A 70749-nucleotide genomic window follows, 5' to 3' on the forward strand; every position below is an offset into this window, starting at 1 on the left:
ATTTTGAAGCCCCATTTGTGAAACCACTTTTCCATGGAGTCGAGACTAGATAAGGTGATTGATCGTACGGATTCTTCCGTTCGTCGCCCAGCGCCAACCCCACTAGCGTGCGTTCGTGAGATGCACCACGACAGTTAGCAAGTGCATGTTTCTTCAAAAAACGCCGGAAGAAACGTGAGGATATGGATGGAACATTCTAGATGGACACGTCGAGAAGCTACTGGAAGGTTCTGTGCCACGTGTGACGCCACACAGATACCTGCACAGGTTACACTCATTACTGCATAGAGAGTGGGGCTCTAAATCTTTTCAAAGTCCATGGATCAATAAGCCAGTTAGTCTGTGAATAACTAGCCAACTGTCTACAACGCACATTTATAATTCGTGTAACAATTGTTTAATAAATATCACATTATATTATTTCAAACACAAACATTGTGTTTTCCATAGATTATTAATCTTAATCCCAAGATTAAATTCTAACAAAATAGATAAATAAAAATTGTATAATTCTATTTTTCCAATTTTTATTGAGGCAAGTTTCTGTGATATTCATAATCGAATCGACTCCGGTTTGGAAAGTGTTGAGCGAAAGGAGAATATCGACTGTACCAAATTATCATTGCACGTTTCTTTTTTCAGAAAATCATTCTTTTCGTCTGAATCAGTAACTGAAACAGAGAACCATGGTATATTATTTGATAATAATATGCACTGTCGTTGCAGTACTTCTAGTTTATTATTACTATATATTAGTATTTAATTTCTGGAAGAAGCGCAAAATCTCGGGACCAAAACCAGTATTCTTCTTTGGAAACTTTATAGACATCATGTTTTCAGAAATAGCTTTGCCACAATATATTAAAAATCTTTACGAAACCTATACAGGTAGAATGATTGGGTTATACATGAGATCGACGCCCGTACTAGTTTTAAAAGATCCGGAGTTAATCAAAGATGTTCTCATCAGAGACTTTTCGAAATTCGCTGATCGCGGATTTAATGTCCATGAAAGAGTACGTATACAGACGTATAACTTATGCAACTTGTTTTTAGAACTTTTGGATACGTTTCGAGTCATTACGACGAGCAAAGTAATACACACAATTACCTTTTAATCTTTATACAATATCTATATTTATATTTATTTACAAATCACTATCCATTGTAATATATTATCATATATTATCATCATTATACTTTATATTGTTACATAAGATTATAGCTAGTCGAATAGTCAAAATTTTCAAATTGCCTTATAAACTGTTTTTAGGTCGAACCATTATCGCAGCATCTGTTCAACTTGGAAGCAAAACGATGGCGTCCATTGAGATCGAAGCTCACTGTGTACACATCTGGCAAATTGAAAAATATGTTCGATCTGATCATTGAATGCGCAAACTATTTCGAAGAATATCTGGATAAAATGGTTGCGCAGGGAGAACCTGTCGATTTTCGTGAGATAACAGCAAAATTTACAACGGACGTGATAGGATCATGTGCTTTTGGGATCAACATGGGTGCACTGTCAGACGAAGAGAGCGAATTTCGTAAAATCGGTAAACAAATTTTTGAACCATCTTTGGAGGCGATAATACGAATGAAATTCAAACTGATGATGCCGAAACTGTACGATTTGTTGGGTTACATTGTGCCGGACAGAAGACTTGCTCCGTTTCTAACCAAGCTCGTTACAGATACTATGAAATGCAGAAAACAGAACAACGTGTATAGACCTGACTTTATACATACGCTAATGCAACTTAAGGAAGACTCAAAAAAGTTACACGATCTTGGTACGTTTAATAGCGTAGTATACAAAAAATTTGCTAAAATACATCCATTAGATATTTGTTAGATGGGTAAAATTACGACACAATGTTAAATCGTTTTTTACAGAATTAACAGACTCTTTCATAACCGCACAAGCTTACGTTTTCTTTGCCGCTGGTTTTGAAACTGGTTCGACGACAATGAGCAATGCACTTTACGAACTCGCGCTGAATCCCAAAATTCAAGAGAAGTTACGCGAAGAAATCAACGAACACTATAAGAAACACAACGGAGAGTTAAATTACGAGTATATTAAAGATATGGAATACTTGGACAAAGTATTTAAAGGTATGCGTATAACTTTGCTTTGAGAAGAAAAATGAAAAATGAATAAAGTGGCATTTTTTTCAATTTATTCCTATAGAAACATTAAGGATGTATCCACCAGGAACTCTGTTACCAAGAAAATCAAATTCTGAATATATCTTCCGAGATCCACAAATCAGTATACCGAAGGGCGTGATGATTTGGATACCCGTATACGCGATTCATCGTGATCCCGAAATTTATCCGAATCCTGATGTTTTTAATCCCGAAAATTTCACTCGAAATGCCATTGATGCTCGACATCCGATGCATTATTTACCATTCGGCACTGGACCAAGAAATTGTATTGGTACGTTAGATCGATGATATTTACTCAATGACTACCAGAATTATTAAGAGAAAAGAATGTCGACTTTGTACAAATTTCAAACACGCACATAAAACTTTTCTTTCAGGTGCACGTTTTGCTGTTTATCAAACCAAAGTGGGTATAATCACAATTCTTCGCAAGTATAAAGTGGACGTTTGCGAGAAAACTATGATCCCTTATCAATTTGACCCAAATGCATTTCTGCTAGCTCCAAAAGGAGGGATCTGTTTGAAGATAACAAAAATATAAACGTAATTCAAAATTACGATGGCTTTTTAAAATATATCGATTGTAATCGTCTAATTAAAATCGGTACCCAGTGTGTTTTGTAACAAAGCAGTTTATAATACATTATATATTAATTTATACTTTATATTTATATTTTGTTACATTTTATTTATTTCACTTATTTATATTTTAACAATAAATAGGCGATACATATATCCGTAGTATAGTAATCCTTAAACCTATCACGTTTTGCATGCATCGCGATATGTCACAGGGACAAGAAAAATAATGCTCTTTATCGCTCATAGTTACACGATGATGTTTCCACCGATACATGTGCTTAACTCTACAATTGCGTCGAGTCTGTTAAAAACAACCAATCGAGCCCTTATTCCTTCCACAGGATCTTTTTCCATCTCTGCACACTTACGTGCCTTCCAACAGTATAAAGTATAACTGACTATAATTTACCATATCATCATAATTAGAATCAATGAAGAGGTTCGAATCTGACAGATTTCAAAAAAAGGAATTTTCGAAGCTATCTCATAAGTAACGAATTTCCCCCTCTCTCTCTCTCTCTCTCTCTCTCCGCCTTATACAGATAAAATTTCATATTATTCATAATATAAATATTCGAAATATTCTTCATAAACATTCTACACGAAAAAGTAGAATTTTTCTTAATTATATAACATAATTTATATTTCCAAGTGTCGTAAAATACACAGATCTGACTTTTACGTTTCTCAGATCTTAATACTCAGTGCTAACGTACCGTTAGCCGCGATCATTTCCAGAAACTACCGGGAGGGAAACAAATTACGGCGGACAGCTCCAAGTCATCATGAACGATAACTGCAAGGACGGTGTAGGTATAAAACTACGAGACTTTCTACTGTAGAAGCCAGTTACATGTAAAAACGTGTTCAAGAAGCACCTTCGTAACTTTCTCCTTTACTACCGAATAACACAAATAGCAAGTGTATTTATCGTAAGTTGACTTATATTTCTGCTTAGTTGTAAATTTATTATGCGATATGTCTGGCAAACAACGTAAGATTTCCCTCATTCTCAAGTAATTTGTTAAATTTCCAATTACATTTCTCTTTGGTTTACATTTATGGTTTACTTTTCGAATCATCAAGCTTAACATCTCTCATATTTAACATTTAGGCTTAAAACTTACTCACTCAAACTCTCTTGTATTCCTCCTAAACCTCAATAACATACAAATTCAAATAGAAATATAAAATAAGAAACTTTAAGAATATAAAATGTAAGAGTGCGGGAATATAATATAAAACTTAAATTAACGACATATAACGATTAACATATCAACGAGGAATTCATTTATCGACTTGCTTCTGTTTCGCTTTCGTTTGCCAAAAAATTTGCTAATAAATATATATTTGTCGGAGATGGAAGGACAGCGAGGATTCCCGTCCGGAATGTTGGGAAAACCCCCAATACACTAGTCCAGACTTTGCTATAATTGCACTTAAGTAATAACATTAAGGAATAGTTTTAATGTTCCAATCTGACTTTATGACGATGAGTTCGGGCTCGAAGTGACATAACGCGTCACGGAAGGGACGTGTACCTGACAGAGGTATGAAATGATTATATGGCTCTCCTTAAAAACAAACATTGACACGAGAAGTGAGGACAGGAGTATATAAGGACAGTTTCTTTTGGATTAAGAGAGAGTTAGTTTGTTAATTAATCGTTGAACGAATTGCTGATTGAGTTATCGAGAAGTTACCCGAATCGAGTATTACGTTGATACTTGTCCTCCCGTGGACCGTGGATTCGTTATCGAACCTGAATTCGTTATCACAATCATCTCGACCATCCTCTCGCCATTACTCATAGCCTCTTGTAGTGCCCACATTTGTACCGATAAATATTAGCTACATCCACGACGGTAAAGTAAGTAAAGGTTCATCGATACCATCATCATCATAAAATCGATATTCATCAAGTTTAATCATAGGTCTTTATCGCAATCTAAATTCTACACGCAGTACTTCAAACGATTACCATTATTATCACACAAACATTATCTCCTAAAAACTAAGTACTCTAACTATAAAAGTACTTATCACCCTAACTTGTCAAGTTTTCTTTCTAGACGGCTGTAACTGCACAAGATATTTTTAGAATAATGTAATATCTACCTGTCTATTTTTAGAATAATTTTACTGCATTTTAATTACTATGTACATTATTCGATCTCACACAGAAATATTTATTACATTATTTTCAAAATTCATGACTCGTAGTAATTTGTTGTTATTTGTAAATTGTTATCGTCAAATTTAGCATCATTTGCTTAAAACATTTTCTTTTATTCTCTATGAACCAGAGAGTTAAAATGATTTAATTTGCTCGATATGATATGGGTAATACCTCAATTATTCAAACATTTTTCGCGCCTGTCGATGTTTTACTTATTCTACTATCTGTCTGATCTCATTTTCTCAAACGTAAATACTCTTCACTTCGCGCTTATCTTAAAGAGCTATTTATCTACTTGACTACGAAAAAGAAAAAATAATTTTTCATACAAGTAAATGTTACTTATTATATTAAGTCTAATAACAGTTATCTACTTTACAAAAGTTAATACACCGTACCATACATATTCTATATAAAATAATATAATAATCGTTAGAAATCTTCAACGTAACATCGTTAAAATAGTTTGCAACTACTGATTTCAGATAATCGAGCAAAATGACGAACTATTTCGAGATTTTATGCGGCATGGCAGCACTGCTTCTTGCTCTCTACTACTATGCCACATTGACTTTCAATTTCTGGAAAAATCGCGGAGTAGTTGGACCACAACCTCTACCATTCCTTGGTAACACCAATGAACTTATGTTCGCGAGGAAATCAATGCCTCACTATCTCAAGGAAATTTACAATACCTATAAAAATGAACCAATGGTTGGTTTGTACATGAGAAGATCGCCTCTGCTTGTTGTGCAAGATGCAGAATTTATCAAGGACATTTTAATCAGAGACTTCCCCAAATTTGCGGATCGAGGATTCCATGTTTATGAAAGGGTAAGCGAAATTATAAGTTCGATTTTCAGAAATAAAACAATGTAATCCTTCGTGCAACAATTTTAGCTCGATATACTGTATAACTTAATTTTTCAAATTAATTAATCCATAGACGGAACCGCTATCTCAAAGTATCTTCAACTTGGAATCTGAGAGATGGCGACCATTGAGAACTATGTTCTCGCCGATATTCACATCCGGCAAGTTGCGAGAAATGTTTTACCTTATAATCGAGTGCTCGCAGCACTTGGAGAAGTATTTGGACAAGTGTGTGGAGAAAGGAGAGCCCATCGAATGTTGCGAAGTAATGGCAAAATTCACCACTGACGTAATTGGCACTTGCGCCTTTGGTATCGAGATGAGCGCAATGGCGAACGAAGACAGCGAATTCCGTAAAATGGGCAGGGAGGTATTCGCTGTGAATCTGGAAAACGTCATACGACAAAAGATGAAATTATTCATGCCAAAGTTGTACCATTTGCTCGGTTATGTAATACCCGATCGAAAGTTAGCACCATTCTTTACAAAAATTGTGACTGACACTATAAAGTACAGGAAGGAGAACAACATCGTTAGGCCAGACTTCATAAACATGCTGATGGAGGTAAAGAAACATCCGGAGAAGTTTGGAAACATCGGTACGTCTCACAGACATTTAATTCTATAACAATGATTCATTTGCCAAATAGATTTAAAACGGATGAAAATTTGTTAATCGATGTAAATTGATCGCGTGATCGCAATTCTTTCCAGAACTGACAGATTCGCTACTCACCGCGCAGGCATTCATATTCTTCGCAGCCGGTTTTGAAACTTCCTCTATGACTATGAGCAACGCTCTTTACGAATTAGCTTTGAATCAAGACATACAAGACAAGCTTCGCGAGGAAATCAGAGAGCATTGTTGCAAGAGTAATGAAGGGTTAAGATTCGAAGATATCAAAGGAATGCAATATTTAGAGAAAATATTCAAAGGTATCTTTAATTCTCACTTTATCTAATCGAATCTATTTCCAATTAATACGATATATCTAATGAACTTGATATGTCTAATGAACTTTTATATTTATACAAGCAACATTGATATTATTAGATGACCATAATTTGGGTACACAACACAAACGCATACAAATATGACGCGTTATCGTCTATTAATCAAATATTACTTTTGATTTTATTAATTATATCGTTGCTATTAATACCATACATTTCTAATCTAATCTGTAATTCTTTCGACTTAAACTATATTTTTAATTCGATCGACAGCTTTAACATACTTTCGTAGATTTACAGTTTTTAACAAACGTACGAATTCTAATTTATCCTTTTTTTACAGAAACGTTGAGAATGTATCCGCCAGGAGCATTCATACCGCGAAGAACGAAATCGAGCTACACTTTTAACAATACTAAAGTTACGATACCACAGGGAACACTGATATGGATACCAGTGTTTGCGATTCATCGTGACCTGGATATTTATCCGAACCCTGATTCATTTGATCCCGAAAAGTTCAACGAAGAAGCCGTGGCTGCCCGACACCCCATGCATTATTTACCATTTGGCGATGGTCCAAGGAATTGCATTGGTATGTAAATTACATGACCATTTTTATTTTTGCATGATTTAGAAAGTTTAGAAAGTTTAGGAAAAGAAAATGAAAAATATTTAATATTAAGAATCTATCGTTCCTTTCTACTTCCATCTGTAACTTGTTAAATTCACTCCTCAATGAATTACAAATGTTCACAACTATTAATCAATTTTTCGTACTGTATTATCTCTAGGTGCACGTTTCGCAAATTATGTAACCAAAGTTGGACTAATTACGATTCTTCGTAACTACAAGGTTGAAGTCTGCGATAAGACGATAATTCCCTACGAATTTGAGCCAGGTGCATTTGTGTCAGCACCAAAAGGAGGAATATACCTGAAGATAACGAAAATACGAAGCGAGTGCTGAAAAATTCTGTTAGATAATTTTTAAATCTGCTCAAACAACATATATTTATGTAAATTTCGCAAAAATCTAGTTTGTATTACGGACATGCAAATGGTCGTTTCTAGTCAAAAGAAATAAATATGGGTACTCTTGTTATTTAGATTACAATCATCGTTCTAATAATCTGTTTATTCGAGTAACGTATAAATTTTCATTTCTTTATTGTAAATTTAAACATCTATTTATATATCTATATTTTTTCCACTTAATTATCCATTGTTTCGCACTTAATTATAAAGTGGGATTAGGATTAAATAACTTATATCGTTATTAATATAAATGAAAATTGTAATGTGAAAGATTTGCAAGTGCCTTCAATAAACAAAATAAGTCTTTTTGCCTATTTTAGAGAATTCCTACAAATTTGAAACATGTAAATCAATAATTGATCTTGCAAATTATTTGATAAATATCGATATCTCATCCATCTCAGCTATTTCGATGATCTTTGAGCGTGTTGAAGAAATCAACATCTCAAACATGCCGATAATTGTGCATCCGTGGAAATTTATTAAAAAGTTGAGAATCAAAAATATAAAATAGGTGGAAAACTGACTCGTAGCTGCTATCGTTATTATCATTATTTCAGAGAATTATATTTACTTATTACATATTATTTAAGCGAAGATTAGGTTGACGTAAATAACGCCGATAACAAAATTGTTAATGATTGTAGTAAAAATGAACTTCTTGTTCTATGAAATTCAGTCCAATGTCCTACCACAACGAATCACCATTTCCCTTTATTGAATGACTCGCTTCTTCTTATCAACTCGCAAGATGTGTTAATTCGATACGCACACTTTCCCGTCAAAAATTTTCTATAGATAAGATCAGTGGCATGAACTCAATTGCAGAGCCTCGATATCGTTCCATTAATATTCAACTTTTTTCTCAAAGTTTGTTAATAAATATTCAAATCTATGCGTTTATATAACATTGTTTCCTGATTTATGTACATACTACAGATTTTAAAAGAAATGACATCCTGAATGCATTATAAATACTGCTTTTAATTACAAAACAAACCGATGCCAAATACAAAGAGAATTTCAATTTCAACGGTACCTATGTAATTATAAAAAACAGATTATTAAACGTGTGTATTTGTATTTTACACGTAAACGATACAATTCCACGAATATTTGTTATCATTACTTGTAATAGCCTTAATTTCTGTTTTCCAGGAGATGATGTGCAATGTATTAAAAGAAAATCGGTCTGACGAAGATTTCGCGAAATTTCTGATAAAAGAACGTGGCCTTGCATGAATCTAATTCAAAAGCAGAGAGATAGAAAGAGTGTAAAGTCTATAGTAAGAAATAATCACAAAAAAAGCATCCAAGATTTCGTAGTTTATAGTATTCTGTATTCTTCATTCATACAATCAATATTTTCGTGAAATAATATTTACATTTGTCTTGCATCCTTTGCGGGACTTCGTTTGTGGTATTGAGCTACCTACGTACGTTGAAATAACATCAGTACCGATTACATATCATTATATAGTTACCATGCGTAATTAATGAGCGAAGTCATACAGATACTATTTTATGACCACGATGCATTTCTGCAATGTAACTGATACTGTTCTATGTATCACAACATGTTTCAATGTATTTCGGCGGTTTTACTTCAATTATTACATATGAATATGTATAATGAATAGAAGATGACATGACGATAAATACAAGATTATATATGACGAAAAGCGAGATACAGAAGGAACACTTGAACAAATTCGTTACACAGCCTTGTTTTAAAGTGGAGAGGAAGAGCATCGAATATCATTTGTAAGCGTGAAAAATTTCCATATTTTTCATAGAAAGAATTAACTTTAAGGCTTACATTAATTACATTGACTTTTTTCTATAACACCCTGTATATTTAGAAAGAAAATCACACAACGGAGCATTGACATCGTAAACGCAAGTCATTACAATTGATTTAACGACCGTCTCTGGAGAATAGGAGAACCGATGAAAAACCTTGTCACTATAAACACACGAGAGGCAAACATTTGTTAAAACTCGTAGAAAGATAGCTTCTATATTAACTAACAAGATAACGAGCGGAGAGATACGTGATTATTTATAAAATTAACTTTCCATATTGAGTTCCATTCCCTTGAGTAATGAATAAATAAAACTATCGTCATGTTCGTAGAACTTTATGTAGATACAAGTCATATCAAAATATGTTGCGTGAAATGATTCAGCCTGATTAACTCTATTTACTTAACATACTCAACAGCAAGAAAATGCAAGTTCATGCTTTTTTAGTGGCAGATATGTGGACTGTAAGCATTAAGAGCTAAAAATCTAGTCTGTACACATTTGATACGAATGTTCGTGTGCCAGCATTATAAATTCCAACAGTGATGTGTTCTCGGAAGGGAATTATACAGCAGTTCGTTTAACGACGTCAGTCTACGACGAACCTTCGTCCGAACAGAAGTTGACGGCACATCGACATGGCTGACTATTTTCAAATACTAAGTGTGATCGTCGCAGTTTTTCTTGCTGTGTATTATTACTTAACATGTACGTTCGATTTTTGGAAAGATCGTGGCGTTGTTGGTCCTCGACCTATACCAGGTTTTGGAAATATCAAAGATGTTATGCTGAGAAAAATCAGTATAGGTGACTATATAGCACGCCTGTACGAGAAATACAAAAACGAACCAATGATTGGGATATTCGTGAGAGGATCGCCTTCGCTTATTCTGTGCGATTTAGATCTCATCAAGGACGTTTTAATCAAAGACTTCTCTACGTTCGACAATCGAGGACTGAATGTTCCTGAACGGGTATGTACAATGTATACTATCGTTCAAAGGTATATGGACATGAATATTTTTTTTAACATAGTATAATTTAATTGCAAAATTCCGATATTCTTTTATCAAGATTCTACGAGATTAATCGTTTCAACTTAATTTTAATCGCAGACTGATGCATTGGCTACGAATCTCTTTAACGTAGAAGCGAGAAGATGGAGACCTTTGCGAACGAAACTCTCGCCAGTATTTACTTCCGGTAAACTAAGGGAAATGTTTCCTCTGATATTAGAGTGTGCGGAAAATTTGGAACAATGCTTGGAGAAGGTTATAGAAAAAGGAGGCTTCATGGATTGCCGCGAAATAACAGCGAGATTCTCTACTGACGTTATTGGAAGCTGTGTTTTTGGTATCAACATGAACGCACTGTCAGACGAAGAGAGTGAATTTCGAAGAATAGGAAGAAAAATCTTTGATCAAAATTTGAAAACGATCCTCAGGATAACCTTTCGAGATACTTTTCCACGGTTGTATAACTTTCTTTGGTTCTTGATACCACAATCGGAAGTAACTACATTTATTACAAAACTGGTCGCGGATACGATGAAATATAGAGAAGAAAATAACATCGTTAGGCCGGATTTTATAAACATGCTGATGGAACTGAAGAAGCACCCGGAAAAATTAGCAGATATTGGTAAGCCAATTAATTGTATCTTTAAACAGGTTTTTAATTACTCAGCCATCGTTATGCATTGATTAATGATAAATTGAGATTAGACAATTGCTTAATTACGCAAACTACTATGTTTGATATAGATAACACTATAGCGCAGAATACTGATAAATTATTAATTAGAGTAGTACAATATAATTCATTCATTATAATATATATTTCACCTTCTATCGTAATTTTACGAAATTTTATAGAGTTAACGGACACAATTCTCGCTGCGCAAGCTTTTGTCTTCTTCGCGGCTGGATTCGAAACGTCTTCGACGACAATATCGCACGCACTTTACGAAATGGCCCTGAACCCTGATATACAAGATAAACTTCGGAGAGAAATAATAGAATTCCATGTCAAAACTAATGGAAACTTGAAATACGAACAAGTCAAAGAAATGAAGTACTTGGACAAAATATTCAAGGGTACGTTGTTGTTAAACGTATTACTAATAATTTAACTGCGAATGTTCATGCATTTAATCCCAAATTAGCGCGTGAAATCAATCACTAAATATTAAAATTACGCCATAAAAATTGTAGAAATAAAAATATCTATCCACGTATTAAAATTACGCGTATCTGCTTTTGTTAAACAGAAACGCTTAGAAAGTATTCAGCAGGAACGCTTCTAAGGCGACAAAGCAACGCTAATTATACCTTTAGTGGTACAAAGGTAACGATTCCTAAGGGTACCGGAGTATTTATTCCCGTGTATGCGATTCAAAGGGATTCCAATATCTATCCGGATCCTGAGAAATTCGATCCAGAAAGATTTAACGAAGACGCAGTAGCTGCCAGACATCCGATGTCCTATCTACCGTTTGGCGATGGACCAAGAAATTGCATTGGTAAAGCAAGGACAGATATTGAATTAAATAATTGTTCTTAATTTGTTTTGTATCCACGTAACGAATTTAATTATTGTTTCAGGAGCACGTTTTGCGATTTATCAAACTAAAATGGGACTGATAAAAATATTACACAAGTTCAAAGTTGATGTTTGCGAAAAGACAATAACTACTTATGTACATAACCCGAATTCCCTTACATTGTCTCCCAAGGGTGGAATTCACTTGAAAATAAGCAAAGTAGAAAGTTGAATTTATTACTTGAACGGTAGCCATTCATAGATTTCAACTTCAAACATAACGTAACATATTTTTTATTTGTTGCTCCAAGATTTTGTATTTTGCACTTTTTGACTATCCTATAATAAAAGAAAATTATAAAAGCGTATTAAGCTTTCGACCTCTTCTAATCATTCATCTGCGAAGAAATTGATAAAAACACTGTTTATTATTATTCTAATTATTGCTATCATATTTGTCAAATAATTACTATAATTTGTAGTAAATGTGCTTCTACAAACTTATTATCTATAACAGATCTATTTCCACAATGTAATGAAATATTAAAAAAATGTTTTCTCCAAAAATCTGGCGAATCTGACGAATCCATACATATCGTATTACCAGAATCACATTATAGTACCAGAGAAATTAATGGGAATAGAAAGACTGGGCATTTCCAACTATGGAAATGTTTTTTCCCCGAGAGAATGACATTTTCTTTTTGCACGATATGCACTAGATAAACGCTATGGAATCTGGGTTTAGTAGGAAAAATGTCGACATCCTGGAGTCTGATCTACTAACGGATTTTGTAACGCTACTGTAGACCGCATTTTAGCTATTATTCAAAATAAATATCTGAATTACCATTCTTTGCTTTGTAGTTGTTTGTTACTACGTATTCTAGTCATTTTTAATTGCCTTGCAATAGTGTTTTGTTTAATCAGTAAGTATCCAATACTGACGGCGACACCTACAGAGCTGCGCATCACTCTGCATCGATCAGATCCCTCAGTTAAATCCAGTACTCTGGGGATAATATTCTTCCTAGACAGTTAGTCGGTAGAACCGTGCAAGCGAGCATAGCCGCAGACAAAATAGATACATATTACGTTTCATTAATCGACTTATCTTTCCCGTACTAAATACTATTCAAATAAAATGCCGATCTGCTAGCTATATGTGACCTGTGTGACTGTTTTATTAGTCATTAACGTTGCGTTTATGCAACTCATTTTGATTGCGCATTCCGTTATTTCATCGAATCATACATACTCCATTCCACTGAGAAGATTCCGCTGCGGTAGTGCCTCCGAAATAGTGTCAAACAGTGAATTTCTACGTCGTGTCAAGCGTCGTAAGCATTTTGTTTATCGCACGTTACATACAACCATTTTGTTATACAATATATGCAAAGTAATAGTATAATATATACAATGAATCACTATTATTAACTCTTCCGTGCTTCTGCTGTGCTTCTTGTCGACCTTGAAGCACAGCTTCAAGTTGCTAATGATCGAGTAGTACGAGTTTGTCTACAAACGCATTCACACGCATGATATAATAATGATATATATATGTCTATCGTTGTTTTTTAATTTTGCACGAGTTTTTATTTGATAAATCGATAGAACTCGAATATCGTGTACTAAAGATATTTCAAAAAAAGATAATTTAATGGTTCGTTAAAATTGTGTACTTAATTTTTACATTATAATAAATACATCACATATAAATTTTGTTAACTAACGTACGAAAAACAAACGACAACTTTAAACAAGAAATATCAATTAAAAAATTCGTGATATTATTTTCCTCGTTTCAAATAAGTTTTGATTCTATCGATACATGTCACGACAGACATAGACTTGTTCTACATCCGAACAGATTAAAAACGATAATTATTTAATACTTAAACTCATTACGAAACTAAAAATAATTTAATCTTACTCTTTTCATTCAATTATATCTAAATTTAATTGAGAATTGATTTTCATCCCAAAATACTGGCAAATGCTAACATATAATTTTTACGATTTTGAATTAACTATGGAAATATAAGTAGTAACGATATCTTGCAGAAAATTTACTTTTATGAATCATCGTTTGTCCATCAGATTAGAAGCAACGAGTAGCGCAATGGCAACCTACTTCGAAATTATTTGCGGAATAATCGCGCTATTTTTCGCGTTCTATTTCTACTTTACTTCGACTTTCGATTTTTGGAAAGTCCGAGGAGTACCTGGACCAAAGCCTGTACCAGTGTTCGGTAACATCAAAGATGTAATGTTACTAAGGACATCGATGTGCGCGTATTTGAAGAAACTCTGGGAGGAGTACAAAGACGAGCCAATGGTTGGAATATTTACAAGAAAAACGCCTATACTAATTCTTCAAGATCCGGAGCTCATAAAAGATGTCCTAATAAGAGATTTCTCTATATTTGCTGATCGGGGGATTCCTGTTCACGAAAAGGTAAATGAGCTAACTGGTAAGCCATGAATCTTAAGCATGCCATGGCACACTGCTTCTTTAAACTATTTAATGGCATACCGCGATCTTTTTACTTTTGTCGAATATCGAACCAGTTTCAAAAATCATCATAGGCGGAACCACTATCTCCACATCTCTTCAATTTGGAGTCACAGAGATGGCGTCCATTAAGAACAAGGCTCTCGCCAGTATTTACATCTGGCAAGCTCAAAGAGATGTTTCCTCTGATATTAGAATGTTCGAAACACTTGGAACAGTACCTCGATAACCTAGTAGCGAAAGGCGAGCCCATAGAATGTCGCGAATTAACAGCCAAATATACGACGGATGTAATAGGTAGCTGTGCCTTTGGTATAGAAATGAACGCGTTATCCGACGAAGATAGTGAATTTCGTCGAATGGGCAAACAAGTGTTTGCCACTTCCTTTAGGCAAATTTTGAGATTTAGACTTAGACAAATATTTCCTCACCTTTACAATTTACTCGGTTCCATAATGGCACCACTGGAAATTACTACGTTCCTCACGAAGATAATCGTTGATACGATGAAATACAGGGATGACAACAACATCGTGAGGCCTGACTTTGTGAATATGCTTATGGAACTTAAGAAACATCCAGATAAATTGGAAAATATTAGTAAGTACCTTAAATTTTTCTTCTTAGCAATTTTTAAGCAATTCCCACGATAACTATCTCTGATAAGCAGTTCACGTTATCCTTTAATCGTCTTGTACAGAGCTTACGGACACTCTACTAACGGCTCAAGCGTTCGTTTTCTTCGTTGCTGGATTTGAGACTTCTTCGTCAGCTATAAGCAATGCCCTTTATGAATTAGCTTTAAACCCCGAGATACAAGACAAATTGCGGCAAGAAATTAAAGAACACTTTGAGAAAAACGACGGTGAATTGAAATATGACCAAATAAAAGATTTGACATACCTGGATCTAGTATTTCGAGGTGCGTAACTTGCGTTATCCGTTTTTTACCATAACTTTGACTCACATTCGTTTAATAACCATAAACTAATTTTTATTGCTTAAATTTATTGCAGAAACGTTAAGAAAGTATCCTGCTGGACCGCTTATACTAAGAAAGTCAGTGAGCAGTTATACTTTTAACAACACTAAAGTTTCCATACCGGAAAAGACATTCGTATGGATACCATTGTACGCGATTCATCATAACCCTGATATTTATCCAAATCCTGATGCTTTTATTCCTGAAAGATTTAACGATGACGCCGTTGCATCACGAGATTCCATGCACTATTTGCCTTTTGGTGACGGGCCAAGAAATTGTATTGGTACGTTTTTAACTATTTTATCTGATAGTTATCTTTTTTTAATGCTGCAAAGATACTATATTAATTTTAAGAAGTACTGCGATATATTCAACGACATACTTAATATATTTCAGGCGCCCGATTTGCAGTTTATCAATCCAAAGTTGGTTTGATAACAATACTTCGCAATCATAAAGTTGAAGTTTGCGAGAAAACTATGATTCCGTATGTAATTGATCCAGCTGCTTTCTTATTAGCGCCGAAAGGAGGAATATATCTAAAATTAATTAAAGTAGAAAGTTAGTACCAAATCTTATAATATTTTCGATACGTAATTTCACGATTTTGAACTAGGACTTGAACCTTTGATTAGTTTTACTTTCTTAAATTATTATATACATAAATTTATTTATAAATTATCAAGGATTACAAAAATAAAATATTACATGTATAATAATTTAAGGAAGTAAAACTAATGTAACAAACAAAAGTTCAAAATCGTGAAATACATACACATCTAAATAAATAAGTAAATATATATATCCCATTGTTAAATCGAAAGGACTCTGTATGAGGCGGTATCAAACTATTAATTACTAACACAAAAATTAATATCTTCCATGTATCATAGTTCCGTTATTTATTACAAATTATTAAACTGGACAGTACACCGAACTTAAAAGAGCCCAACTTAATTATTTGTAAATGATATTATATTTTTGTAATAATTATATGTAATTAATAAAAATATAAACAGACGTTAATTAAGTACCGAGTAAATTTTCTAGTTACACAAAAACGTAATAACGATTGCAGCCGATCAAGTCATATATTATTCGCTATAAAATTCATAATTGTATCTCGCAGTGATGTAATTAGTATTTGTATATCAAATAATACTAATTGGCTAGGTGAAAGTTGTTGTACGTGGAGATTCCTTCACCCTTCTTTTACGCATGTACATTCAAGATCTATCATCTGAAATATCAATTTACAAGTAAGTAGTCCTTTTATCGTGCGCTTGCAAAACGTAAAATACTATAATTTATTTTTAAAATAAAATTAGTGAGAATATAACGTGTAATAATACTTACATTTCTGGCTTTTGAAGCATCGGTATATCCTTTCCAGAAGATAGGGAAAAGTAGAAATTGTGATTGTCCTTTATCAAAATACGAAATATTGTATCAGTATTTCCATATCAATTACATATATCAAAATGAAACAATAACCGAATTAAAATTCTGTCTTAAAAGTTTATAATGTAAGATACCGGCACATCTAATTATCAAATGAGCGAAAGAATTCAAATAATTGTCAAATAATTGTGGGTAGCCACCACAAGATAATCAAACAGATAAAAAATTCTACCAAATGTCCAAATTGGACAAATTGTGAATGTGAAATTTTAAATAAATAAAAAAAAACAAAAAAAAAAAATTCGAGATACTCGAATTTTCAATAAATTCTTAAACAAACACGTATCAATTAACGAAACTAATAATAATGTAAAAACGGTAATAAAATAGCAATGGAATATTGTTTAATTAATAGATTAAGTTGTGCATATTACCTGTTACACCGTATAGAAAGCAAAAGTGATACATTTAACCGCTACAACTTTCAACATTTGACTAACGTTTCGTGGCATGGCGTCATCTAGCGGATATCCTATTGGTGGAAATTTCTATTGATTGAGATTTCCTATTGGTGGAGATATTTAACTTAGCAAGCGGGAAACATAGAAAATCGATCCGCCAAATTCGAATCGACAAATCCTTAGAAAAGCCAGTTGCACATATTATATTACATTGCATACAGTTAATATTGAGTTTGAAACATAGATGTCTTAGAAAATAAGGTATCCATTCTCTAATTTCATTTGTCGAATGAAATTTATCAATGAATATTGAATATAGTATGTATAACCTGACTGTCTTACCATTTTTATGTCATATGCGACTTTATCGACTCAATATATCACAAAATTACATTAATATTGTATACCATTGCCTAGTACCTTGTCCGTGATGTTATTATGCAATTGTAAATTACTCTTGTAGAGGATATATAGAATTCCATATTTCTATATTTTGTTCTGTATTTCATTCTGTATTTCAGAACACGTGACATGATACCATGCTCCTAGGCCAATAATTAATAATCGTTTGTAGTTCCATAAAATAAAATACTGTTCTCGTTAAATTTCAATGAAAAATAAAATTTCACATGCACTATTTAGACTTTTGAATTAATTCTCTAAATTTTATCTTCAAAATTATTTAATATAATCGTACTATTTGTGTCAAACACCTCTTTCTAAATGGTACATATTGAAAATATTACAATAATTCATAAAAAAGAACATTCAGATTTTTTTATATAAATAAATATCATGACAGCGTATCGTTAACAGTATCTTTTTTTCTAATGAACTCATTCCCGCAGTTAACTTCTCGGTTGTAGAAAAGAGGGACGCTAAATAACCGAATGACCATGAGGTTAGGTTCTATGAATCTGTACCGTCCAGTTGTGTGTCGGAAGAAGGTGCGAGGTGATTAATGCACCATCACCGTGGGAACGTTAATTTGAAAAAGCGATATAAAGCATGGAGAACATCTACTGACGAGTCATTTGACGAGTAGGTGCACGTCACCTACATCATTCCGTTCTTTCGTTATAACAATTCATCAGGAAATTTTCTACAACATCAATACTAAATATATAATAAAATGGAATATGAAATTAAAGGTGTCAGTAATTTTTCACACAGATCAAAACGAAAGAACTCCACCGTAAACGAGGAACTAGAATACTGGATGACTCGGCTACCAGAAGCTTTGAAAAGCCTTCCCATAATACGTTTGGCGATACCCGGTAAGTTTCAAAATATTTTCTCGTCTTATGAAAATCTATATTAGAAGCTAGAAAATTAATATTTATATTTCAAAGTTTTAAAGAGATCATTTAATTTTATTAGATCCAGAAGAATTAATTAATATTAAATTTAAAATTTCTTTCGACGTACACAAAATTTTACATAAAATGAAAATTTTTAAATCACATTGTCAGTTATATATTTCGATATATTTAAAAACTAATGATCCTGTTTCATACAATTATATTAACCTCAAAATTATAAAATTAGTACATGTAATATAAATTGATAACTTCTAATAGGTTCTCATGATACGATGACTTATACCATAAATCGGCACAGTGACGTGGGACCCGACGAACCAAGATACATCAGAGCTCTTGGTCGTTATTGTTCGTTCGTTTCAAAACCTGTTATTTTTAATTGGTCCATTACACAACATGAAAGCATCAAGGATCAGCTCGATGGTGGAATTCGATATTTAGACTTACGCGTGGCGACGAAGCCAACGGATGGGAATATCTATTTTGTTCATGGCTTGTACGGATCGAAAATATATCAACCACTCCATGAAATAGCAGAATGGCTGTCTTATCACAATAACGAGATCGTAATCCTAGATTTTCAACATTTTTATTCATTCTCAGAAATGGATCATCACCATCTCGTTGAAACGATTTTCCGAATATTTCAAACAAAATTATGCCCCATAGCATCTACGTTTAATCACATCACATTACATTGGCTTAATCTGGAAAAGTACCAAGTCATCGTTATTTACAGAAACGAATATGCACAAAATTATACAAATTTATGGCCAAGTGGACTGTGGCGCACTCCATGGCCTAACACCGTTAACGTTAACGAGCTTATAAACTTCTTAGATATCGAATTGAAGACGCGACCATTACAAATCGGTTTCGTATCACAATGCCTCTTAACACCTGATATTCCTTATGTATTGAAACATCTATGCGGTACATTGCAGAGAGATTTAGTACCATCGTGTCAAAAAGCAATTCTTCCGTGGATAAATAAAAAACGACCTGGCCGTGGTGGTTTAAATATCGTTATTGCTGATTTTATATCTGATCACAATTTTTTATTTTGTAAGACAGTCATCAATACTAATAAAAAATTGTATTTCAATGTACAATATTCCGTGTGAAATATTTTGTACTCGAATGCACATATGTATATACAAATTGAATATGAAATTTACGGTTTCAATGCAATCTGTTTGTGAAAAATTATTGTAAAGATATTCTTCTATCATACATTTTCAATGGAAAATTTATTTTACTTCTAAAGAAGTATCTGTATATATAATAAATAGTATAATAGATTCATGTTTATGTTACTTTATTAAAAATCTAAATATTTCATTTTTATTCTAAACCCTGGCATAACTTCTAAAGTTTAATAACATCATAATATCAATGGCTGCAGTACGTTCCTTACTTATAATTTTTAATCTATATAAATATAATACTATGAAATAACAATGATTTGCTTGAAAAGTGTTGATGAAAAAATGTTTTAAGAATAACATTTATGACATTTAGCTAATTGATTAAAAAATATTGAATAAAGTTTCACGTTTAAATGTTCAGTTCATGCACACTGAAATAGTATTTAACATCATATCATTATTATTAAATATTTACTTTCTATAAATCAATATAAATTTCATACTAATATTTTATTCTTAAATCCTATATTCTTAATATTTTTGTTCCATTTTTCACTTATATTTTACTCTATTTAATTTTAACTACTTTGATTAATATATATATATATATGTCATTATTTAAGTAATCAAAAGAATATGCTTTAAGTATTTCAATATGATTTACGAGCAGCATATATCAATATGATTGAAAGGATACATGCGTGAAGAATTTTTTATAGCTATGGTCTACTATTATGATATAAATATTTAGTAAGAATATTTATAACATAAAAGGGTGGATTTCAACAAAAATTGTGCAATAAGTAATATTAATATCAGTTCAAAACAACAATTATATATATTGTCCCCATAATATGTTGCTGCACTTTTATCAAGTCAAAGATCTTTATAACATATTATGTTGAGTTTATGGCTTATTTGATAAGTTATAATAATTATGCGCAAAATAAATATGTAACAGTAATGAGATATATTTTCAACAGGAAAACAAAATGGAGGTATATATCACAAATAAAAAATATAAAAGTATTTTTATCTCACAGAGGTCGATTTTAAGTATGTAATATGTACTTACTATACCTCTGTGACAATTTAAAGCTATTTAATGAAATTTTGATAGTTGTAAGAAATACGTAAATATGGTTGAAATGATACAGCTTTGCTATATGAGCTAAATTAAGTAGGCAGTTCAATTGAGCAACTTATAGCTCTTCAAAAGTTTTAACAAATTCTCTATAATTAGTTTTATTTGGTCATAATGCTTTCACCTTAAGCTGCTTCATTTTAGGTGCTCGTTTTTTAGCCAGTCTTCGTTGTTCTTTCTCTTCCCACTTTCTTTGTTTATCAGGATCTTCTTCTTGTAATATACGTTCCTTTTCAGCTCTACGACGTTCTTCTCTTCGCTGTGCAGCTGCTTCAGCTCTTGCTGCATGAGTTGTTTTTAAAAATGCTTCCTCTACTCTTAATCTATTTTTATCCGCTTTGCTTTTACCCTAAAAATAGGATGAAATTTCAATGAATAAAACAACAGTACAAATTAGAATAATAATATAATTTTAAAATAATACATATATATATATATATATATTCAAACCTCTTTGGATAATTTAAAACGACGTAATTTATCTAATAAATAGAAGGTTAATTGTAAAAGGAGTTTTAATTTTTCTTGACCTTCTGCATTAGTGGTACGTCCTTTAATACTTATATTTAATCCAACAAGTAAAACTCTTTTTACTTCAGGCATCGTTAGCTGAGTTGTATCTCTAAAGTGAAATTAAAGGTATGGCAACATGAAGCAAGAAAAACATTATTCTTAAAACAAAACGTATTTAATACTTACTCTTGTTGTTTTGGACCACTAAATTGATCGCTAATATGTATGTAATCTATATATGGTGCAAACTTTGAAAATGCTTGTAAAACTCTTGTATCTAAAATAGCTGATGCTGCTTCAGCAATTTCAGACATTACATAAAAACCTGATGGAAGACCAAATTTTTCCCCTGGTCTCTTTTCTGGACAATAAACACTAATATCAGCCATATCACGTACTAAATGCATTGCAGTCCTTTTTGTAGCTATTGCTAATACAAAACTATCTGTTTCATCTTTTGCTAATTCTACACGTATATGGGCCTGATCATTTTGAGGCCTCACAAGCTGTGCTAGTACCGCAACCAAATCTTGCCTCTTAATTAATTTCAATTCAATTAACATGGAATCGCACCCAACTCTCCCTGAACAATACAAGCTATAATGAGACTGACTTTCTTTTACCAAACCACTTTCAGATATATCTTTGCTCGATTTTCCTGTATCTCCAACAAGAGAGAAATTATCCAACAAAAGCTGCTTATGTTCCATGAGCCACACCTCTGCTATATGGGCATTTTTAAAACGTCCTGCTACATAATTGATAAAATATACTAATAGCCCAATAATCATTAGTATCTCTAAGTAAAAGCTATCCCATCTTGCACGCAGATGAAGTGGTATTTTTGTGATCGTTAAAGTAGAAGGTTCATCACTTTTTGGCCCTGCACTTCCTCCAGCTGCATCTAATCCCTCAAATTCTTCTTCATCTTGGAAATGATCAAATTCACTATCACCATCCACAATTAAAACATCTTCCTCGTCGAAATCTTGATTATTATTTGATTCTTTAAGGTGTTCTATATTATGATCATTGATTGTTTGAGCTGGCTTCTCTTCTTCGAAATCTTCAAACTCTGCAAATTCATTGTCTTCGGGAAGCTCTTCATGAAAATGTGCTGTGACCCATATGTTGGTTGCAACCAAGATGATGTGAACTACAACTAACCACAATTTCATTTTGTCTGAAACAGAGAAAGCAGCAAAGAGTTAGGACATTAAAACAATAAACTAAAAAAAAAATTATGCATATAATCCTATAATTATTCTGCTTGAAACGGGTAACTTCGAGTAATCTGCTATTAAAATAATTATATAAAAGTAATTCCCAAAAATGATATTTTCAGGCTAAAATACGAAGTGCTTGGAAAAGCTTTTAGTGGAATGATTTTATGTAACAAGAATGTTTACTCCTATCAATTTAATGTATTACACTAACTTCACTGTAAATTTATATAAAACTCTTCTAATTTTTCAACATTGATTCCAGTTACTAATTAAATGTAATGTTTGTAATAACACTGTCACAGCACCCTTTCGAGGTGACTTGCACGCCACGAAGCTAACTACAAACTAAAACGTCATTTCCTTGATTAAAAGATCGTAGTTATAGATAAGAATAATATTTTAATTGCCTTTTAATTTATGAAATATTTACGTTTGGGAAATTTACTTAATATTTCCCAAACGTGAAATATTTGTTATACATAACGTAATAATTCTCGAATACAACAGTTATATATATATATATATATATGTATACATGTGCATATATATACGACCACATTCACATATTTTAATTAAAAAAACACAAAATTATATAAAAATAGTTATTATTTTACTATCATAGTATTCTGCAGATAATATTATATCGATTAACTTTTCCAACGTGAATTAAATAACTTATACCAACATTATTGTTTCTTTAAGGTTTTAAAAAAATGAAAATGCGATTCGTCGATAAAGTAAATTTCTTTCTACAAACTTTCGTATACCAACATCGACACGACTATCTTGAGAAATATATCCAGTGATTAAACGAGAGATCGATTCAGTAAGTCCGTGGAAACGAGTGAGGGAAGTTGAGTGCGCACGCTTGATTGTAATACGTTTTTCCTGTCAAAATACGATGCGGTTGTTTCTGCGTTTTATCGCAATGCATCGTCAACCGTTCTAATGATTCGTTCGAGCATCGTGCTCTGATTAAAGGAGGAACTCAGACCAACCCACGAATTAGAAGTGTTCGAACAAGTGGAAATAAAAAGAGCGCGCGTTAGTGTAAATCCTAGAAAGCAAGTAATGGATCAATACTTTGCGGATAAGGGTAACATGCGGATACGACGAAAAATCGTCGTACCTTTATAGTAACGTGTCTTGTACGTGCGTGCGCTTGTTGCTTGAGAAACTTCAGAAGGTAAGTGTGTATTGTTGGAAAAATATACAGTGCCGACATTTATGTAGAACGTGTCACGCGATGTTTGGTTAAGGTGTACTACGTGTACGTACTTTCGTTTCTTTTTTTCCCGTTAAAAATAACAGAGCATCTAGTCAAAGAATGCTTCGAAAAATCAAGAAAGTTTCTCGCTAAACGTTAACAAAATCGCGGCCGCATTCCAACGCAATTTTTACGATTTCTCTGCTTAATTCTAATTCGTAATTAAAAAGAAATCGGAATATGCGTGAATTACGAGATGCTTACGAGTATTCTCGCTCCTTGTCGTTAACGAAGAAACGGATACTTAACTTTCGTCGGGGGAATAAAACAATTGTGTTTCGATTAATCAACGACCATGCAGCGGATCCTACACACTACTCCTACACACTAAAGATCACGCAAGTACAAACAGTTACGTCAACCGGCGCCTTGTTCGTCACTTTTCCATTAACGGCAACAATTGCTAAGAAGTACACGTACAATCGTAAAATTAAACAAACGAGACGTCACGTTGCTTCCATAAAACCTTTATTAATTCATAAAACACGATATTATCCGTTTTCTTTACAAGATCAACTATCACTTTTTACGATACGGTTATTTCACAATTTCACCGATTTTGCAATGGGTCGAATGGGATTAAGTATTGATTTTGCAAAGTAGTTGCATGCGTGCTCGAGTCCAGAGTCTCACCGTTGCGTTTTTCTCAGGTGAAGTCGTATCAGCCGTCAACATGGATAAGTCGGACAACCAGCTGAAAACCTGGAAAAAGAAGAGCATGAAGACGAGCGGCTCGGCGGACGTCGTGACCCAGCGCGTCCAGGTGGTCGTGCGTTGCAGACCGATGGACGAGAAAGAGTTAGCCCGTGGTTATACGCGTGTGGTCGACGTATTCCCTTCGAGGGGAGTGGTCGAGATTCGTCATCCGCGGGACGATCCTTCCACCGACAATGTGAAAGTTTTCACGTTCGATGCGGTCTATGACTGGAATTCCAGCCAACAAGACCTCTACGAGGAAACGGTCAGGCCACTGGTATCCTCGGTTCTTGACGGTTTCAACGGTACCATCTTCGCTTACGGCCAAACCGGAACAGGCAAAACGTACACCATGGAGGGCCTGAAGAGCGATCACGAGAGACGCGGTGTAATTCCACGATCGTTCGAGCATATTTTTAATCACATAGGCAGATCAGAGAACATGCAATATTTGGTGAGAGCTAGTTACCTTGAAATATATCAGGAAGAGATTCGCGACCTTTTGCAGCCCGATCAGAGTCTCCGATTCGAGTTGAAGGAGAAACCAGACACTGGTGTGTTCGTTAAAGACCTATCCACGTCGGTGTGCAAGAGCGCCGTTGAAATTCAGCAGTTGATGAACACCGGAAATCAGAATAGAACCATTGGCGCGACGAATATGAACGAACATAGTTCCAGGTCGCACGCGATATTTTTGATCACTATTGAAATGGGATCGATTGATGATAGCAGTGGGATTAGGGTCGGTCGTTTGAACCTGGTAGATCTCGCGGGCAGTGAAAGGCAAAGCAAGACTGGAGCCTCTGGCGAGAGACTCAAGGAAGCCAGTAAAATCAATTTGAGCTTATCAGCACTAGGAAATGTAATTTCAGCCCTGGTAGACGGGAAGACGACGCACGTGCCGTATAGAGATTCCAAGTTAACGCGGCTGCTGCAGGACTCTTTAGGTGGTAACTCGAAGACCATCATGGTTGCAAACATTGGGCCCGCTAGTTACAATTACGACGAGTCTTTGACAACGTTACGGTACGCGAATCGGGCAAAGAACATTAAGAACAAACCAAAAATAAACGAAGATCCGAAGGACGCGCTATTGAGACAGTATCAGGAAGAGATCGGCCGATTGAAGGAGAAGCTGGCGCAAAAGGGCACTGTGCAGAAACGAAAGAAGAAATCGAAGAGAAAGAAGGGAGACGAAGCCATGGACTCAGAGTCGGAAGCGGAAGACAGTCGGGGAGAGGATAATAAAATAGAGACGGATAAGAAATTAATTGCGGAACAATTGAAAGCCGAGAAGCAAGAGACGGAGGCACTCATAATGAGAATAAAGGATTTGGAAAGTAAGATGCTTTGCGGTGGTAAGAATATCATTGACCATACTAACGAACAACAGAGAACACTGGAACAGAAAGCCGCGGAAATTGCCGAGAGAAAGAAACGAGAGGTCGAAATGCAACAGAAACTGGAGGACGAAGAGCTAACTATGCTAGGCGTGAAAGAAACTTATTCGAACTTGCAACAAGAAGTGGATGTGAAGTCGAGGAAACTCAGGAAATGTTTCAATAAGTTACAAGTTCTCAAGCAGGAACTCGAAGACGTCACTAACGACTTCAACAGAGACAGAAGAGACTTAGAACAAACTCAACACGAGCTAATGAAGGAACTAAAACTAAAGTATCTTATAATCGAGAATTTCATTCCCGACGAAGAGAAGAATAAGATCCTATCGAGAATTCACCTCGACGAAGAAGAAGACGGTTGGGTAGTAAAGGAAACAGAACCATCCAGCGTAGACTTGATAAGGAGACCCACGTCGATTCCTGGTGCCCGTAGGCCAGTCTCCGAATATGCCCGAATTGCTCTAGCCATGGGAGGAGGTAGTCGTTATGCGGGTGAAAATATATTGAATCTAGACCTAGATATGCCAGCTAGAACAACGCTAGACTATCAAGGACCCGCTATCGCACCTACGATTCAAGCTGTTCTCGAAGAAGCGTTGCGAGACGAAGGAGACATTGACGTCGATGCGTCTAGTGCGAAACTTAGATCGAAACCACGTTTACAATCCGCGAAAATACGACCTAAAAGCGTTGGAAAGATCCCTCAAATCCCAGCGCCGGTTTATCCAAAGATGAGAGGTCTCGTACCGAAGTAGACAATTTTTTAATACGTTCCGATAAAGTCTGTAAAGAAACGTGTAAATATTGTACGAACCGCATTGTGAGCTTTGATTAATATATGTATATATATATATATGTATGTATATAATTATATGTATTAATATAATTATATATATACATATATATATATATATAATTATACGATTCGTTGTGATACGACACATGGTACTCTGTGTGCATCGATAGGCACGAAATAGCCGAAATCTTTGTAACTCTCTAGTCAGTGTGCACTGTGCAGCCACATGGTATTAATATATCGATTATTTCTGTGTCCAAGTCAGATTCCTATTCGTTTATGAAGACTGGAATGCGTAATTTTTGTTTGCCTTTTTTGTAGTATTTGTTAGAATAGAAATGCGAAACATAAGAAGAAATATAACTCGTTTATGTGTTTTTTTCCTTCTTTATACAATTAAACTTATGTGCTTTAATCTCACTAGTACCACTACCGAGTTTAAGGATTTTTTGTATCTTTGTAGTTTTGCGGATACATGGAGAACTTACACGCTTAAAAGTATTTACAAATGAAGATTATAGTTTACTCATTTAATCTAATGCTTTTTACAATTCTTCTTTTTTACTGTAAAATTACATATAGTTACCCTTGATATTATATATATATATATATTTTTTTTTTAAACATTAAAAGTGCTTGTAAAAATAACATCATTACTTTCGACTCCTTTGATATTTTATCACACGTATCTGAAACTGCTAAATTATAAAACGATGAACAATTGATCGAATTAAAATTAGCATAACAAAATTGTAGTATAAAGTAGTCGTTTTTTCGTTTCAAGTTCTTTTTTTCTTTACTTACTTTCGTCCCGTTGACATCGATCGTTTTTTAAAAACACTCCATCTTTAGAAACACTCACTCCACGCCTGTACGCGATACACTTTAAGAAAGATTTCATTGTATTTTTTTTTCTTTTGTATTTAATTTTCTCGTTACCGACGAGGGCGAGATGCGCGATTATAAACGTATAAAAAACGACGGGGAAATAAATTTTTCTGCACGAAGAGAAACGACAAATGTAAATGTGAAATATATCGGGAAGTCCTGTGACAATGAAATAAGCGTATTATTAACCTTTTTTCTTTCTTATAGAAATGATCAGGGTACTTCTGATTGGCATAGTAGTGAAAAAGTTACTCTACTAACGCAGTAGTGAAAAAGTTACTCTACTAACGCAGTAGTGAAAAAGAGCGCTACATTAAAACGTATTTACATCAATTCTGTTAAATTATAAACTCAACAGGATCCTGATCATCTCTAAATCTTGATTAGGGTTCTTGAACTAGTAACATTTAAACATTCACATTAGACACTGTAATAGTGTCTAAGGTAAAAATCCCTTAACAATTGTAAATAGCTTTACAATTATGTAAAATTTCTGTATATTCTCGATTAGCCTGTAAATCGAATGTCACGTTAATAGAAACGCTGTTGTTGCACGTAATTTCCGTATGGTTGTTGTTGTTGTTGCTGTGAATAACTGGAAGAATGAGCCGTGGCCGATCCAACGTAAGCTGATGTATCGTAATTTTGTTGAGTCGGATATTGATTCGACGTCATGGACGGTCCACTGTATTGACCCTGATTCCCTAGACCACCGTATCCTTGATAATTATAACTATTATCCATGTAACCCTGATTACCACTATAAACTTGTTGAGGATAATTTTGGAATTGTTGATTGGACATGTTTGGATAACTTAAAGAAGGTCCTTGTGGACGGGAGCAAGATTGTTGATTATTTTGAACATATTCTTGATTATAAAAACTCGGCATTGCAGCTGTTGATGTGTTAGACATTGAATCTACCGGTTTCGCCATATTTTTCTCAGAATTATCGTTTCCGAGTGGTAGATGCGATTTTGGCACGTATTTGTTTGGAAGATCACCCATTATGTTAGCTATCAGTCGCTTCGTCTCGTTTAAAATCGCATTTGGGTCGTTAGTTTTCGTTAATTCCTTTGATCTTACGGGAGAACGTGATCTCGAACGCGAGTGAGAGCGCGTCCATGATCGCGGCGAATTCGACAATGATTTCGAAAACGCTCGTGACTTTTTCTTTGCTTTTTCATTCTCACTAACATTTTTATCCGCTGCTTTATATATATCTTCAAACGTGTAATCATCATCATCATCTGATAAATCTAACTTCGTCTTTTGTTTATCGTCATTGTCATTTTTAATCTGTTGTTCTTCCTCGTCATCGTTCGCAAACATATCTATCTTAGGTTTCCATTTATCTTCCTCCTCTACGAGATTTTGATTTGCCTTACGTCCGGAGAATGGAGAAATACTCCTATTCGACTTAGACGTAATCTCTACTTTTTCTGGCGTTGGAGATTTTATTTTTGGTACTGCTGACGCTACCGACGTCATGCCCAAATTAACAAACGCTCTTAACTTTTCTACTCGAACTGGGTCGGTTACTTCTAACTTCTTTAAAAAATTAATAAGTCCGTGTTGTTCCTGAGTGGTTAGGTCTTTAAAATTCTGTAAAAGCGATTTCAAGTCCGAATCCGATAAACTTTCCATTCTGGAAGTTTGGCGTTCAACTGTATCCACCGTTGTTGAAACAGCAGGTGCAGCATGCGTTGTAGTCTCAGGTAGAGTATTATTTCCACTTGATAGTCCTTTAACGAAATCTGCGGTAGTTACTGGTTTATCAGAATTTTTAGATGCCTCAGCCATTCCTACAACTGCGTTAATGAGAGTTTCTAATTCTTCTTGCGATACGTTAGATCTACCTTGAGCTACCAAAGCAGCTGCTATCTGTTGAGCTATAGCTACCTTATCTACAGTTCCGACACCGGGTACGCTAACGGGTTCGGACTTAATGGCGGGTGTAATTATCTCAACCGGCCTTTGGTAGATAGCTGTTCTAGGCATATAGCTCGTCGATCTGGCAGCTTCTAGTTCGTGTTTCTTCTTTTTCTCCTCCTCCATTTTCTTTTTGCTTTCTGTTGCCTTATGCAGCAATTGAGCAATATTTTGTATCGCGGTTTTTGTTGGCGTTATGGCCATTTTTTCTATCATTCCCGCAAATAATTGGCCTTTTAATTTTTCTTTAACTGTTTCAAACAATACACACACTTCTTCGTCGTACAGTAATTCCTCGGCAGAATTAGGTTTCGCTTTTTCCGCTGCTAACGCTTTCGAAAGAAGGGATACTATCTTTGGTCCAAGAGAACCTAACTGACCCTCTAGTGCAGTAAGTAATCGCAATAAACCGACAACTTCTAAATCCTCGGTCAATACCTCGTCTGGTATAGGGCTCGGAGACTTATCTGTTACCGGATATGGTGTCGCGTAATGTATCGGTCTGGTACGTGGTGGAATTCCCCGAGGATAATAAGTGCTTCTATACATGCTTCCTCTTCCACGTATGTATGAAGAGTAAGCGTAATCACGTTCTCTAATGTCATGACGATCATAATAATCCGTCTTTATTGTTTTCGTACCGACATACTCCACTTCGTCATCGCTCTCCACACGATGGCGACTTCTTTTAGGCGATCTGTCGCGCCTGCTCGATGGAATCCATTTCTCCGGTGGCTTATCTTCCGGCAATTCTAATCGTTTCCTGATCTCTTCCTTCCGCTGTTGCAGCTGTTCATTATGAATTTCCCGCATTCGTTTATTCCAAAACTCGATCCACTCCGGTTTAAAGTCATGTTTGCTTGGATCTTTACCTTCGGCTTGTAATTCTTTATATCGCCTATTCCAAAACTTTTTCCATTCGTCGGGATAAGATGGATGCTTTTCTGGGTTTTTCTCGTGGAACTTCAACGCGCGATCAAGAGTTTCTTCGGCACGTCTGATTTGTTCTCGATATTTGTCCCACTTATCTCGCTCCCTAAGAGGTTCTGGGGAACGCGAACGTGAACGAGTGTGAGAACGCGTACGATCTCGCGAATATCGCGATTTACTACGATATTTCCCACTTTTATCTACTGAACTGGCTTTACGATTACGAATAGGTGTTCGTGATCTCGAACGCGATGGCGATGGGCTACTTGATATGCTCGAAAGCGACGAGAGAGATTTCGTCTCGTCGGAGGGACGTTTGGGGGACTTTTTCACGTTCTCTTCGTCTTTATCTAGGGGTTTACGAATACTTAATTTATCCCTTGTGAGAATACGGATCTTGAAACCCCTAAAAAAAGACAAAACATTAATTCAACACTTGATTTTGAGTGGCTTTATTAACGAAGGAAGGCATATGATCATATTCCATATATTTATATTGTTTCTGGATTATCATATTACTCGTCAAATTTATTTAAACGAAGAAAATGTCAAAAATTAAATATTGACAAAAACATTAAACGAATCCTGTTAAATCAAAATATTATATACACAATTCGTAATCAAAGGTAAGCATTAACTTACGATTTAGTAGTATCTGACTTCGAGTCTGTTTTCTTCGGCGATGATTTTTCATTTTTCTTATCTTCACTTTTATGTTTATTGTCTTGCTTCTCATTGGCAGGTTGAGAATCTTAATACAAGATTATTGAACGATTCAATACTTGTAAATACACAAACGATGTACATTGAAGATATAGATTGTCATATACTCACCTTTCTTTGAACTACTATTACCAGTCATTTCTGCCATCTTCTCTTCAAAGTTTGTTACCCATCGCACATCGTAAACATCCATAAATGTTAATTCTGGCGTTTCCCTGCACGTAGGAAACAGCCATTGATTTAAAGGAAAAGTAAATTAAATTACGAAGATCATTAACGCGCACCTTGTTGAATCACGTTCATAAACATTCGTAAAATCACGCGAACCGATGTTCGTATAATGTTCGACCGTATAGAAAGCCGAAAATGTGGAAAGGTAAATATCATGACTTACCTAAAATGATAGTCCTGGTAGACCCTCTTGATGTATTGCATTTTACTCTTTTCGAATTGATTCTTGTCGACCAACTGCGGTTGTAATCTTCCAAATCGTTCTTCGATCTTCTTTGCCACTAACACAGATATTTCATTAGCTCCACGCTTATAATTAGGAGTACGCGGTAATTCCGTAATTGCTCGCGATATTGTTGGGAAATGTCTATTTAGATAAGTTATTCTGTGATTATAGCTGGTAATGTGAGCCATAACAGTGCGAGGATCACCTCGTTTATCACACAAAACACATGTATAACTGGGTTCACAAGAGTCATTGTCAACCAGTTCAAGCAGATATTCAAGACCAACAAGCGGTGAACTTCTATGTCGATCCAGACTCATCTGAATCGTAGTTGTTCTAGTTATTTGATCTTCCATGCCAGGCGGTATTGGTTCACCAGGTGCCAAGCCATCACCAATAGCCGTCGATTGAACAGGTGGGGCTGTTTTCACAATATCTGACCGTTTGGACCATAACAATACTGGGTATGGCCATTCGTTTAATTTCATTTTGTGACGACTACACATATTATGATTTAGTAATTTATGAGCTCCAAATAGAGCAATATTACAGATATGACACCATATATCACCATCTTCTGTCTCAGAATATACAGGTCTGAGAGTGCCATCTTCGGCAGTGACACTGCTCCTCATTAAACGTTTTCGATCATATTCTTCCTGTGAAATATAAACACTTTATAGAATGGGCAAATAACATATCACAGAATATAAATATATAACATTAATTTGGACATGAAAGTAGTAGAAGATTTTTTATTATAGAAACACAGATTTCCTTTGCGAATTCTGCTTTGGATTAGATATGTTGTATGTATCTAAGGTTCTAATAAATAACAATATCTTTTACAAACAATTCCTATTACGCATTACCTTTTCTTTATCTGCTTCGGATAAATGAGAGGGATTGCGTCCCTCTATATCAAGATCATCAAAGTTTTGCATGGTTAACCACGTCTATGAAAAATTGTTGCTGAGTTTTCTGAAAATATAAAAGTGCTATCATGTTTGAGAATGATAACAATGCAGCATTAGGGCTGGCATAAAAGTATAAGAATTAGTTAATTGCACTACGATTACTATAAAGTACATAAAGTTAATGGTATAGAAAAATACATTCTTGATTAATTATAAATAATAAATTGGAAACAAATATATAGTTACTCTAAAGAAAACTTGAAATTATAAAAGTAATATACATATAGTCAATGCTCGCTAATATCTGTAGAAACGATATATTCACAGAATAATAATGTTATTTTATAAGCCAACCCTGCAGCAGCAATTTCATTTAATCATTTGTGATTTATTTTTTTCAAAGTTTTTTATAATAAAGCTACAGATGTAAAAAAACTATACTTACCCATTTAATGTTGTATATACTATAATACTTAAACAATTTATATACACATATATTATTTAAATGTGAAGTTTCCATCGAGTAAATTTTATGTTAAATAGGTTTATTATAACTTTATATTTGAAAGCAAATAGCTTAATGCTAACTGCTTATAAGTGCTGTAAAATATTGCTGAATAGATAATTTCAGCAACGGAAAATACAACACAAATACTTAAATACATTTTAAACAAGTTCTTATAACACACTTCATAATATAAATCAATTTTTATATATGTACTTACATATTTAGGCTAACAACTCTAAAAAGTAATTGGGCTCCTAAAGGAATTCATATTAAAAGAGATTTGTTTTTTTTAAATAAGAAGTAATTTATGTTATTATTATTACTATTACTACTACTTATAATTTTTTTGGAATATAGGAATCAATCCCTAGCTACTTACCGATACAAAGGAAACCTCATATTTCCAATAATGTTTCCAGGATACACAAGTACCACAAAACATTAAACAAAGTGCACCATGTAAAGACACTAACATCACACAAAGTTAATATTTAAAATTACTTTGCGACTGATAATAAAAAGAGAAAAACATAGCCATTCAGGTTGAAATAAAATCATGTTATATATAGAATGAACACAGCTAATACGAATAAAGCTGTGAGTTTTGTTGTTAATAGGAGAATAAACGAGACTTATATAAACAATGTGTGTCTTTTTATTAAGCGGTGCTTGCTTAAACAAATTATGCTGCTAATAACATAATAGGAATAACAAAATCATGATGAAAATTTCGGAACAACCTGTAATACAGGTAACCAAAAGGCTGTTCGATCGATTTAATCCATAAAAATATAATACAGTGGTATTTTCACTCGCGTCGTTAATTTTTGGCAATCAAGCGATCATAGCCAAATGGCGAACCCTTGATTTTTAATTAATTCTCCCTTTTACACTGCTATTTTTTTTTTTCATTTCTTTCGACGACTTTACCCTTAAATTATAACCTCCCATAACATCGAAATAAAAAGAATAAGCTTGACTTACCGAATTACCAATGCACGATGATCATATTCAGTAATTCTGTCCGTGTAGATTTTTGCTTCTTTAATTTTGTTTTCGACAAAACCTTTCGGTAGCCATATCGAAAAAGAAATATTCAACGAGCAAAGATCTGCGCATGACTGGCCCGCATATAGAGGTCGTGTTCGGTAATTAATTGCTGGTAGAAAACTTTATTACCAACGTGAATTTTTTTCCTGTTTTTACAACACCCGATAAATATATACATTTATGCGTATGTATACCGACAAAGTCAATGATGTGTGCTTCCATTTTTAAATCAATTTGAATGAAAACCGCTGTTGAATCATGCTACAAAGTACTGTTAAATATGTATATATTTAAATAAATTATGCATCTGAAACGAAAATAAAATAAATAATAAATTCTATTTCTAGATGTTAATACATATAGAAAAAAGTAACATCAAAGAGGTTTCTTCTGTTCCCTTTCATTTCTTCCTTACATTTGTTTTCAATTTGAATTTCTTATCGATAGAAGCGATGTAAATTTTTATAATGCTGTTAAAATATTGTATTTCGTAGCATCGATTACGTCGTAGCAACAAATTTGTATATACGTTCATTAGACAGATATAAATATGAATGTATGATAGTATAATACATTCGTTATTCAATTTTTCATAAAATTCTAGAAAAGATGCGAAAAATCGTATTCGAAAGCTCTACATTATTTACCGAGCTACTATGCTCGCGACAAAGTTTTCCAATATTTTAGTTGAGATATATCGGTAGATCAAAAATATCGAAAAGCTATTTGGTATGTTTGCCTTTGTAAACGGGTACTGAGAAACTATGTCACAACTTTGTGAAATTTGAATCTTTTATACTCTTTCAGTTTTCAATTTCAAAGTTGGAATTGTTTTTAATCCGAAACACGTTCGAATACTCTTTGTAACCTTTTTCCGTCGTGTTAAGGGTGTCAATAAATAAATCTCTGCACGATATTTATCGATACAGAATTATTAGAATTTATTTGCCATTAAATACGATATTTCGATTTGCGCGCATTAAAAGGATTTTCCAAGCATCGAAACCTAGTTTCTCCAACAAAATCCGAAGGAGATTGAAAAACTTTGAAGAAACATCCTAATTAGGATACCTTAGTTAATGGTGGGAATTAAAAATAAATTGAAAGGAAATGGTAAAACAAATTGGAAGAATATCTAGTTTCTGGAAAGACGTTAGTAATAAGTTTTATGATTTACCGGGCCGGCTGGAGAGTATCTTTCCTGATTAAAATTAGAAAAGTTTGGAAAAATGGCGCTTCGTTATTTGCTTTGCAAGTTGGAATTAATTAAAAAAATCCCGATTAAATTCATACTAAGTATGATAGAAAAATAGATTAAGTTAATATCAGGCTGATATTATATTCGAAGGTAGGTGAGTAATTACATCGATCTAATCGAGTTAAATCGATGAGATCTGGCGTGTTGTAGAGGATGTTCGCGATCAAAGGGATCGGTAGCGGTAAACGCGGCTATAGTAACCGTAGCAGAAGGGGTCCAACACGTGTTGCCGTACCTGAGTAGCTTGTTATAAGGCCAGTCAGTCGGTCATCGTCTTCCGCTGATGTACTTTTGAAGGTATCCTTGTTGCGAGGCGCGCGAATGCGCGCTCCCGATGTCCAACATGATCCTCAGATGCTTCGCGATCTATTCTCTTCGACTGATTTTACTCGCAAACGTTGCGTTCGCGTCGCAACCACAGTGGAGTGTTTTGTCGTGGTTGTCATCCAGTGTTTACACTCTGATCGTTTTTCCATCGAACACGCAACAATGGTCGTTGCTCGGCTTGAATCTCTGGCCGGGCCAAACCATCGAGAAACCTTCCGATGGATTCGATTTGAGCGAAAACCCAATCTCCAGGGGTAAGTTCTCGGAGTGCCGTTTCGTGTTTCTTTTGCGTCCGCTAAGACGTTCTTGGACCAACGCTGCATCCCGTGTCTGCACCGGAATTTGTGTTTCCTCCAATCCTACGCCGCCTACGGAGCTGGTTTTTTTTTTTTCTTTTTTTTTTTGGGAAGAGATGGCATTCTATCGTGGTGCACGGTGACGGTGCATAGTTTTCTCAAAATCACGAATAAAACGAATGAACCGGTTAACGATCGCGTCACTCGAATTTCCCTCTTTCTCTCTTTTTCTCTTTCTTTCTTTATGGATTCTCTATATTATCTTCGATATAATCCCTTATTCGTCACATTTAAATTACAATAATAGCATTAAAAATTTGATTATCGAGATAGATGTAGCTTTTATTCTACTTTCTATTTATAGAGATTAAATATGTATTGGCTGGTCGCTCGAAAATTAATCCAACGACAATTAAAATACATACATACAGCGTATAATATTATCATTAAAATCAGCTTTGATATTTATAAGTAAATTAGTTATCACTTGCTCTGTAACGATTATAATCATAGCTAAAATATTCAGGGTTATTAAACGGGAAGAGAACAAATAAACGTGAAATACAAGGTGTAAATTTAATATTTGAATTGAAATATTATCTCGATGGCCACACTAGTTAAATATTCACAGGGATCTTTAATCTTTAATACACGGAATATTTAGCAGAATTAAATTTCTTAACGAACAAATCAATTCGACGATACTAGCCATTACCGATTATCCCGTACATTTCGTCAAATTCTAGTTGGCAAATCCCACTACTTATGCAAATTCCTATGAGTGTAGCCCGCAAAGCGTTAATTGGCAATCAGTAACGATAAGTAAGAGTAACTCGATAGTCCTTCCACCGCGGAGAAACCAAAGACCGACGAATTAATTACTGCGGTAATTGCGTGTTCATCATCGTGTGTTGATTGCTCTGACTCGGAACAAAATGCGTCTCTACTCGAATGTCGAGTCACACAATCCACGCGTAGGTGTGATACCTGTATAACGTTAATTACAATATTCATGAATTACAAATGTACCGCGGAGGAAACGTTTCTTGTTCGCGTTAAATCACCACTGTTCGTGATGAAATACTTAACGTAATACTCGAACGCTGGTCCGAAGGGGTTGTTCAAACTCTTAGTGCGCGAGAAAACGGAAAAAGATATCGAAGGAAAATTTTTGGAATTGCGTTGCATCGCTTAAAATTTCAGGAAATAAAAGTAACTTTGGTCGCATTCTACGTATAAACTTCGTACAGACGTATCGTGCGACTGCTTTTCCACAGAGACAGCTGTAGCGAATGAGTTAAAAAAGCAGATCTTTCTTTCCAGCGTTCTATTTTCTTCTTCTTTCCATTCTTTCCCTATCATCGCTATACTTTCTTCAGATTGCAAGGACGAAAGAAACACGTTTCAACACTGGCGAACCAGTTTCTTTTGTACGTACCGTAAACTGGGGTAGCATTGGTAGATCTTCGTAACGTTTTTCCACGAGTAATCATCACTACGAAGATTTAACCAATCGCATACTAAAGATCCTGATGATGGAGCGGGAGGCACGGTGGAATAACTTAATCTCTTCGTATTTTACAGCTCTTCCATATTACCAAATTAACTATACAATTTCGACAAGTAACAGATTTTCCAGACCAAAAATCGATCACACTTTACTCACTAGATAACAAACCGATATCCATTTAGCCTAGATAGAACCGGCATTAAAGGATATGTCTTTCGTATAGTCGAAATAAGGAACTTGACCAAATTCTTAAATACAACTAACCTAATGTCAAAAATAATGTTAAATAGTATAGTCGTAACAAAAAATAAAAAAAAAGAAAAGAGAAAAAGATAGCTGCATGATTGTACATGCACAGCCATACCGCCGAAAGGACTAATCGTATGTTCGTAATTACTTCGTTCACTAGCATTCATTTTTCTTCTACCCTCTTGTCAAAAATACGAAAATCTCGCTGAAGGTCTGGTAGCTGACCGTGTTATTATCCCGTTATCGACAGTGTTGCTCCAGTTTGCGGTTTGCTATCTCGGTTTCGTTATCTTGCTCGACTTTTCGTTTGTAACCTCCTTGTAGTTCTGAACTTCTTTCCCACCCCGGTGCAAGAGGAGTGCCTATCGCAGGACAAACGACGACGGGGCATATGCATGAACACGTATGAGTGTCGCATTCAAGGAGGAAAGTCGAATGGACGATGCGCGCTCGGTTTCGGCGTATGCTGCATATGTAAGTACCTCCAAGCTATAACCTGTTATTCCCGGTTCACCCAGTGTGCGAACGTTTCATAAATTCAGCGTGGTGGAAGTTTTATTGCCGGGAAATACAGGATCGGTGCGTGAACGCGTTTAAATTTCCGGGGATTTGCGCCCGTTCCCCGTGACTGCTAATTTGTTGATACGATCGTTGCTCCCCCGTGCAATTAATTTCTTTTTCTCTTCATCCCCCACGATTCGTTGCTTTTTTGTATATTATCTTCTTCTTTCTTTTTTATACACGACGTCATTTTTCAGCGCACCGTTGATACGCGCCCAGGGTACATCGTTAAATTTTAAAGTGGAGATATTTGTACGTGTCTTTCTTTTTAAGAGTTTCAAAGAACGAAAGGCCCGTCCCGTTCGTGAGAATATACGAAGTTGGGTATTCGGACGAGAGTAATTAAATCTGCGTTCAATGAAAAAATTCTCTAGGCTAAGATTTTCTAAGATTTTTCTCTAACGTTTTCTACGGACAATGTTCATCGCGACAGGTCTTAGATTCTTACGTTAATCCGATAAAAAAATGTTAATAACGGCGCCGTATCGTGGATTTACTAGAAAAGCGACACCATTGAAACAAGCTTTTTCTCTAAACGTATCTAGTTCGATATCGCTTTGGTACATTTGCCATGTGTAAACCGTGGCGACTGAATTTTAATCTTGGCTACGTTTTAACATTCATAAGTCCCGTTACACGCGCGACTGAGCAACACGCGACGTAATTCTCGGTACAGATTTCGCAATACGGTTACGTGGACTTGACTCTGTACAAAAATGATATATATCCGATTTACGCCGTCTGTTTCCATCCACGTCGTGTTCTGTCAATCGTAAATTGCTCAGTCTTCGGTATGAAAGCACTTACGCGTTCCGCATACTCGTTTCGCATGAACATTTCACGGATATCGTGCACGAAACTTTACCACGCGATGCGCTCTTCTATTAACATTGATAGACCGAACTTGCTCAAAAGATTTTAACCACTTTCAGGTTTGAAACTTTCCTCGTGATATATAAACACGAAATGTAGCGTAATTTGCGATAAAAAAGGACAGGGAAGATGGTTTCCTCGAGGGGAACGAAATTGATAAACGCGACGCGATGTTTTCGCACGTCGTTTGACGAGATATATGATTTTAATCCTATTATTTAATACCGCTGTTGATAAAAAGGATCTGATAATTTTCACTAAATCGTTTGAATGATCGTTGTTTCACGTCAAGCGTTAAAAAAACTGGAGCGGAAAAATTGTGTTGCCGATTTGGAAGAAATTCGTTCGTTTTCTGCATAAATAACTCTACGACCTTCGAACGCGTTCAATTCAAGTTTCGCATAGACAGCGACATTCTTAAACAACATCGCAGAAATGATACCGATCGTCTAGGTACTTGTAAGTCGCGTGTTAAAACGAAAGGTTAAATATTCCTATCTATCACTCGGTATAATGCGAGCCATGTAACTAAAGCGACATCCAATTAATTACATCGACGTCAACGGATTACTCGCTGTTTATCTCTAGATTCCCTCAACAAGTACCTCTGTAAAGGTCCTATTCCTCGGATTAATCGGGTTGCTCTCGGGTTTCCAAGGTCGTCGTCGACGATTCGGTTAGATCGTGCTGCGGTTTTAACTAACGGTATCACGGAGACAGCGTGCACGTCCGAAGGAATGATCTCGAGGAACGTGCGCCTCCGTTTCCGAGCGTGCAGAGGAAAGAAACAGGTGAAAGAGTACGCGAGAGAAACCGGAGGAACGAGAGGAACACTTGCTACGAGTTCGCGTGCCAAGGAAGAACGTACGGCACAAGTTATACAGTTATTTAATTGGTTGCCATCTCGGTCGCGCGTCCCAGATAACAAGTCGCGTTTCGTCCGATCTTTCCGCCAATTTCTTTTTCGACGATGGCCTTCGAAGGCGTCGGGCGATTACCCGTTAAGATCCTGTTGCGAGAAGGAAACTCGCGTTCTTCTCTCTTTCCCTCTCTCTCTCGTCTTTTTCTCGTACTTTCATAGAGATTACCAGAGCTACAAACAAGTAGTTCTCGCTCGAGCTGTTCGCTCGGAACCTTGCGAGTTTTATCCCGGCGAGGAATCGGATTTTAAATTGAACCACGACGGTACCTGAATTAATCAAGACAGACACGATCGGTAAGACGAGGGAATTCTCGAATAACGCAATAATCGTTGTACAGTGAGATTTCGTGTTTGCAATTACTATAAACGTGCAGGCGTGTCTTCGTATTTACGCTATACATATATCGCATATATTATTCGGTATCATTTTGATAGAATTCAGATCGATTGTTCGGCGACTCGCGTATCAAATGTGTATAGCGTTTTATGGAAGAGCGGCTGCTCGTTTAGAGGAGAACGTGATACGTGAGCAAACTCGTGAAACAAACGCCGGTACTTCTTTTATTGTGTGCACGTGCTTACTTTCAGGATAACTTGATAACTGCATAGACTCTTCTTGTTGCGTACATGATGTGTTTCGTTGACGATATTGTGTTGGATACGGAAGGAAAACCTTTTGGATACCTCGCGCCGCATCCTATGCAAACTTCGTTACACGCTCGTGATTCGGGTTAGGTTGGGGTTAGGTCGAAACACTTTGAAAATTTTTTTTTTTTTTCGTTCGATCATGCGACTCGATCACTCGATTTCGAAAAGAAAATTATCTTTTTTTCTACGATACCGTGATAAATTATTAGATCGTTCTTTTATTAAGAATCGTTCTTGTTTTTATATCGATATAACCGACGTCTTCGAAGCGCATTAAATGCTCGCGAGTGGTAGTTCATATCGTCTTGTAGACCGTGATATATTGATTTTAAATCGAGCTCGACGAGGAAACTTCGGTGACCTGAAAATTTGAATGTTTTCGAAGATCGCTGTATTGTGATATCGAATAATATGGCTCGGACATTCGATAATGTAAGTCCGTTCGTGGTTTATTTTCAGTTTTAAATAGCGGAATGGTACGTTGAAGGGTATAATTATTTTCCACGGTTTCGATATTACGAAACTATATATAAATATTTTCACGATATTACAATATTTAACGATATATCCATCTAATATGATACGATCGTTGCAAAAAACAGAAATTTTGAGAAAAACAGAATATTATAGAAATACTGTAGTCGAGTCAGGAAGGCTGTCGCCCAAATGACACGCCGACCCCGAATTTCTCAAGCTTGTATAAATATTCATAAGATTCCAGCGCATTCCAAATCCTCCGTGCTCGGTCTATGAAATTTATTTTCGGTCATCGAATATATTAACGTACTTACATCAATTTCGGTCCATGAAATTCTCTCGCAATTTGAATATTTCTCTGCTGTATTACATATGGTATTTATATTTATCGAAAGTACGTTCAGATTGATCGCGTAAAGATAAAATTGCAGTCAACAGTAAAGTAAATATTTCAAAAACTTTCCTTATCATCTTATAACGATCAAGGTACAACGAAACAGCCTGAATATTTTGAAACACTTTGGAAATCCTGTAGCTCCGACGCTATGCCGTTCATTAACGATTCTACGTAAGAAACATAGCGCGACGATACGATCTTTCCATTAGATCTCGATGTTCTTCGATTTTATGTTTTTGTAAATCGACCCAACGCGAGAAAGAAATTATCCTACCGGTCGGAGAACAGTTCGTTCGGGAATCGTTGCTTTTCAACCAGTTCGGTCACTAACATCCTGACCATCGGAGTAACTGTTTTACATCGAGCGATGCATATGGAATATATTGCTCAGGAACGAGTACGTACCCTCGATCAGTTTCCGAATGCCGTGGCCTTGATTACCAGATAGGCCGTTCTTGATCTGATGTGTTTCAGAACGTATCCGCTAGAAGCGGTTTTAGATTAGAATATCATAAATTGAAAATAAAAGACTGTCGCTGCGTTATTTTAATATAACGTCTTGTTTTAGAAAATCGAACGCTTCGAAGAAACTTTGCTGTGCGTTGCAACGAAATAAACTTCGTAGTTATATAGTTTATGGTATATGAATTTTTAATCTAATTACTGACTTTCAACGAGAATTAGTACCGTTATAATTGCGAGAAATCTCTACATCCAAGCTCTCCTTTCATCCCAACAAAGTATTTCTTACAAACGTCTCTGTACAATTCAATTACGCTCTTAACTTTATCACCTTTCTTACAAGTTCCACCGATTCCACTTCTTAATTTTATCGTTAGTAATAATTCCATTGTTCTCTTATATACATAACGTATATATAAAATATATAAGAATAGAACGACCAAAGAAGAAGCAAAAAATAAGGCAACTAATGAAATGAAAGAATACAAATAATAAAACAGGTTCAGGTTCTTAAGAGTTTAACGAGACATCGTTCGGCCACAGAGACACCGCTCCGTAAATTTTTCAAGATCGTCCACTGGTTGTTTTCCAAGAGAGAAGAAGGGCGAGAAACGTCTACGTGAAACTGGTAACCATTTCCTCGGGGTTGCAGCCAGCTGAATAGAACCACCGTGACTCCAAAACGACCGCTGAATGGCTGAATGAGAACTCATTATCGGGGCTTGGGACCGCTTACGAGACCGTCACACCGCGATTAATAATCCTCCTCCTCAAAAATAGTTTGCTGGAATTTCGAAGTTTCTTGGAATGACCCGCTGTAATTCTCGCCGAGTGGTTTTCGAACCGCGAAACTCTTCCGATGAATATCATATTCATCGTACGGGTTAAATCTTAATTACTCGACTGCTCCATCTATCCAGAAATATTTTTTAGAGATATTTATATCGAGAAATATTTTCCTCTTTGAGAATAAAGAATTTCTTTCCTACACTTTTTCTTTCTTGTCGATATTCTTCGTAAATGCTTGTTTTCAATTTTTCAACGATCGGTTTTTAGATAACTTCCTGAAAAATGATGAAACGCGCGAGTAAAAGGTTAATGAAAATTATTAATTTGTTTGAAATGGAAGTGGCGAGAAACGAATAATTTTTATTTTCACGTCTTTTAATTTTCCCGTTCTATTTAATAAATATTCGTTTTCTCAGTTTATTACTTATTTTTATAATCTGTATCGTATTTGTTCCACGCTACAATAATTTTCCCATGTTGGATTCTGGATTTTCATTTATTTCAATTTAACGGTGCTTAAATCGATGCAGCTCGAATATTTTCACGGTGCAAGCACATTCAGTAACATTAAAAGTCTATCGCATAAAGCTTTTTTTCTCACGCGAATGAAATTTACTATTTTACTGTATATGCTCATTTTGTAAGCCTATTGAAAGTTCAATTTACAAATTCGAAGTACTGTGGAACGTAATAAATTACATTTTACAAGATTTTAAACGAATGCTTTTCTTAAATGTTGCTAAATGTACAACGTTTGACAAGATATTTAATTAAATTAATAATAAATTAGTGAATCGTATTTGTATTAATAAGAAATTAGTAAACTGGATAAGTATTATATTCCATATTTGTTTAACTCGAAATTTCACTGCTTCGCGAATTATTTACGACAGTATAATCTACCATTTGACCAAGGTTGATTAACCATTTTTACTTTTTTCAGTAGTCAGGCAGTAGGGTCAAGATATTTCGCGTTGCAGCAAGAGCAAGATTTGAACATCGCATATCTTGTACGTGTCGTTCTCGATGTACTCGCGTACGAAGAGATTGGAAAAATACCCGATACCTGTTATTCGATTTCCCGCTACAGCCATTGATCCACATACGAGTTTCGGCTGCTTGCTTGGCATTAATTTATATCCTGTTTCGCACGTAAACAGGTACCGCGTATCGTACCACGCGTCGTAATTCATTCGTGTACCATTATCACAGTTTCCCTGTTGTGGGAGTATAGTAACTGCTTTTTCCCGTTATCAAGCAGAATCCTAATGGCAATAAAAATACCAGCGTATCTGTTCGCCGTAAAAAAACAAAAAAAAACACCACGAATAATTATCGATAACTAGTTACGGCAGTATCAATCTTTTACTTGTTTCTTTTTCAGGAAAATTATTTATAATATCAAAGAATAAAAAACACACCTAATTAAATCGTTAAGAATAGTACATTATCCCAAAAAATATCATTCACGTGCCCGTTTTTATTTCCTTTGGTTCATATCGTATTATTTCTTTCAAATAAAGAGAGAACGAATTCTAAGTAAGCGGTCCAAACCGACAAATTTATTTGCTCATCGTCGTTGCCTCCGACTCTCCGCCAATTGCTGTCACCGGCGAATTCGACGATTCACCTGGCACGAAAGAGATTTAAAAATGGCACGGCAGAAGGAGAGAACGAAAGAATCGTTATCGACGCATCGTACGAGAACACGAGCTTTCTGACCGCACGAACGCACTCGAATTCGTTGTTTTCCGGCTATGTAACACACCGAAAACCCGATCAATATTTTCAAATCGATATACACAATGTACAACAGATACTTTATGCTGCACCAAGTTCTATCGTGCGCGTAGAAATAGAGCTTGACTGTCGGTGTATATCCGCTATTTGGCCGATTCCACCTTCGTGCGATTCGCTCTCTTTCTCCAACCCTTGCTTCCTTCGTTTCCCTGTTTGTCTTTCCCCATTTGCGATTTATTCATTTCTTTCTTTTTTCCCCTGTCACAAGTCACGACAACTTGCGAGCAGAAGGTGCAGAATAATCTGACCTACGTGATCAGCCCTGGTTTCCCCAACCTCATTGACTGGCCCATGAACTGTTCAGTAGTCGTGCAGAAGATCGATAGGCAGGTCAGCCAGCTCAGGATCGATTTCGTCCATTTCAACATAGTAAGCCACGCAGCTCTTTGTCATTCTTTGCTCCACTAACGGCATATTAACCCCTGGAATACTACGCATTTACGATCTCACCCCACCATGCGCGGTTTCCTAGTGTACGCGACAACCTCTGTCTCTCTTCGCTACGCCTCGCGCACCCTTGGATATCGTTGTTGGTTCGTGTCAAAAAGCTAACCTACTGGAGTGCCAGGACACGCAGCACGACTTCCACAGGAACGGTGGCGCGTGCTACTATTGACCCATAATTGAGAACGCAAGCAAAAGTTCAGTAACCCGAATATATATCTACGTTTCCCCTGTTCCAGCTAGTGTCCCTCCGTTGACATTTATGAGTGTCTCCAGGGGATCTAGACACGCTTGTAAAATTCATCTACGTTGATGCGTAAGATTACCACGTTTTAAATTAACCGGGCAACCGTCGACGGCGAGACAGGATGGAGGTCGACGGAGAGAGAGGGAGAGAGAGAGAGAGAGAGAGAGAGAGGGGGATGAATTTTTTAAAACCTCGCGTTATTTAAGGGTGAAGCTATCGTTTCGAGAGACCGTCGCTTCTTTTATGCTTTACCAGTCGAGATGCGGTATGTTTCATGCTGATGCTGATTACGGCTGTAGTATGTGTTTCCCGTGGTAATCTCGACGATGGAAACATTCTCGTGTAGCCGAAATGGGATGAGTTTTTACGTCGATTGTTAAATGATTTAGCAAGGCAATGGCTCGTTTGAATAATTTTGAAATATCGAAACGCCAACTATATTTATTAGGATAGAGGTGTCACGATCACGCGATAAAATTATAATGCACATTTAAGGGAAACAACGAGTATTGTACAGAAGAATTTTACTTTGTAATTTAGATTTATAGCACGAGGGGATGTTATTTTACGGAAGCTCCCTGACAAAATGTACGATACGGAAGATTAAAATTAAGATTGCAAAGAGTATAATTGTAGGTTGGTAGTACGTGGTGGTCGCGCTATGTTCCCCGAGGGTTAATGACACCATCGTAGCTTCACCGTGTACTAGCGTAGCGGCTTGCGATTTAAACTTTACATTCTTTTCGACACAGTGTTGTAGTAATCAGTTGAAGCGAGTGCATCGCAGCATTTCCTCGTTCGTATAAAAACTTGTTAACAGAAAATTATAGAAGAAGCGATGAAATTATTAACTTTTTTTGTATTTTGAAGAAGATAAATGCGTAGTATTCCACCGTTACTTTACCGTGATCGATTAACGGAAGTAGTAAAAGTCTCATTGGAATATTTCGCGTATAATTATTACGACAAACGAGATGCCTGTGAGAAACTGTATAAAACGAAACGAATTATTTAACAAGATTGGAAATACTCGGATGGAAAAATTGATCGAGGACGATTAATTTGTTTCGAATTCTTCGATCCACCGATGAAGATGGCGGAACAAAGACGGCCACGATGTACTGGTTGATTCGAGTATTCGAATAGCATGCTATACGCGTGTATGTTGATCGTCCGATAAAAATCGACCGCAATTTACTGCACGACTTGTTCATTCAAGAGACTTATCGATCGTTGTAGGGTCAACCCAACCCCAGGACTGGCGTATGTGACGAAGATATCATGGAAATCAGAAATGGCAGGAGCGTGTTTCAAATGTGCGGTTGGAACAGCGGTCAGCATCGTAAGTAAGAGTTCCTTTGTGCTTTGTGTTAAAACTTTTCATTTCGCGCTCCAATCTCGCGCTTCGATCTTCGCTTTTATTTATTTCTTTCCTCGTTTTCTCGCTGAAAAGAGTTTCAGAAATATTCAAATAAGTTGTACGGTCTGTTTTATTAAGGTCAATTTTAATTAATTATTTTATGCGAGAAGAATTTGTACCATTCGTTGGATACGTTACGCGATATACAGGACGTTTCACGCAACTAGGCGGAGCTATAACTTTCGTATCACTAAGTCGGCGATGGAAAAAGAATTTCACTGGAAAAATTAAATATCGTCAGGCGATCAACGTCTTTAGATTCTCTTCCATCTTTACGCATTTGTATCGGAGACTAATCGATCGGTCGAATGAAAAATCTTAATTGCTTAATGGCAGTTTGTATCAAACGCTTTCGGATTGATAAATTAAATTCGTGTAATTAATCATTGCGGGGAATTCACTACGATTAAAATCTCGCGGATATCGCATTTCCACCGAACTACGCCGGACAATCAATCTCGTCTGCAAAACTGTAGCTGTACGTACGAAAAAAGAATAGATATCGTACGCTGGAAGACGATACTTTCCATCCGATGAGTTTCCCTCGATATCGTTAGAAAGACCTGACTAAGTTTCGTTAAGGAATCGATCCATCTTCTCCGATACAAAGCTCTTTGGAAGCCAGACAATCGTTTGTAGACTCGTTCTTCTTCCTTTTTGTCCAGTATACATAGACTTGGACGAGGACGATCAGTCCCTGACACTGGACTTCCGATTACCTAGCAATCTTCGATCGAGAATGTGGGAAATGAGGGTTGTCCAGTTAGATTTCGAGCAGCGTGCACCTACCGGCTGCCTCCAATACTTCCAAGGTTCTAACGGCACCTTAAAAACTTTCAACTTCTTGTCGAACGGAAGATTTCTGGCCGATCAAGACTATCTAATGTGTATTCGTCAAGAGAGAGAGATGTGCGGAATCTCTTATACACCCTGTTCGCCCGATTCCTTTCGAATCGGTCCTCCTAGGATGCTATTGACGAACAATACGAATTTGAACGGGTCGTCGATCGACGAGGGTCCTAACGCGAATTCGACTACTCGTAATACGACCGTCGCAGGATCTACGAATGGGACGGATATCGAGGGATCTGGATCGAATCCGATGGAAGAAGGTGGAACCTCTATGAACATGAGCAATACCATGGAACAGGAAGTCGGTTCGTCGAATGGAGCGGTTTATGGACAGGAACGTTGCCGAGACAGGGTGCTCATCCCCTGCGACTTCGAGGAATTTATCACGGTAATGTTTTTTAGTTTGCTTGCGAAGGGCGACTGTCGATAGGATGTTGGATTCGATTAGCTCGAGACATCTTGCAGGTCGGTTCTAGGTTTTGGTAGGTCGACACCTTCGGTAGATCGTCTTGCTGACTTTTATCGTGGCTCGATTGTTTCTTTGGTTTGGCAAATCGTATATATATATAGCATAACGTGTATAGTATCCAAAGGACTCGGATACTACGGTGGATTGTACTATCGAATTTTGCAGTTTAACGATTATGGTAATAGGGGTCTGAAACGGTACTTGTTAAACTTGTTTTGCTCGGTGTTGCGAATTATCGTTTGCCTTTACGGGCGATTTGTTACTGTTTCTTGCTATTTGAAAGTTACTTGAATTTATGACATGAATAATTCACGGGAGAAGTATTAAATTGACCGAAAGTTCCGTGGTCTTTGTTCTTTCGAATGAACGACATCGATTGTTCTAACTGGAACTTGTCTTAACAATCTCAAGTTTACTAGATACGAATACTGAACTGATACTACAAAATATCCTGATTATAAATATTCATTGATTTTGTGATGCGCGTGATACTTTTGCTTGAATGAACGTAACAAATTTTTGCAGGTAGTTGTAAGGAAAATCATTGGACGATTAAAAAGTTTCCAACATGTTGTAAACACGAGCATGCAACTACCTTGTTAATACGAGAAGCGCGTTTTTTTAACGGATTCCATGTTCAGTTGGTCTTGTAGTTCTAAACTGTTACTATGCAACAATGAACGCTGTAAAATGTTGCTCGGAAAAATTTATTTTAGTCACGAATTATGGATCAGTTACCTAGTTAAACCTCATGAAAAAAAACTGTGGTAAAAAATGTTTGAAAGTGAAAGATTTACGATGTTTTTAATTACGTGATTGTAACTGGTACGACTGCAAATTAACTACTTTGCTATTTACAATTATACCAATTATTTTAATTATTCGCATTAGAATCTAGATTGCGAAGAGAATTTTTCACGATGAGGGCAAGAGAAATAGGAAATACTGTTTTTCTTTCTTAATTTCGTTCATTTTTCACAAACACGAGCAAAGCCCTGACGGGCACAATGCGAGCTCGTGCAAACACTGCAATGCGAAAAATTACGCTTCACGTGTCTAAAAATGCGTGTGAAAAATGGGAAACGTCGTTTCGTCGTCGTAAATATTATTCACGCGTGCTTATAACGCAAGAGCCTCTAAAAAGATGCTTGAAAAAAATCATAATTTTAAGTAATTAAAAATTAACAACACATACATAGAAATTCAGAGTGTAACAAATTTTCTCCTCTATTATATTCCGCATAGAATACGTTGAACATACTAACAAAGGATGAAAGGAAAGAAAATGAACAAAATACGCTGGCAATTAAAAATGAAATTTCCATAGAGTTTCGACTAACCTTTTCTTCTTCGACCAAGTAGACATCCACGTCGTCGTACGCCAGACTCTTGCTCACGCGTTTCAACGAATTTCCCTATTGCAGCCTGGCAACAACGAGGCCGGAATTTGCAACCTTGAACACTGCGGCAACTCTCTGTGCGATCGAAACGAGCTGGACGAAGAAGGTAACTGCCGCGTGGAGACCTGGGCAACGCCCTTTCGTATTAGGGTGGCTTTCGGTCCTGGACAGGACACGGGAACCACTCTCGAGGACAATATTGGCATGTGTCTCGTGTACGAGCAACTACCCTGCGTTGTCTGAATGGTCTTGGACCGAGAAACGAGTGGAGACGTATGGGGTGTGACACAAGTTGAGAATTTACGTGGTATCCAAAGGTTAATATTTGAAGAGGACGATTTGATGTTTGCTGTATCTAGCTAAGCCGGTCAGAATTTCCTACGAAATTAAATTTTTTAATTTAGAAAGGGAGAAACGTGTCTCATAATTCGTACGTTTATACGCATCGCGAAAAGAAAACGTAGCAAGCCGCTGAAATTAAAGTAGATACCTTCCGCTGTGAGCAAAAATATAAGAGGATCAAAAGATTCGTGGGCCGACTACTCCAATTATAAACCCAAATATCTAGCAGTTTGTCGCAGAAATGGCCAATTAAGATTCTCAGACTCCATCCAGCGTTCTTCATCCACCGTCATCCTGGTTTCCTCGCTTTTCGACGAAGATATCCTACAGGGACAGCGATCGTTTTAACCCTCTATAACGCCGTAGGTAACTTGGGATATCTATATTCATCGGACCGTGTTTTGAAAATGTTATTTCGTCCGCTGCAACCTTCGTCTATCGCAAGCATATCAAGCTCTGATTATAATATTTCATCCAGTTATAGAGGATTAAAGAGAACCATAGACAGAAATGTACATCGTTTCAGAATGATCGAGAGACACTGATATCAAAGAGTTAAATAGTCTTTATTTACAAACGAACTAGCTTAAATCGCAAACGCAGCGCACAACTCTCGATACAATAATAGATATATAATTCGCTTTTTCATTTTTTCAATTTGTTTTCATTTTCGCCTCTATTCTCTCTCTCTCTCTCTCTCTCTCTCTCGCTCTTTTTCTCTTTCGCTCTCTCTTTCACTCTCTCGATCACGCGTCACGATCGTCGGCCACATCACGCCACAGTCCAAATCGCAAACGCAACTTGAGTCTACCCTCCCTCGAGTCCGTTTCTTCGCGAAAATACCCCCATTTGTATTACGTCGTTCTCAAGTAATTTATTATTTCATCGATCCTCGTGTTTCTAAACGCCGGCAGAGAAACGCGTTTCCACCCTCTTGGAACTGAGAAGTTGGAAGTGGCCGACGATGATCACGGGAATCGCAGCGATAACGATAATGATATTACAAGAATAAATTATAATGCTATTAAATACAATAATGAAGGTGACGTCACGCCGGAATTTCGAAAGAAACGATGCTCCGACCAGAACACGGCGTGACGTTACGAGCTCCTCATCATCGTCGTGTATCTATGTATGTTCCTCGATTTAGTCCTCTATCACCTTTTTTCATCGTCTCCGTTCTTTCCTTTTCTTCTTCTTTTTTTTTTTCTTTTTCTTTAAATGTATATAACCGTAATGATAAGTAATAATAATAACGAGATTAGCAATAATCGTGATCGAACGACGATGACTTCCGGTGTCCGGTAGACAAAAACTGTATTCCGGAGGCCGGAGGTCGTCGACGTCGTCTGGCGTGTGTAAGAAAAGTCGTACCACTATCTACAAAGTCAAAAAGACCGATAAAACGTGTAAAAGGGCGGTGGTCAACGAACGTGTGTGCATATGTAGGTCTGTGCGTGTAAGTATGATTTAGATATGTGTGTGTATGCGTGTGTGTTTGTGTATGCTTCTTTGTACAGAGTCCTTGGATACAGCACATGTCGCTCCCCTGATACCGTACTGTGCTAACTCGTAGTAAGGTTTTCCTGTACATTTCTTTCTCCTTTTTCCCCTCTCCCCTTTTTTTCTTCCATCCTTTCTTTTTCCCCTTTCCTTTATTATATCATGGGTTACTCTTATCGGGAACTTGGATCGATCCTTCGAAGTCTGGCTTAATGAAACAAAAAGAAAAAAAGCTCTTCCGTCACTTTCTACTTGTTTATTTATTTATTTATTTATTTAGTTTTTCTTTGAGAGAGTAAGTACTTGAGTTATTTTAAAGCGTCATGATATGTATACTATTTAGAAGAATCGGCGAATTGTTTCTTGTTACGATGTGCTATCTTTATCTTCGTTTTATTCTAGTTTATCCGTCGTGATATTTCGTGCTTTCTGTACTTCCATTTCGTGGATTATCCTTTCTGATATCGATTCATGGAGGTAGAGGGATTGAATCGCTTTGTTGTAGTTGCAACTATAAACTTTGATCAGTGAGCTGATTTTTTAATTTTGCTTCGTTCAATGAATGTTTCGTGTCTTTTTTTTTGTTTCCGTTTCGAGATATCGATTTAATACGATGATAATCGAATCGTTTTGCGCTTTGAACGACCAACTCTTCGGTATACTGATTCGTAATCTTTCGAAGTTACATTACAGGCTCGTTCGATGGATGTTTATCTTCCATTAAATTTGTTTAAACATCGTATACGTTCGATACTGCGATTGATTCGTTGAATAGCTACTCGAAGTGTGATGTGTTTGTTCAATAAATGTTCGCCGTTTGGTATGTTTATTACACGAACGTTTGCCTTGTAATCGTATTTGTTTTCTAGTTCCTTGGCCTCTGTTATATTTATCGAATAGGCTTCGCTTGAATTTGTTTACTATCCATATTTAGTTGTACGACTGGATGCACGTATGCGTGTTCAGTGTTTATATCATACATTTCTGTTTATTCGTTCAGTGATTTTAATAAAGTGTAACCTTTTTGAGAAATAGATGTAGTAGATTTAAGCGTCCGATATTTATGTGCTTATTACTCATTTGACACAATGTTCTGTTGTTTTATGGCTACAGCGACTTTTTAATGTCGAGACTGCGAATAAGAGAACGAACATTAGGTAACAGAAAAATATAACTTTTTCAGGACATTTCAGATATCGTTTTTTACGTTTAACTACGAAAATAGCATGATCTTCCTCTTTCGCGCAACGAGATATTTTATCCGGCGAACATTACTTCGGAGTACCGTGTAGACAGATTGTGCATGAAATCTTGAGATTATTATCGTTTGGTTTGAATCCTTCCAAAGAAAATATGAAAAGTGACGAACAAACCAAATTCGTTAAGACGATTAAATGCATGAGAAGTTAGTAATTTAATTAGAAGAATTTGCAAGTTTCAAGATAATTTTTAAATTTATGACATAAATTCGAAAGCATTCGACATTTTTTCACGACAAACCTTTGCTTACATTATTATACGCGAATCGTGATCAAGTACACATCGACGAGCGAAAATGTTTCGACATTAACTTTTTATTTACGACACATCGATCGATCTGATATTCAGAACTTTTATGCCCTTTCAGCCATATTATGTATTACGTATTACGCTTGATTTAAAATAAATAATCTAAAAAGAAAACACTATGCGCGAGAATGTAACAAAACCAGGTTTTATTCTAAATGTAACGCCGTTATTCTACTCGAATTTTCTTTTATCATCGATATCATGATATTTCTTAAAATTCCATAAAAACTATAACTATTCTCTTAAAACTTTATCTTTAACATCTTAAATTTTCATTCTTTACGAGTATTTCTGTTCAACATTCAACGTTAAATAAATTTGAATAATAATCGTAACTGTAGCGTATTACAGAAATAATTTATTTCTGTGTCCTGAATTCTGCTTTTTACACAATGCATATATTACAATACAAATGTTTTGTTAACAGTTGGTACTTATCGCGTTAGAAAATGAAATAATAAGAGCTGTTTCTAAGACTGAATTGATTAAATATGCCAGTATATATACATATATACCGTGATAAATCAACCGGCTCGGTATTTCATGCTGGTAACGCGTTTTAATTGCAAACTCAAATAATGGTTCACTTTGTAACAGTTTCGTACCATTAAATATCAGTTAAATCGAGATACTTATTATATGGCTTTCAAATATTTAATTTGCGTTGGACGAGAAGTCGAGAGGTAATTTCAAATTCATAAACTTTTATACAAAAGTAGTACCACGCTAGCGGTAAATTGATACTCGTCTCTGCGTGAAATTCTGTCGCTGGACGATTATTTTTTTCTTTCCATCTGTAGTTTCTTCTTCGATACATTTTCTCGCTTTTCAATATTCTTTGAACAATTTTGCTCTGACAATTAGTAACGGTGTTAAAGAGAAAAACGTCAATTCGCCTGGAAAATCTTCCTCGCCAACGCGTACCGTCGCTGTGATTCACTATTAATATCAGGCAACAGCGGTTTGCACGGATACATATATACGTTCGCAGAGATACCTTTTATTTTCTTTCTGCACATTCGCAAACGCGTACAATTCCTTTCATTTTGTTCTTCTTTTTTTTTCGTCGACCTTTTCCCTCTTTTTCTACGTATTTTCTTTCACGCTCTTCCATTGCTTCCGTCATTCTGTTCTTCGTTTGCACGCGGCACATTTTGAAGCACTTTTTCTTTGGATAATACCTGGACACTAGTCGACTATCAAAAAAAAGTTTAACTCAAGTTGCGTTTCCTTTTAACGGACTTGAATAAACGCGTACCAGGTTAAATACTGGAACGGATGACAACGCGAACCGGTTTCTTTTCCGTCAATGTAGCGATGACTGGACATTTCACGGTGAACAGGATCTCGTTATAGCTTTTTTGTTTCACTTTTAGAATCGTTTCGATGCGTGCCATCTCTTTATCATATCATTACCTTTATCAAGACCGAATAGAGATCAGCGTTTTTGGAACTGTAGGAAATTTACCGTTTAATTGCAATTATTAAAGATTGGTTTTATCGTTCGCTTCAATGGGAGCTTCATCTACTAACAAGATAAAATTAACAATCTAAAATTATTTTTCCATGATCCTGTCGCGCAGCTCCAACTTCCATTGTCTACTTTTGTTTACTCCAAACTCCAATGTTCCCGTTTCTCGTTAACACAGCCCAAACTCTAGTTTTCCACTTGCGTAACTCAACGTAACTCAAATTTTTATGTTCCACTTCCCATTAAAACAATCTATAGTTCCACCTCCAACTTTCTGTTAATCCAGTTCAAACTTCTATTTTCCACTGCTCTTTAATCCAACCAAAACTTCCATTTTCCACTGCTCTTTAATCCAACCAAAACTTCCATTTTCCACTTCTCTTTAATCCAAACTCCAACTTCCCATTCCTCTTTAACGAAGCCCAAACTTCTATCTTTCTCTTCTCCTTAACCCAGCCGAGGCTCATAATTTCCATTTCTCTCGAAACCTGTTTCTCAAACTCCTGCCTTCCATTTCTCCCTAACCAACCCCATATCCTCGGTTAATAACACAAGGGTTAAGACTCTCTCTCTCTCGTGCCGTCACCGTACGCTTTGTTTCTCCGATTTCCTCGTTCAGAAATCTATCAATTACACCCGACTCGATAGCAACCGATTGAAATCCTGTCGCGGCGTCGAACCTGCTTTCCGATCCTCGATCGGATTTATTCGCCGTCAACGGAACAATGTATCGGATTCGCGAAGACTCGTTTGCGCGAAGAGAACGTCAGCCTATATTCTATGGCTTTTGTGTTCCTCGAGGGGCGTGTAAGGAGAGAGATAAGATCGGGAATACTTTGCGGATTGTCGTACACGTTGTCCGGGCGACAGGTCACGTATCGTTTTATATCTGTTCGCGGCGAATCGAGTGGCCAACGCGTAATCCACGCACGTAGGACTCGTAAAGGGATCGGATAGATAGAGGTTTCAGATAAGATTGATCACCGGTGATTCGTGTCACACGGCTGAAAGATTTCTTTTGCGGTTCGTGTATCACGTTCGAGCAGCAGTAATTTACCGTTGCAGATTCTCTGTTGTTCCACTTGTTAGATTCGTGGCCCGGCTGTGACTAGAACAGTTCCTACTAACTTTTTAGTTTAGTTAGTTTTTAGAGAACAATTTTTTTCCGTCAAAAATATCGACAGTTACACGCTATACTTAGTGTTAATGGTAGTAGGCCTTGCTTGCAAATTTTGTACGTATATTTAAGTTGACGATCTGATTTAGAAAGAAATTATACGAATTTCACGTTCTTCGATCGAGGTATCATTTTTTGAACAAAAATTGCGTCGTTCATCGAACGAAGCGTATCATTTTTACGACGAACGATAGCTTTTTAATTTATAGGCCTTGTACTTATACACCGTATTTTGCAGCAGACAGTTTGCAACGATTAAAAGGAAGGTGTAAGAAATTTATCGCACACCTTGTCTTCCGCGGTAACTTAAACTCACCACGAAACTTGAAATCGTCGTTTCATGTGCATTGAACTAACGAAGAAAATTCTATTCGAGTGACTTACGGTTCGACTAATTCGAATCGTGTTTTCACCTGCTGATTTAAGAACACTCCCAGCATTGCTAACAACCCACTGCTAAATTATCGATATTCGATTAAATCAGTTCGCGGTATCTAGAATTAAAAGTATCTACTGAAAAGCAGGCGTTCAATGACGACGTGCTTTAAAGAAGATCGAACCGTCGTACTCATAAAAATACAAATTTAATCAATAATTTCGCATGATGTTTCGCGATAACTGTTCTGTTATTTTAAACGATATTTATTAATGTATTACTAAATATTTAGCGTACGGTTCAAGCGTAAAATCGTGTTTTACCGTAAAAGTAAAATATAATTAATTTTACCCTTAGGTGACTTTTCATTTTTCCACTGCACTATATCCTCTATTTTACCTCAACTTCAAAAAACGTTGCATCCGGGTAGGTCACGGTATCTTCTTACTCCTCTGACATTTAATTTTCGCCACTAATTAATTAACGTCGGATCAACGAGTGGAAAATTCCGGACAAATCGCGTAGAAACGGTTCCTGAAGTGAATCGAGCCTGAATTTAATCACGTTTTCGGTTCATGGGGCAGATTTAACGAAAAAAATTGTTGCTCGTACGATGGAATTCTGCCCGTTTCTAGACACGTTGTTGATTACGCAGTTGCCGATGATGTACGATTGAATATCCGCGAAATTTTTAGCGTCACCGATTCGTATCACAGTGGGAGCTCGATAATCGAATTTTCATCGTTTCGTATTAAAAATTAGAATTTTTTTCTTTCTTTCTAAAGTTAGTAGTACCGTAGGATTACTTTCTTTTTGTGTTCCATACCACTTAATAAATGTTCCTTCCTGTTTACGAGATTAGTATTTTAATATTTTTAATATTAATTTTATTTGAACATTTTAATATTTTGTATTTGAGATTAATATTTGGTTCTGGCAGTAGTACCTAGTAGCAAAGTGATATTATTTTCTCGATTAGGTATTCGCATATAACTTTGAGACATCGTACAATATTTTCTTTGTTGGATATTTGATAAATAATTATTTCGTTTTGTTCTACTCATTCTTACGAATGTCGAATAAATCGAAACAGAAATTCACTCGAAAGTTTCGTTTCCCGTTTCGTTCTTGTCACGCTGCATTTAACTTCAACCATTAACGCGTATATATCGACCACTATAGTATCTCCTCTGAACGATAAATCCGTTATTTATTAAAATTCGTTATTGTTTAAAAAGTCATTATTCATAAAATCACGTCCATATTCTATTGCCTAGATTTTCAATTTCTCAATACTCGCAGATATCGCAGTTATTCTTCATCTTCCACTTTCCTCCCTTTTCTGGCTTTTCGCCAACCATTTTCAACCCCCTTCTAAATTACGGCACTACCATAAAACTGTCCAGGAGTGCCAACAAAAACAAAACTCCCAACTCTCTGCTCGATTTCTCCTCCCCGACAACTTCACCTCCGATTCACCCGAAATTCGATTCACATTCAGTTTCTCCAACCAAACCTCGCTGATCGCATCAGAATCAGCTCGAACGATTCGCTAGCGGGCAAATATTCGACTTCCTTTGATCTTTCACGCGTCTTTGCGCATGAAAGTCGCTCCCCGACGTTCGCAAACATGTTTTTCCAAATACGTTTCTCTGGTTCGCGATTTTCTGTTCGTCTGGTTCGTCGATGACCTACGAGTCTCGTATAAATCCTGGAAACACCTGGTCCTGTCCACGAAGGAGTCAAAGTGCGCCTTATTATTGGTCGCTTGATATGCTTGCCACGTTCTCCACTTGGCCCTGTCAGTCCCCCATCCCCCGCTTATATCGCCGTTTCAACTCTTTTCCTCTCTCTGTCTCTCCTTTCTCTCTCGCGTGCAAACGCGTGTACACACAATCGTAAATACGAATGGTGCTTTCCTACACTTTCGTCTTCCGTAGTTTAGACGACAGTGTAATTTTTCTTTAAACGCAATTTGAGGATCAGACGGATTGTACAGCGTGGGGTTGTACAGGGGGTGGTTCGATTGGTCCCGGCGGTATTCAGGGTGCGTATCGTGTGCGTGTCACGTACGGATACGTTTCATATATGCGTACGGTCATGTACGTGAATATACATGCTGCTGGTGTCTCTGGAAAAACGAGTGTTCGATCTCCCGTGTCCAACTTCTGTTTTCTCTAAGTGAACCTGGTCATGTGTTCTTGTCGTGTTGTATTTTTTGTTCGTGTTTGTTTTCTCGTTTATTTTTTTCCCCCTATTTTTCCCTGATTGTATTTCTTTATCCTTTTTCGTTCTTTCAGTCGTTTTGCTTCTGCATCTTTACTCGGGCAAGTTCACAACTATTTGTCCAAACACTTGCACCGCGACGTACACGTCGCAGGCGTGCGGAAGGTTTTCTTCGAGGAAGATGAGAAACGCGACGCGAGGATACTTGGATCAATGCTGCTTTAGGTGTTCTGTGTTTTATCCCTTGCTTCTTTTATTCCCTTCCTTCTCCTTTTTTTTTTCTTTTCTTTTTTCGTAGTAATTGAATGTGTCGTTCTGAAGATAACAATGCTTTGAAATTTAGCGACGGAAGTTTCGTATACAATGTTCGTTCGAAGCATTGAAAACTAGAAAACTCTTTCTTCTCGTTTTCAATTTTGAATAGGTGGCTTGTAAATCACTTTTGCTCTGCTGGATTCAACATTTTCTACGTTTCTTTGATGGCTTTCGAGACTGGTATTTTTTGCATTTTTTCTTTTTTCTCTTTCGTTTAAACGTTATATCTAAATGAGTAAACGGGCACGTTATCGTGGAAAGAATGTACAACGAGCGATATCATTCTAGCAAGTAAAAAAATGTCTTTTGCCAAGCATACATATTATAGCGATGTGCGCATGATAATGAAATGACACGATTATCCACTATATTTTAACAAAGCATACGTTGATCAAGTACCGTCTTAAACTGCTTTTATATTAAAAATGTAATAAATATTACGGGCACGGGCTACAAAAATGGATGAGAAATGCCCATCTCTTGCAGTGTCTACAAACCAATATCGACGTAGGAATAGAAAACGTTAGAAAGGAAAAATTCGGCAAAATCGAAGAAACTGTATTTGTTCGAGAAAGCAGAAAATATAATTCTAAAAATATATAATCGTATTGCCTGACAATCGCATTATACGTTTATTAATTTCGATTGGAAACCGATAACAGCTAAGGGGCCAAGATCTTAGTTCTCCTTTCTGTTCGTCGACATTGATCCATATGTAGACAAGAAGCGGACATTCGTCGTCTATTTTCATCCCCTTTGCCTTTCGATTCGTCCCTTCATTTTCGTTTAGAATCACCCTGTATTACGTGTATCATACAATACGGTTTGTATTGTCTCGCTGTAATTTTTTCAGCATGGTTAAGTATTTACGAACTGTCGGTGAATATTTGCGTTTTGTACGTGTACAGCTATGTGTCACAGGTGGACGAGCGTGTATCTATGCATGTATGGGGGGTGTACTTGTGCGATAAGTGCGTCGAAATTGTCGAGTCTCGACTGCAATTCGATTTTATCGTTCCTCGAACGCGCCTCGAACGCTGTAACACGATGTTTTCGTCGTTCTTCCAGGGAACCTCTGTCGCCAGTGATATCGTCTCGCGTTAATACACGTCGGATGGCTTAGTTTTATTCATCGGTGCAACCGGCATACCCTTTCGTTCTCCCTTGAGAGTTCGACAATTGTTCTTTACGAATTATTCTAATTAACTTTACGTTCATTTAACGTTCTTATTTCGTTTCTATCGATTACGTTTTTAGAAAACCGTTGATTTAATAATCGTTTTTACGAGTAAATTATTGTCACATGTATACATATATTGCTTAGAAAATTATTTTTAACAACATCGCGACCAGATTATCGTATCCCTAAGTCGCTTCTTTACATGTTGACGTATTTCCATTGGATTTCGTGTATACTTTCTTCTTGTTTTCTTGTTAGCTTGGTGCGTAATGTTTGTTAACGTTTCTTTCTTTTCTGGTTTTTCGTATCTAGGATCGTGTGTTTGTCGAAAATGAAATTATTATAAAAATTCATATTATTTGGTCAAAGTACAGAACGGAGAATCGTTACGTTAAAAGTTGAGTCGATAGGCGCGTTAAAGGTAGGAATTTTATATATATATTATTTTTGTATTCGATAGTGGTATACGATATCACAGTAAATGAAAGAAAGACGTGAAAATATCATAAAACACATGTAGAATTATCGAAAGTAATTAAAAAACGGTATCGAATTATTATCATTTGAGCAACGTTTTCATCCAAAGCCTTTTATTAATCCTAAAATTATGAGAGCTAAACGTCCATCAAGAATGACAACGTTATCGTGAAACATCAGAATTTCTTTTTACATTTCTTAGCTTTTTATCTTTTTACCTGTTACGACGATTTTTTTTTTTTTATATAAAAGACATACGTAACGTATATACGTGAATACAGTAGCTTGATGGACGGCACTGAGTCGATTGTACAAATTTCTCTGTATTAACGACGAAATAAAGTCTACGCTGTAGACCGATAATTTTGAGAAATCAACGATATTCCGTGTCCAAGAGAGAAGTTAATTTCGAATGTTCTTATAGAAATTAGTATACCGTTACATTGTATATCGTACTTAAGTCAATTTTTGAGCATGTTACATTGTTCAGTTCCATTTTATTTATCAACGTTCAAATATTCATTCGAAGTACTGTAAATATTCCAAAACCTTAAAGTAACAGTTTTACGATTAGAACGTTACGTTATGAAAACATTGTAAAGAATATAATTTATTTTATCTCGACGATTCTTTAGAGTTTTAGTTTCCTTCGATTAATTTAAAGTGCATACGACTCGTCCAACTTCTTTGCTCACAATTTTTTCTCTTTTTCTTTTATAAAATAGTCAACTTTTTTTTTTTTTTTTAAACGTGTCAGAAGTAGACACGAAGTTCGAGGGAAGGTTTGTCGTACGTAACGCGGAAACGACATCACTGGTTTCAGAAAGAACACTGCTCCTAAAGATAATAATATCGTGTCGATACGACGATTCGCAACTTTACAGCTTCTTAAGCGTTAAACGACGAAGGCTGCTTTCTCTCTATTCGATCCAAAGTAAACGCGTAAGAATATATCCGAAATATATATAACTAGAAGAAAAGATACTTCGAACTGGCATTGATCCCATATTTTGTAAAAATCTGAATTTAAATTTTATCTGTCGTAGCGAGCAAGTATATACGTATCGTCAAAGAACAGAGAAGAAACGAAGAATCGTTTACGCAGAAAACAGCCGAAAATAGAAACAAAGGAGTATAGAACAGCCTGTGTGGTTTTCGTATTTGGATCGCGATTGATCCGAATATTTACACGTACTTGGACGTATATGAGTGTTCAGTTTCGAGGCTTGTTTGCGTGTATACGCGCGTGTACATCAAAGATCCCTCGTCCTCGAGTTGCTCGAATTTTATCAGCATTTCATCTCCGAAAAGATATTTTTATATTATTACATACGCTATATTAATACCGTAGTAGTTTTATAATCGTTTCTTGTTAATCTTACGTTTTAAGGAAAATCCGGAGAAATGTTCAACTTTTCGTTGCATCGTCGTTTTCTCGTTATTAACCAACTTACTTCAACATTAACGGCACGCACTATATGCACGAAGCGTATATACAAAAAAGCTTGGCCATCGAAGTCTCGATAGGAAATAAATTTTATTCGTTCAACCTGTTCGGTTCGCCACTCATCCGCCGAGTACAGCGTCGCTTAATATTTAGCGACCGCGAACAAGCGTAGCGAATTTTATTGCAATTGACTTTAATCGACGCTCGACCTTTACTTGCTTCGTTTCCGATCGGTGCTATACACTTAGCGTCAAGCGAGTACCACCAGACTTTTATTAGCTTTCTCAGCGCTCGAACGTTTTTAGTTTGGAAAATTATGCATCGCTAGTTAACGCAGCCTTGTTAAATTATTACAAGAGTTACAAGCAAATATTCGCGATTATCCGATTAATCTTCAAACCAATTGAGAGGATCAGATGGCAATCGAGGCAAATGGCAGCCCATTAAATATTTTACTCGCTACGTTACACTTTACTAGGGGTAAAATTATGGTATATCAAAATTTGTTAACAATCAACGTTTTATGCGACACGTGTGTACATTTGGTCCTCTCAATTAGGGCATCAACTAATATCCACTTTGACGCTCGGATTTTACCAGCTACTAACAATAAGTATTGTAAGATGAGTATTTTCTTTCGATTAATTATCGATCGATGATTGTTAACGAAGATGTTATTAGGATGGCGGGAAATAAATATGTTGTGCTTTTCGTGCAGCGAAAGGCAGAAGAACACCGAAATTTCTCCAAGGATTTTCCACATTGAGGTTTTGTTCGCTATCTCGTTTCGTTCCTTATATCGTTTGGAAAGGAAAGTTTCCAGATGAAAGGTGGAAATGAGAAACGCAAATTGTTCACTCATCGATATTTAAAGCGGCAATCTCGAGAAATTAAGAGCGGCCTTTTATTCGCTTTCGACGACGGTTCATAGATGGAAAGTCGAATCCGTTTAAGGGGAGGAGGGATCTTCTTGGTACGACGTCGAATCCTGACAAAAATTCCTACGAACGTTCCGTACGCAAATATTTAAACTCCTCGAGACGCCGCCAGTCTCATTACGCGGCTCCTACAGCATTTACCAGATACTTTCAGGAATTTTTGGCAGCGAAGCTGTGCTCTCCGGTTTATAAATTATTCGACTTTGACCAACACGAGGCTTTCACTCGGCTTCCACTTGACAATCGACGAATATTCCTCGTCGTTTCAAACGAGTTCTTGCGCCAGTGTTGGGCTTCAATTATTTCGGATAACATATAAAATAAATTTAGTCAACGTCTTTTGCATTCGTCGTTCTAAATCTTCGAATAAAAGAAATAACGTTGCTCCGTCGAAAAGAATATTTATAGCGCGTAAAGACGAATACAAAACTTCTTTGCGAAATGACCGAAAACGCTTGGATAGCTTCGATAACTTGGAACAAAGCGAATAATATACAAGTAGCGGGTTTTCTTTTCCTTTTCATTCTAGTAACGAACATTGGTTCACCCAACACTGCCCTGCGCATTCATCCCGTGTACACCTTCTACCCTCCTTTCTTTTATTTTTACCTCATTCGCTTTCTCCGCTTCCTTTTCCTTGCTTCTCCCCGCTCTCCTTTCTATCTTTCTTTCATCTCAATCTCATTCAAACATTTAGCAGAATCAACGCGCGATCTTTGCTGATCCAGGCGCGTTCTCGGTGTTTTCCGAATGATACGAGCGAATGATCCGTGTTTACTAGAATGGAGGGAGGTGAAGACGTTGTGGCGAGAATAAAGAACGGACAGGAGAAATTGGAGAGGAGAGGAGAGATCGGTCGCTCGAGCAAACGATCGAAGAAAGTGAAAAAGATACATTAGCTGAATTGATGTATCGCGAGAAGTCCCTGAATAACGTTAGATCGGTGCGGGTAAAATGTCGGATGTTTGGTGCGCGCACGCGCTCCAGCCTCGTTTATTAAGGCGCTCCGCTGTCTTCTTATTTGGTCGTGAAGTTTTTCTCCTCTTCTTTTCTCGCCTCCCTCGCTTCTTTTCCTCGTTTTTGTTGCTTTCTGAAAGGTTAGCAGGTTGGTGCGGACGTGATTTAATTAAAAGCTCCAATTAATTGCTGCCTCCAGCAGCTTTTGATTTAAAACGTGACTCCACTTCCTGTGGCCAAGCTGCTCACTGTTTTTCGCGTTCGGCTTTAAGGCTTTGGAACGCCCTTCATTATCACTTTCCACGCAAGTACTTCGTTCTTGGCAATTTCACGAGCATTTCGATCTTACGATTCGAAAACCGTACGCTGCTTGTTTTTGCGTCAAACGTAATTAGAAACGATTCGTAATTGAAACGTAAGATTGCACATGCTGTAGGTAAAACGTTAATTCGACTGATACGTTCCTTATCGGAGATGCATAGAAGCCAAATTAGTCAATTTTGTCGCGGTCTATTTTCGTTTGAAAAGTCAAGCAATAATTATATATTCTCGGGGTACAATTAAGTTATTTTCAGATAGTATAGTTAGTCAGTTTACTCTTCAGGGTGGCTCGTTTGTTAGTGGTATCCGTGCTACGTTAATGCGATATAGTTCGTGAAATATTTGTAACAAAATTGAAACGTATAATGTTTGTATAATTTCATGTAACATCCACGAGTTTGTGTTTTAACCACGATACCTATTATGCATACTAAACAGATCGTTAACGTTTCATAAATTTCACTTAGTAGAAATAAAATAGGGCGAAATGAAATTTACCATCTTCTAATTCGGTTGAATTATATCGACAAAGTTCTCGTTTTCTTCTCTTCCATCGTGTATTATATAATGCGTGTCTACGTTTATAAAAACACAGAGATTATTTACTTATCTAGTCGTTTCGAGCTTCGTACGAATTTACAAAGCTTCCGAAGAAGAAGAAAACAAGCAGCTTGGTATATTTGCCAGAAATATTCTCTTCTACACGACGACTGTTCGTACCTCAAGAAAATATCTCTGGAAATTTCAAAAATTCCTCTTTCCAACGCATTAGTCAAACACATTCTCTCGTGCTGTACACGTTTTAAGTTATATATATATATTATATATATATATAATTAAAGGTAAAGTAGTATAAAAATATATAAATAAAATATGTATTTAAATATATCGTAATAAATTATAAATTACATACTATAAATATAACGTGATAAATATACTTGTTTTACACGAATATGTCTATAAATTTATAAAGTTGAAAAGTTATAAAGATAAATTACGTCAAATACTTCTCCTATCATAAACATCAGCAAAAAATTCACCAGACCTCAAGCTCTAATAAAACTCGAATAAAGAAGAACAGGACACTTCCAGTTTTACATTCTCCTGCTAACCTTTCGAGCGCAACCCTCGTTCACCGAATTTCGAGAGATTTATCATCCATTAAGATCCCAATGATCGCCTGTAAGCCACCAACAAGCCAGAATTTCACAGCCAAAATTTCTCCCAACCCCTGCTACACACGTATGCTCGTACACACATACGTATACGTGTGCTGGAACGAACAAAAACGAAAAGAAGCCAGGACAGCTGTAATAATCCACGCATGGTCGCAGTGAAAGGCGTCGCAAGTGGTTGCGGTAAAAATCCGACGTTTCACCCGCAGCGATCTAATATTCCCTTATAGACCATGCAATCTTGATACCCGTCTTGAGCTCGTTCCTCCGGCAATCTTTCCCCTCCGTCCCCGGCTCTCTTTCTCTCCCTCACCGTTTTTCCCGTTCGGCTCGGTAGGTCGTCCCGACGCCCCGGTTGAGTGCGCCTCGGCAGTGGTGGAGAGTGGCGTTGGTTTCAGCTTTAACCCAAACCTCCGGCTGTCTTGGTCCCGTTGGTCCGCAGGTTAGAGTTCCTCCGGTCCTCCTCTGGAACCCACCGTACAAGAAGAACAGGAAAACAAAGACACTACAGACCTTCCCGCTCGGGCGACAATTACAGCTAAAATTGTCTTGCGTCTTGGCCAAGACCACTGTTTAAACCCTCGCTTTTTCCCCCTTTTTCTACCTTTGTTCTTTCTTTCCTTCTTTTCGCGTTCCCTTTGTACACCAGCAGCAGCCTTTGTGCATGATAATTGCTGGACATACACGCGGCTTCTTCCTAGAAATACTCGGCTCAACGGAGTAAGAAATGTAGGTTTGGCGAACGCTGCGAGTGCACCTGTGATGCGGTTTAAGACTCGTTTCAGGTGCTTGGGAAAGATTGTAGGTAGTTTGGAGGAGGTGTGTCGGTGGCTTTTACTGGAGGTTTTGCGGGCCGTACGAAGGAGAACGTTGTTTTCATGTACGTAGATACGTATAGGATTGCGTGCAGATAAGCTAAATATATGTACGTATACAAATAAACGTGTCTGTGGAAAGGAACTGTTAAAACTTTTAACGACTTTGTCTGTACCTATATATTTTGTCAAACCACTGACAAGAAACCACTATCGTAGTATCTTTCTACGCTCTGTGTTCCGTAGTATTCTTCGTTCTAAACGCGAAACGGTATATATGCAAAAGAAAGGATAGAAAAATTGTTGATCAACGAAGAGTAGGTAAACTTGCATCTATATCGGAATGCTACTCGTCGCTCGAACCTACGATGTCATTTTCCTCCCATAAAAACGCGAGTGGGCGATGGAAAACGTTACGATAGTGCCTTTGAAATCCGTCAATAGTCGACTAGTACAATAGCGTTGTTGCATTCGTCGTATTGGATTGTCGCGGGGATTCTGTTTTTACGAAGATAGGATATCTTACTCTACGCTGGCAAGCACTTGTCGCCTTTTATGTCGTTTCCATAGATTTGTATTAGTAACTAACCAGTACTCCTAATAATACGATAAGAAATCCGTACATTTTATCTTGACAACGAAATATAGTGGACAGTGGAAACGGAGTAAAATACGTTTCTACGCGGACTTACGCGAAAACGACAAACCTAATCCTCGAGAAACACGTGTCGCGATCAAGCATGGAGAACTTACCTGTTTTCGTGGCGAACGAAACATCCTTTGGATGATTGGTCTTGATAGCGTTCATCCGTCTGTTCTGAGGTCCCATGCCGCCAGTGCAGCCGACCCCGGGCGTCTGTCCAAGGCCAGGGGCTAGAGCACCGGATCCCGATGTAGGTCCACCCGACTGCATGTGCTGTTGGGTGCATCCCGGTGGCCCCATAGTGCCTGCAACCCCGGCCGCTCCCAACGGCGCACCCAGAGTCCGTACTCTCGGCTGTTCGACCGGAATTACACGGCGTCTCTTCTTCGGTAGCTTGGCTCGCGCCTGCGTGTGACTGTAATACATCGCAAAGTTGCTGACGATCACGGGCACCGGCAGGGCGATCGTGAGGACACCGGCAAGGGCGCACAGCGCGCCGACGAACCCAGCAGCAGCCTTTGTGCATGATAATTGCTGGACATACACGCGGCTTCTTCCTAGAAATACTCGGCTCAACGGAGTAAGAAATGTAGGTTTGGCGAACGCTGCGAGTGCACCTGTGATGCGGTTTAAGACTCGTTTCAGGTGCTTGGGAAAGATTGTAGGTAGTTTGGAGGAGGTGTGTCGGTGGCTTTTACTGGAGGTTTTGCGGGCCGTACGAAGGAGAACGTTGTTTTCATGTACGTAGATACGTATAGGATTGCGTGCAGATAAGCTAAATATATGTACGTATACAAATAAACGTGTCTGTGGAAAGGAACTGTTAAAACTTTTAACGACTTTGTCTGTACCTATATATTTTGTCAAACCACTGACAAGAAACCACTATCGTAGTATCTTTCTACGCTCTGTGTTCCGTAGTATTCTTCGTTCTAAACGCGAAACGGTATATATGCAAAAGAAAGGATAGAAAAATTGTTGATCAACGAAGAGTAGGTAAACTTGCATCTATATCGGAATGCTACTCGTCGCTCGAACCTACGATGTCATTTTCCTCCCATAAAAACGCGAGTGGGCGATGGAAAACGTTACGATAGTGCCTTTGAAATCCGTCAATAGTCGACTAGTACAATAGCGTTGTTGCATTCGTCGTATTGGATTGTCGCGGGGATTCTGTTTTTACGAAGATAGGATATCTTACTCTACGCTGGCAAGCACTTGTCGCCTTTTATGTCGTTTCCATAGATTTGTATTAGTAACTAACCAGTACTCCTAATAATACGATAAGAAATCCGTACATTTTATCTTGACAACGAAATATAGTGGACAGTGGAAACGGAGTAAAATACGTTTCTACGCGGACTTACGCGAAAACGACAAACCTAATCCTCGAGAAACACGTGTCGCGATCAAGCATGGAGAACTTACCTGTTTTCGTGGCGAACGAAACATCCTTTGGATGATTGGTCTTGATAGCGTTCATCCGTCTGTTCTGAGGTCCCATGCCGCCAGTGCAGCCGACCCCGGGCGTCTGTCCAAGGCCAGGGGCTAGAGCACCGGATCCCGATGTAGGTCCACCCGACTGCATGTGCTGTTGGGTGCATCCCGGTGGCCCCATAGTGCCTGCAACCCCGGCCGCTCCCAACGGCGCACCCAGAGTCCGTACTCTCGGCTGTTCGACCGGAATTACACGGCGTCTCTTCTTCGGTAGCTTGGCTCGCGCCTGCGTGTGACTGTAATACATCGCAAAGTTGCTGACGATCACGGGCACCGGCAGGGCGATCGTGAGGACACCGGCAAGGGCGCACAGCGCGCCGACGAACATCCCTATGTAGGTTTTCGGCACCATGTCCCCGTAACCGACGGTGGTCATCGTGACCAGAGCCCACCACAATCCCAATGGTATGCTCTTGAAATCATTCTTCGGATTGTACTGGGTACGTTCCGCGTAATAGACCAAACTGGCGAAGATCACGATGCCAAGGACCAAGAAGAAGACCAACAAGGTCAATTCTTTGGCGGATGCGCGGAACGTCTGGATGAGAATCTTCAGGCCGGACGAATGACGGGTTAGCTTGAACAGTCTCATGATACGTATGATGCTCAAGAACTCGAGTATATCGGCGTTCTCCAGATGCGAGGCGAAACGCTGTAGCCCCAGGTCGATGTAGAAACTGACGGTAGCTACCATGTCGATCACGTTGACCGAGCTCTTGATGAACACGCACCGGTTCGGGCTCGCGGTAATCCGTATTAGAAACTCGAGAGTAAACCAGGCGTTGCACACGCACTCGATGTAGAAAAAGAAGTCGTGAGCGTTCGTATGCGTTTTATCCACCGCCCAGGAGCTGCCGTTCCCCGTGTTCACCGATCGGTTCACGATCACCGGCACGCGCATGTCCGGATGCGTCTTCAGGCAGAACGACAAGATCGAGATGCAGATGAACAGGACCGAGACTATGCTGATCACCTGTGGAGCATTTCGAATAATTTGATTAGAGGTGGATTGATCGTCAGGTTCGAGTTTGCATTGTGTTAGAGAATTGCTCGAGACATTTATCATCGTATCAAAATTTCTTCTCGTAGACGGTCGTAACAAACGCATCATCCATATCATACTACGATCAAAGATATAATTGAAAATACCCACTTCTCTAGGGTATTCCAAACAGAACCCTAAAACTAAACGCAAACACTTCCAACAAATTGATCGGCGATAAAAGGATAAAGAAACGAAGAGTCGAGGGCGTGATTCGAATCCCTGCTATCGCTCGCGAAGAAGATATCAACGTATGACTAAAGTTTCAGAATTGCTTTTCATTATGAGCGTCAGAACGTGGACAATGTTAGACGAAAATCTGAATAGGCCATAAAATGTCTGGAGGGATCGCGTCGAACCATGAAACTGAGATTATCGCGGAGATCGCCTAGAGGAGTACTAACGCACGACTAACTTTTATAGAAAATCCTGTTACCGTGGTTCCACCGTGTTTTGTTCCTTGTAACGACGTTAAAAGTTACGCGCTGTTGCGTGATCAGTACGTTCTTACCTCTACGATCGATTTTCTTCGGCAACAGCTTTTAACGTCGCTACGGAACAAGTAGTTACGCTAACCTTCGATACGAACGAGAATTTACGTCGATGACTCTTTTTTGAATGTGGCCGATATTAACGGAGGCTATAGACGATCCATTCTGTCACGCAGCGATTTAACGCGTTGGTGATACACGAACATTAGAGTTACTCTACAAAATGTCTGAAAATTTGACTGGTTAATCATAATTAAACGAAAAAAAAGACAATCTATACTCGTGTTAAATAAAATTCCTATCGGAGATAATAACAAGCTGGATAAATTATCGCACGATTCATTTTATGCTACCTTTGTGTTTCTTTGTACGACGTAATGCTACGTATTGTGATCTAAAATAATCACCGTGTTCCTGAGAAACGAACTGAGAAAGGTATTGTAATAATTTCACGTCAACTTCACGTGGACAGGATAATAGAATTGGAGGCGAAAGACGATAATAGTTGAAAGGGATCGTACAGAGAACACAGGTAAGACGAGATGAAACGAAAATAAAGCCGGGAGAAAAGTAATATGAAAAGTAAATTCCAACTACCAATTCCTGGATGTACTTTAATCGCTTCTTTGCCGTTCAGTTAGTTCCTCTTTTTATCATAAATAATTTCGATAACCGACGGAGCGAGAGATATCCTTGAGAATATCCTGCGACGATGACGCGCACTAGAAAGATCGTGAATTATTATTAACTTTGATTGAAAGTTTTACGGTTATAGAATTTCAGCACAACGTACAAATTCACAATTTTTCTACAGCCAATTGTCATTTCGCCGCTCGATTTAATTACTTGTCTTTATTAACAACGAAAGAACAAAGATCAAGGATGCCTTTAGCCGAAACGGAAAACGTTTATTGAGATCTTTCTTTTCCATTCCGTGAATACTATCTGGTCTTACA

At 37.0% G+C, this 70749-nt stretch overlaps 8 protein-coding genes and 2 long non-coding RNA genes across 18 annotated transcripts in view; 6 read left to right on the forward strand and 4 right to left on the reverse strand.

Moving 5' to 3' along the window:
• Nucleotides 1–491: 491 nt before the first annotated feature.
• On the forward strand, nt 492–2811 carry LOC100744187 (probable cytochrome P450 6a13). Its single transcript, XM_003493186.3, has 5 exons — nt 492–1016; nt 1274–1796; nt 1900–2121; nt 2198–2449; nt 2556–2811. The coding sequence occupies exons 1-5, from the start codon at nt 687–689 to the stop codon at nt 2717–2719; spliced, it is 1491 nt and encodes a 496-aa protein (XP_003493234.1). The 5' UTR covers nt 492–686; the 3' UTR covers nt 2720–2811.
• Nucleotides 2812–5424: 2613 nt separating this feature from the next.
• Nucleotides 5425–12519, forward strand: LOC100745756. Its single transcript, XM_012391238.3, has 10 exons — nt 5425–5773; nt 5886–6411; nt 6527–6748; nt 7110–7361; nt 7561–7729; nt 10236–10584; nt 10726–11251; nt 11485–11706; nt 11880–12131; nt 12214–12519. The coding sequence occupies exons 1-10, from the start codon at nt 5438–5440 to the stop codon at nt 12381–12383; spliced, it is 3024 nt and encodes a 1007-aa protein (XP_012246661.2). The 5' UTR covers nt 5425–5437; the 3' UTR covers nt 12384–12519.
• Nucleotides 12520–12840: 321 nt separating this feature from the next.
• LOC117152295 lies at nt 12841–15408 on the reverse strand. The gene is made up of 2 exons (XR_004462633.1): nt 15275–15408; nt 12841–13669 (listed from the first exon to the last, which is right to left on the reverse strand). It is a non-coding gene; the product is annotated as an uncharacterized LOC117152295 (long non-coding RNA).
• LOC100744909 (cytochrome P450 6a2) lies at nt 13194–16581 on the forward strand. Its single transcript, XM_003493191.4, has 6 exons — nt 13194–13491; nt 14252–14609; nt 14741–15266; nt 15367–15588; nt 15683–15934; nt 16048–16581. Exons 2-6 carry the CDS (start codon nt 14274–14276, stop codon nt 16215–16217), a joined length of 1506 nt encoding a protein of 501 aa, XP_003493239.1. The 5' UTR covers nt 13194–13491; nt 14252–14273; the 3' UTR covers nt 16218–16581.
• Nucleotides 16530–18028, reverse strand: LOC105681479. The gene is made up of 2 exons (XR_004462632.1): nt 17487–18028; nt 16530–17075 (listed from the first exon to the last, which is right to left on the reverse strand). It is a non-coding gene; the product is annotated as an uncharacterized LOC105681479 (long non-coding RNA).
• Nucleotides 18029–18172: 144 nt separating this feature from the next.
• Nucleotides 18173–20315, forward strand: LOC100741639 (PI-PLC X domain-containing protein 2). 2 transcript variants are annotated; one of them, XM_012391240.3, is made up of 3 exons: nt 18173–18560; nt 18687–18790; nt 19094–20315. In XM_012391240.3, the coding sequence occupies exons 2-3, from the start codon at nt 18733–18735 to the stop codon at nt 19957–19959; spliced, it is 924 nt and encodes a 307-aa protein (XP_012246663.1). In that variant the 5' UTR covers nt 18173–18560; nt 18687–18732; the 3' UTR covers nt 19960–20315. The 2 variants fall into 2 exon arrangements, with proteins under 2 accessions (XP_012246663.1, XP_012246662.1); XM_012391239.3 differs by having other exon boundaries at nt 18173–18554.
• On the reverse strand, nt 19409–34546 carry LOC100740916 (coiled-coil domain-containing protein 47). 5 transcript variants are annotated; one of them, XM_003493163.4, is made up of 6 exons: nt 34365–34530; nt 32828–32936; nt 31893–32614; nt 31610–31713; nt 31418–31526; nt 27795–31181 (listed from the first exon to the last, which is right to left on the reverse strand). In XM_003493163.4, the coding sequence occupies exons 2-6, from the start codon at nt 32897–32899 to the stop codon at nt 28445–28447; spliced, it is 3744 nt and encodes a 1247-aa protein (XP_003493211.1). In that variant the 5' UTR covers nt 32900–32936; nt 34365–34530; the 3' UTR covers nt 27795–28444. The 5 variants fall into 5 exon arrangements, with proteins under 5 accessions (XP_024226670.1, XP_012246658.1, XP_033179373.1 ...); XM_024370902.1 differs by lacking the exons at nt 27795–31181; nt 31418–31526; nt 31610–31713; ... (1 more) ...; nt 32828–32936; nt 34365–34530 and adding exons at nt 19409–19542; nt 21252–21476; nt 21578–21749; nt 21827–22823; nt 23078–23232; XM_012391235.3 differs by lacking the exons at nt 27795–31181; nt 31418–31526; nt 31610–31713; nt 31893–32614; nt 32828–32936 and adding exons at nt 20805–21476; nt 21578–21749; nt 21827–22823 and having other exon boundaries at nt 34365–34546.
• Nucleotides 23683–27502, forward strand: LOC100742111 (kinesin-like protein KIF3B). The gene is made up of 2 exons (XM_003493173.4): nt 23683–24052; nt 24784–27502. The coding sequence occupies exon 2, from the start codon at nt 24807–24809 to the stop codon at nt 26982–26984; it is 2178 nt and encodes a 725-aa protein (XP_003493221.1). The 5' UTR covers nt 23683–24052; nt 24784–24806; the 3' UTR covers nt 26985–27502.
• A 1383-nt stretch (nt 34547–35929) lies between the features above and the next one.
• On the forward strand, nt 35930–51908 carry LOC100741758. The gene is made up of 6 exons (XM_003493170.3): nt 35930–36269; nt 38395–38544; nt 45208–45368; nt 46930–47032; nt 47776–48350; nt 49856–51908. The coding sequence occupies exons 1-6, from the start codon at nt 36023–36025 to the stop codon at nt 50072–50074; spliced, it is 1455 nt and encodes a 484-aa protein (XP_003493218.2). The 5' UTR covers nt 35930–36022; the 3' UTR covers nt 50075–51908.
• A 13710-nt stretch (nt 51909–65618) lies between these two features.
• LOC100741874 (potassium voltage-gated channel protein Shaw) overlaps nt 65619–70749 on the reverse strand; it is a 34371-nt gene continuing 29240 nt past the window's right edge. For 2 of the 4 annotated variants that reach the window (XM_033323452.1, XM_033323449.1), the window contains 3 exons: nt 68587–69233; nt 66874–67268; nt 65619–65770 (listed from right to left, as the gene is read on the reverse strand). In XM_033323452.1, the coding sequence (XP_033179343.1) occupies nt 65706–65770; nt 66874–67268; nt 68587–69233 (1107 nt within the window). In that variant the 3' untranslated portion in view covers nt 65619–65705. Of the gene's footprint in view, nt 65781–66873; nt 67269–68586; nt 69234–70749 lie in introns of all 4 variants that reach the window. The other 2 variants (XM_033323451.1, XM_033323450.1) reach the window with 2 other exon arrangements.

The sequence above is a fragment of the Bombus impatiens genome, unplaced genomic scaffold (genome assembly GCF_000188095.3).
Source record: "Bombus impatiens unplaced genomic scaffold, BIMP_2.2 scf_1055, whole genome shotgun sequence".
Lineage (NCBI taxonomy): Eukaryota > Metazoa > Arthropoda > Insecta > Hymenoptera > Apidae > Bombus > Bombus impatiens.

Coding starts and splice junctions, on each gene's coding strand:
- LOC100744909 (XM_003493191.4), top strand. CDS start 14,274: ATGGCAACCTACTTCGAAATTATTTGCGGAATAATCGCGCTATTTTTC. Junction 15,267..15,366: donor AGATAAATTGGAAAATATTA/GTAAGTACCTTA, acceptor CGTCTTGTACAG/AGCTTACGGACACTCTACTA. Junction 15,589..15,682: donor CCTGGATCTAGTATTTCGAG/GTGCGTAACTTG, acceptor AATTTATTGCAG/AAACGTTAAGAAAGTATCCT.
- LOC100744187 (XM_003493186.3), top strand. CDS start 687: ATGGTATATTATTTGATAATAATATGCACTGTCGTTGCAGTACTTCTA. Junction 1,017..1,273: donor GATTTAATGTCCATGAAAGA/GTACGTATACAG, acceptor AACTGTTTTTAG/GTCGAACCATTATCGCAGCA. Junction 2,122..2,197: donor CTTGGACAAAGTATTTAAAG/GTATGCGTATAA, acceptor TTATTCCTATAG/AAACATTAAGGATGTATCCA.
- LOC100740916 (XM_003493163.4), bottom strand. CDS start 32,899: ATGCAAAACTTTGATGATCTTGATATAGAGGGACGCAATCCCTCTCAT. Junction 31,714..31,892: donor TACCAGGACTATCATTTTAG/GTAAGTCATGAT, acceptor TCCTACGTGCAG/GGAAACGCCAGAATTAACAT. Junction 31,527..31,609: donor TAATAGTAGTTCAAAGAAAG/GTGAGTATATGA, acceptor TCTTGTATTAAG/ATTCTCAACCTGCCAATGAG.
- LOC100745756 (XM_012391238.3), top strand. CDS start 5,438: ATGACGAACTATTTCGAGATTTTATGCGGCATGGCAGCACTGCTTCTT. Junction 7,362..7,560: donor TGGTCCAAGGAATTGCATTG/GTATGTAAATTA, acceptor TATTATCTCTAG/GTGCACGTTTCGCAAATTAT. Junction 11,252..11,484: donor GGAAAAATTAGCAGATATTG/GTAAGCCAATTA, acceptor GAAATTTTATAG/AGTTAACGGACACAATTCTC.
- LOC100741639 (XM_012391239.3), top strand. CDS start 18,475: ATGCACCATCACCGTGGGAACGTTAATTTGAAAAAGCGATATAAAGCA. Junction 18,555..18,686: donor ACTGACGAGTCATTTGACGA/GTAGGTGCACGT, acceptor TTTTTCACACAG/ATCAAAACGAAAGAACTCCA. Junction 18,791..19,093: donor AATACGTTTGGCGATACCCG/GTAAGTTTCAAA, acceptor AACTTCTAATAG/GTTCTCATGATACGATGACT.
- LOC100742111 (XM_003493173.4), top strand. CDS start 24,807: ATGGATAAGTCGGACAACCAGCTGAAAACCTGGAAAAAGAAGAGCATG.
- LOC100741758 (XM_003493170.3), top strand. CDS start 36,023: ATGTCCAACATGATCCTCAGATGCTTCGCGATCTATTCTCTTCGACTG. Junction 45,369..46,929: donor ATTTCGTCCATTTCAACATA/GTAAGCCACGCA, acceptor CGATCGTTGTAG/GGTCAACCCAACCCCAGGAC. Junction 48,351..49,855: donor ACTTCGAGGAATTTATCACG/GTAATGTTTTTT, acceptor TCCCTATTGCAG/CCTGGCAACAACGAGGCCGG.